The sequence below is a fragment of the Crinia signifera genome, chromosome 4 (genome assembly GCF_055691185.1).
Source record: "Crinia signifera chromosome 4, ASM5569118v1, whole genome shotgun sequence".
Classification (NCBI taxonomy): Eukaryota; Metazoa; Chordata; class Amphibia; order Anura; family Myobatrachidae; genus Crinia; species Crinia signifera.
The window spans coordinates 39,846,870-39,918,958 of record NC_139220.1 but is presented as its reverse complement, the minus strand read 5'-3'; the positions used below and the strand labels follow the sequence as shown (position 1 = coordinate 39,918,958).

General features: G+C 45.7%; 1 long non-coding RNA gene across 1 annotated transcript; it reads right to left on the bottom strand.

Annotated features, from left to right (window-relative positions):
* Positions 1–22,174: 22,174 nt before the first annotated feature.
* Positions 22,175–67,344, bottom strand: LOC146073977 (uncharacterized). The gene is made up of 4 exons (XR_014473351.1): positions 67,270–67,344; positions 56,989–57,096; positions 23,748–23,936; positions 22,175–22,509 (listed from the first exon to the last, which is right to left on the bottom strand). It is a non-coding gene; the product is annotated as an uncharacterized LOC146073977 (long non-coding RNA).
* Positions 67,345–72,089: the final 4,745 nt, after the last annotated feature.

Sequence of the window (72,089 nt, the reverse complement as noted above, 5' to 3'; positions counted from 1 at the left end):
TCCCTTATTTACCCCTTCCGTTCAGAATAGGGGATAAAGGATCTGGAAGGAGAAAGGATTAGATACATCGTTAGGGTTACCACCTAGTCCCTTTAATTCCGGACACATGTTAATTACACAGGTTCTGTGGCAGTTTAAAATCAGGTGGAGTCTTGAAGTCAGCCAGCCACAGAACCTGTGTAATTAATATGTGTCCAGAATTAAAGGGACTAGGTGGTAACCCTATACATCGTCCAAAATGTTTGACCCAGGAGGAAATCTTTATACATTCCAACAATTAGCTGCCAAGTATGATTTACCAAGTACAGGTTGAGTATCCCGTATCCGAGTATCCGTTATCCGAATTATTCCGAAAACCATACATTCCAGAAAGTGAATAAAAAATATTTTTTTTGCTAAAAACTCACTGGGGACATTTGTAACAGCATCACTGGGGACATGATATGTAACTGGCACTATATATGTGCAAGAAAATGATTGCTTGGCATTCAAATTCAATATCTGAGATAGTACACAAATTTTGTTTCATATTTTGAAACCTTGTTTTTTGAACAAATAAAATATATTTGTGTGTATTTTATGTGGTAATAAAATATATTTGTGTGTATTTTATGTGTTTATACAGCAAACATGCAAGATACTTCAAAATACATAATTGAAATATTAAAATATTCCGAAATACGGAATAATCCGTTATCCAAAATTCTCCTGGTCCCGAGCATTTTGGATATGGGATACTCAACCTGTACTCAAATGTTTATGTTCTTGCAGGCTAGACACTTTCTACTATCCTATAAAACTTCCCTAACACCAAACCCTAAGATAAATACCATTCTGCAGATAACAAATATTAATACATTATTAAGTTATACCATAGAGAAATCATATAAGGTTAAATATTTATATACTTTACTAATGAACACTGACATTCCCAAGGAACCACAATGGAATAAATTGTGGTCCAAATGGAATTTAGATATACCAACGATAACAGATATTACTATTATGTTAGATTCACATAAATTAACCATGGCTTCTTTAAAATCTGTATATCTTCAAGAAGTGTATGTTAGAACCTTGCACCGAGCATATATAACCCCCCACAGACGCAAATATATGGTACAAGAGGAGAAAGGAAACTGTATAAAGTGTGGAAAACAGGTAGCAGACTTCCCACATTGTATGTGGGACTGTTATAAGCTGAAACGATTTTGGAATAAAACTCTGCAATTTATAAATACCATTTTTCACTCCACATTCCAGCCAGATTTGGCTGCGTACATGGGACTATCATTTCAAGCGTGGAATCTTCAGGATCAAGACAACACACTCTCCCATTACTTGTTATGATTATAACCACGGCAAGGAAATGTGTCCTAATACACTGGACTAAAAAATCGGCGCCGACCATTTTGGAACTGAAACAGAAACTTCTCCAATTACTGGCCCTTATTCTGATCGGTGCATACTTTCCCGAATTCTTACGGTGCGGTCCGCACGCCACGCTGTGCGGTGGCGTACGGCCAACGTCCGTAGAAACGCCCACGTGTCCTCATCATTCGGACGGACTCACTCTTTAAGAACAGGGCGTGTGTACGGACGACATACAAACCGTGCGTGTGCGGTGGAAACGTACAGATTCTGCACGGTCTTCCCGCACAAGCACGGTCTTACCGCGTCAGAACGTACGGGAAGCTGTCCGTACGCACCGATGCGGAGTATTTACGCTCAATCCCAAACTTTTTTACTGAGTATACACAGCGATCACATGACCCACTTAGGCAATTAGGCAACCTCATTAAAAAGGGATTGTTATCTATTTCAATCAATTAAATGCTCATCTATACTGACCCACATTCCTACTACATTCATTACACACAATGGGGCAGATTTATTAAGCTTGGAGAAGAGATAAACTGGAGATAAAGCGGAGAAAAGGTAAAAGGAGATAAAGCACCAGCCAATCAACTCCCAACTGTCTTTTTCAAGCACAGCTGATTGGCTGGTGCTTTATCTCCTTTTACCTTTTCTCCGCTTTATCTCCAGTTTATCTCTTCTCCAAGCTTAATAAATCTGCCCCATTAACCCTTACAGCATGTGACCCTAACCTACATCTATATACACTATTTACATTTGGTTTATTTAAAAGATTTTAAACAAGTTACACATATACTTTTGCATGTTAGAAAAAAACACTGACAACTTTGAACTTTAAATAACTATTTATTAATAGAACGACGAAATGTCGGAAAAAATATATTTAAAAAAAAATTAATTTGGCCCATCTATGAGCCGGTCCATTTCGGCCATAATCTGCCGCATGTGGGCTCTAATTCTTCGGAGGGCCCCACGGAGACCCTCCTCTGCTTGGGCAGGCTCATCTGTGGACGAAATACAAATGGAAAAATTAATAATGATATTCATGCATACATTTAACATATTCATACCTACATTTTAAACATGCACCGTGACAGGTGTGTGTGTGTATATGTATATATACTGTATCTATCTATCTATCTATCTATCTATCTATATATATATATATATATATATATATATATATATATATATATATATATATATAGAGAGAGAGAGAGACACATATATAACTATATATATGACACATACACCTATACATACATGCATACATACTACATGGAAAGCCAGATTTTTGCCCTATACCCTTTACTCTGTAGAACACCTCACAGTCAAAGTTCAGTGTCTGTTATATGATGGAGCCTGGCTGGGGAGTTACACAACTCTCAGGAATGCACAGTACATTGGTGCAATCAAGCATGGCTTGCCTGCTGATGGTCTGCTCCAGAAATCATTGTCATAATGCCAGTTAGGGGAAGCTGCAGCACTAACCCACTCCCATGCTCAAAAGCATTACTAAGACCAAATCAACACACAATTATGGTGCAAAACATACATGCAGACCGCAGGGGGTGGTTAGCTAGAGGAGGGCCCAGGGGCACTGACCACTTGTTACTCCAGTCTAAGCCACGCCTGGCCATACTCCATTTATGCCATACTGAATCTAGTTTACACAGATCAATCACCAGTAAACTCTACTCACCTATATGAGGCTACAGATTGTATGCTTGCAGCAGAGACATGTAACCCTTACATGAGCAAGTCATCACTTTCTTCCAGGATACAGATTAACTACACAGGTTCAGTGGCACTTAAAATCGACATGAAAGCCATCCGCACAACCTGTGTCATTAATATGTGTCCAGGATGAAAGGGATGGTTTGCCCACCCTATCTAACCCCTAAGTGTGTCTGTTGCTACCCACTTTGTTTTATCACTTTTTAGTATTGAAAAAAAACAATTAAATCACCAGTGCTACAAAGCAAATAGAAGATGACAAAAGGAATAATGAATCTTTATCGATACATGGCCTCCTCTTCTCCTGTGGACTCCACATGTGGCACCTCCTCCTCTTCTGCCACCTCGTCCTCCACTGCCACCACCTCCGCTGCCCAGACCTCCTCCTCCACTTCCTCCCTTCCCTCTTCCGCCACTTCCTCCCTTTCCTCTTCCTCCGCCACCCCTTCTTCATTGCCAATCTCCTCCGCCATGACTGCCTCCGCATCCTCCTGGGCCTGGGAGGCCTCTGTGTCTTCTCGGGCCTGTCTTGCTCGTTCCCGTGCTGTGTTTGGAAAAAGACAAAAAAGTGCCAATTATTGGTAATTTGTATTAAGCCTTATCAACCTATAAATGCAAAGGTTATAAGTACTGATAATTGTACAGCCAAACAGCTCCTTAGTGGCCTTTACAAAACACAGCCTGTAACATGGCAGGTATGCTGTGACATTTGGGCCATTGTAAGCATCACAAACATTAATCCTACACAATGACATATTTTATCACCATTACAGGGTGTCAAACAGGAAGTAGCACACATATAGTGTATGCCATGTTTCACTCATGATCAGGCTGGTGACCTTATTGCATTAAATATGGTCATGTAAGCAATCATGTACAAATGGCCATTTAATGTATAAACACTCACATCTCGCTATGCTGGCCCTGATTTGCTGGAGCAAATCCGGCTGGCGTCGTCTCAAGTCGGACCACCGCCGCTCCAGCTGTGCGATGGTCCGCTGCACCTGCGTACGCGCGAATATGCGGCGGCGGGCCACCGCATAAGCATTCCGCTTCTGGTGGTTGGTTACAAATGGGCCCGCCCGCCCCAGCCTGGTCTCCATAACGGAGACCAGTGTCCTCAGCTCCACTGGCGAGAAAGGTGCTGCTCTGCCATAGGCCGCCATCTTAGCAATGGCACAAATCAAACAATCATGTGCTGTCATTGGTTGATCAGAGTGATATTTGGTATTAGCTTTATTGTTCATTTTTACACTAACAGCGTGTATGCGCCCGAACAAACGGCTAACCCATTGCATCGCACACCCATCCTAAACAGACAGTGTAAAATAAGATGGAAACACATTATATATAATCTATAACATTCACCAAACATGGGTATAAGCAACAGGTGAAATAGTCTGCATCACTAGACACTTACACCTAACTCAACAAGGTACTAAACAGTTATTTTAGAATGAAAGCTATGCAGCAGAAACATAGCAAATAGTGGCAGACCTTTTCCCAAAATTAGGCCATGCTGCCATGTGTACACTTACCTTCTACTGGCCCATACTACAGAGGTGGAATGAAAAGTAGCTAGCATCCAGCATGAATTTGGAGTGCTTTCACATGTGATTTGGATGCTAGCACTGATTACTTGTGCCTAAGTGGTGGACTGGATTTACATATGGAATGGGTAGTGTCAGTTGTACTACATACCAAACAAGTGCACAGTACAGATGTACATTCAAATATACATTTCATGTGTGACCTCAGTTTTAGTTGGTCATTGGTGTTCAAATCTGCATTTAGCTACTAAATCAGACTTACTCAGTTTGCCAGGTTTTTGAGAAATATTTATCCACACCAAGGGGCGTGCCGTATGCGCCGCACGGTTGACGCTGCCGTACGGAACGCGGCTGTACGGAACGCAGGTTGCAGCTGATTAACGCCAATTACAGAAATAGTATTTAAAGTTGTCCTAGAAAGGCAAACAGTTGTTGCAAACAGTGGCGGATTCAGGGGGGGGGGCACGTGGGCACGTGCCCCCCCTGTCATTCATTTTGTAGATGAGGACCATAGCTTTCCAACGAGCCCAGCCCCATGTCTCTAGCCGCCCGGGAACCGGAGATATCGCCTGGCAAAGCTGTAACATTTTTTCCCCATAGGATAATATGGGACCCGTCAATTCCGACCCCCACCCGGTTCCGACGGCTGCCAGTTCCCCCCCTGGCATCACAGGAGCTTGCGGTTGATGTCATTCAATTCCAAATCGCTGGGCCTTCAATATGATACCAGGATTGTCCATATCGATCAATCGGTTCCAGAGATATAGCGTGTAAACCGATTTTTTATTTTTGAAATGTAATTTCATGGCTGTTCATGTTCTTTGAGGGCAGATTACTCTGGAACCAAACGTTCCAGTTTCACTGGACCAAAATCATTCAAAGCCCACTCAAAAGTTCTTCAATATGATACTTGTCTCAGATAAATGGGTCAGTTAGTTCCGAAGATATAGCTATAGTTAAATGAGATAACTGGTTAAAGGGGGGGAGGGGTGGTTTTCTCTTCCCCTCACACCAGAAAATGCAGGGACTAGGCTGGTGTAAAAGGGGCCAACCTGGGAATGCATTTTCTGGTGTGAAATGGGTATTATTTCAAATAGCTGGGACCTGCAGTGCTCAGAATACAGCCAGGCTCTGCCACTGTCAGTGGCTATCACTTCTGCCTGGCGGCGGCTGTCCCCCATTTACCACGAGCATGTATTCCCTGTTGGCAATGAGCATGTAATCCCACATGGCAACGAGCATGGAACATCTGGCAATGAGCATGGAACCCTTGGCAATGAGCATGTAGATAAGCAGCACTTACTGTATATAGCATAATTTTTAATAGGCATTATGGTGTTTGGCATAATACATAATGGACATAATGGCGAGTAACTTAACGTGTAATGGACATTATGGTGTAAATGTTTAATGCGCTCCTTTAGTGGACAATGTCCCTGTTTATGAAGCGTATTGTGAATTTTGTCTTAATCTGTGTGGCATTATGTGAATTTTGTCTCAATCTGTGTGGCATTATGTGAATTTTGGCTCAATCCGTGTGGCATTATGTGAATTTTGACACAATCCATATGGCATTATGTGAATTTTGTCTCAATCCATTTGGCATTATGTGAATTTTGTCTCAATCCGTGTGTTATTATGTAAATTTTGGCTCAATCCGTGTGGCATTATGTGAATTTTGACACAATCCATGTGGCATTGTTTGAATTTTGGCTCATTTCATTTGGCATCATGTGTAAGGGGCAAGTATAATGGGGTCTAGTATTTTGTTGCATAATGTGTAGAAGTTGTATATGGTGTTGTACACTACACTCAAGGACATGCCCCCTGTTGAGTGGCCACACCCCCTTTTCCAGAGCGCGCCTTCGGCGCGCGCACAGCTACATCCTTCAATTTTGTCACCATGGTGGGCCTGCGTACTTTAAATGCCAGGGCCTATTTTTAATCCCATTGCCACCCTCTCTCTGCCGCTCTCTTAGCATGTACACTGGCACCACTAACACTGGCCCTCCCCCACCTAAACCCTCTTTTATCATGGTGCCCCCCCTGTCATTTTTTCCTGGATCTGCCCCTGGTTGCAAACATGGCTGGCTCAGAGTCAGAGGAAGAACAGGTGGTGCAGAACCTCTTGGCCCGCATGGAGTCCAACACCACCTATGTCCCCCTCAACCCAGAGCAGCCAGATGGGCCATCAACATCAGGCCAATCAGCAGCTGGCCCATCCTCAGCATCAGCAGAATCATTGGGAACACAGCAGGTGGCTTCCCAACAGAGTAGCCAGGCCAGCACTTCAAGTACAGCAACCGGTGGCCATGGCCGTGGCCTTGGCAGTGCCAGTGGCAGTGGCGGTGCCAGTGGTCGTGCCCGTGGCCGCAATCGGGCAACAGAGGAACCAACCACCAGAAACATGGCATATGAACCGCAGGAGCTTGACATCCTGGTGACCCGGGCACGGGATTTGATAGAGTGCCCACCGGTAAAGTTGACACACACAAGGAGATGGAAGATCTGGGAGGAGATAACGGCGGAGATTAATGCGGTGGCTCCACAAGTTCGTGAGGAGGAGCACGTTAAGAAGAGGCAAGTACATGTGTGTTACATTTGAGCAGTACAAGTCCAGTAATGTTTACATTCAATATTAGATGGAGTTGGTCAATGGGTGGTCACGTTGCTTGGAGGCACAGACATGTTTGCCATGTCATTGAATTGATAGTTATTGTAGGGTGAGTGTGATTGTATCTTCTAAGGGTTGTGTTTCAAAATGAATATAATCTAAGTTTGGTGTCAGGAGGCACATGTTGTATTATGTTTCATATTGCAATGGGTGCTACAGCAAACATGAGGAGTGACATGTATTAATATGTACACTTTGATTGCAGGTGCACGACTTCAAAGGGAACCTCAAAAAGAAATTGACCCAGCGGTGGGAACACAGCCACACCTCTGGGGCTGGCCCCATGCCATCAAAGCTGCAGCTCACCCCCCTGGAAGAGATGGCACAGTGCTGCATTGCAGTGGAGGAGGTCCGGGGGGTGAGCACCATAGACAGCGAGTCCCCAGCGGAAGTGATGGCTTCTACGCTTGAAGGTAATTATTTGCCAGGCCATAAGTAGATGTTTTGAATTTTGCATGGAATGTGTGGTAATTGGTATTTTCTCCTTCAACAGCATCCCCACCGCTTGGTCAACAATCTCTTGAGGAGGTTGTGGAGTCTGTGCCACCTGGCCCCAGTAGCAGGCCCGTGCAGCAGCAGCCGGCAATGTCCGTGGCTGAATTGGCCACGTGGGGGCATGTGCTTGAAAGTATTGTGCAGCAGGCAGGACTCGGCATCAGAGCGGGTGCGTAGGGCCGAGGAGGTGCTGCAGGGTTTGACCACCAGCCAGCAGAGTATTGCTGCGAGCCTGCAGGCTATGAGTGCCAGCCAGCAATCTATTGCTGCTAGCCTGCAGGTGCTGGCTGATCAAGCCCTGCGGCAAAATGAACTCCTCCTCCGCCATAATGAACTTATGGTGGAGCTAGTTACCACCAATAGGGTCCTAATGTCACCCGTTTCTGGTGCATTACCACCATCATCACTCCCTGCTGCCAGAGGGGGAAGAAGATCCACCCCCTCCCCAGCATGTGCTCCACGTTACCCACCATCTGACTGTGGCCGTGGGCGAGGCCGAAGAGCTGCTGCACGTGGCAAGAAGCCTGCCAGGGGCAAACGTGCCCGCAAATGAACTTGTGTCCCCATTAATCTCCACCGTTATGTCTTCCCAAATCTTCCATTGAGCTGTGTGTGTCAGCATCCTGTGTCAAATTCCGTGCCGAGGGTCACCACATTTGCCCGCGGTTCAAATGTCATGTTTGGTTCCCCTGTTGCCCTGTTTCGGCTACCATTACTGTGTGCTGTACTTGAAGTGTTGGTGCTCTACTTTTGTTGTGAAGCCACCTGATGTGTTCCTAATGATTCTGCTGTGGCTATTTATTATATATTATTTAATTTTAGTCCTGTTATGGTACCATTTATGTTGTGATGGTTTCGAAATTATTTTCTAAGTTTCTTTAATAAATGTTATTTTGGCCCCACAAATGTCTGTATTAATTGATACACGCAGAAGTGACATGTGTATTAGTATTATTAATATTAAGTTGTGTTCATTATTTGCAGTGTAAAAGTGTGTGACAAGTGCAGCATGTAATGTTCCCTTTAAGCTGCAATGCTTCCAATTGTAGCAGTGAGAAGTGTGTAATTAACAAGTAATGAGTAAAGAAGGTGATTGTATTGTGTTCAGCTGACATTGGTTGAGGTGCGTCCGTCCTGATTAGGCGTTCCGATTGCCTAGCGCATGACCGAGTGGTGTCCGCTAAGCAATACTAGCCTTTTGGAAACCGCACATTTCTTCCCTTTTTGTTCGCGTGCATTCCGAATGCACGCCTACCAACATATGTGTACTCCCCCGTGTCCGCCCATGTTTCCGCCCAGTTTAGCCCACTTTGAAACTACGCCCCTGTGTCATTCCGCATGACGCCCATAACACGCCCATATTGCCCGAGTGATTGCGGTGCACATTTCTGTACGGTATTAGTGAGAACAAGTACGGAGACCATGCGTGGCACATGCGCGTGGCGTTCCCCACGCATGCGCAGACGGCTAAAAAACGCGATCCGAAAGAATTCGGGAAAGTACGCACCGATCAGAATAAGGGCCACTGTCCTTTGAAAGAAGATATGCTCGGCTGGATTTACTAAGGGGTGCAAAACTCTTCTACCAGAAATGGTCGCCTTTCATTAATTCCTTGGATACTCGACAAAGAAATCGAATCTCAATGGTATTTGAAAATGTTTAGTCTTGTCATACATAAATAATTATATACTATGTTGAAATAACTATAGCATTATACAAAGTGTAACTTAGGAATTCCTACCCTCTATGGAATTGTGTTAAATAATTTATTCCTTTAGCAACTGTAAAACCCAGAATGACGATATGGACCCAGAGCAAGAAATTCAGAACCCGCATTACCTTCCCCACCCCCTCACCCCCCCCCCCTTCCTTTTCTTTTTACCTTGTCCCCCCAATCTAGTGTCTCTATGTTATGTGTTTAGAATGTTAGGTATAAGAAGTTGTACTATAAGTAGCAACAGATGAGATACTAATACGATATAACATAAAAATATTTCATCCTAGATAGTTAAAATATATAACACAAGACAGGTTGAGTTGAATAATTCCCAATTTATTTAAAAATTTAAAAAATAACAAATTGTGTTGATATTAATAGATACATAGGCCCTTATTCTGGTTGGTGCGGCCGGAGCCTCATATGCGGCTCCGACCGTGCAGGCGAATCCCCGCCTTCCATACGGATCGCCACCTGCCGTCCGTACGCGGATATGTGGCGATCCGCATGAAATTGGACGGGGATACGCCTCCTCCATGGTGGGAGCAGCCCCTGCATTCGATGGTCGCCGAACATCGAATGCAGGGCCGCACGCTCCACCAGGTCCCGCAACACAAGACCACACGGACACTTGTCCGTGTGAAATCTTGTATGGGGGCGGGCAGCTGACATCCGGCGATGTCAGATGCCCGCCCCGTACCCACGCGTCACGGCCTCATTACCATGCATACGCCCCGCGTTTGCATGGGAACGCCCATGAAACGCGGGGCGTATGCATAGGGTAATGAGGAGAAGTAGCCCCTCACGCCCCTCTACGCCCCCTGTGCGGCGTATAGAGAATCCTTGCGGCGAAATCGCCTGCACATGCGCAGAGTGACCTCTGCACATGCGCAGACGATAAACATCGGCGGCCCGTACGCAAGCGGGAAAAACCGCATCGATCAGAATAAGGGCCATAGTGTGAGGATGTATGATCACCTGAGATACATAATATTTGGAAATTGTTAATATAATATTGCTAAGATAATTGTTATTGGAATGCATAATTCTGACATTGTCATGTATACAAATTTTGTATAACTTCCTTTAAATGACAGAAAATTTCAATAAAAATCATAAAAAAAAAAAAAATACAGTGCAGACTGCAGAGCACCAAGCCTAGGACACAGAGGGGCTCGGCGCTCTGCAGGCTGCACTGTGCAGTGTGCGCTCGGCCTCGGACCGTGGAGACTGAAGGAGCGAGGAGGACGTGGCTGCAAAATGATGGTAAGTAATGGGGAGACATGGTGCTGGCAGGCAGTGGCGGATTCAGGGGGGGGGCACCCGGGCACGTGCCCCCCCTGTCATTTATTTTGTAGCTGAGGACCAGGGCTTTCCAACGAGCCCAGCCCCATGTCTCTAGCCCCCCGGGAACCGGAGATATCGCCTGGCAAACCTGTAACGTTTTTTCCCCATAGGATAATATGGGACCCGTCAATTCCGACCCCCACCCAGTTCCGACGACTGCCAGTTCCCACCCTGGTATCACAGAAGCTTGTGGTTGATTTCATTCAATTCCAAATCGCTGGGCCTTCAATATGATATCAGGCTGGTCCAAATCGGTCAATCGGTTCCAGAGATATTGCATATAAACCGATTTTTTTATTTTTGAAATGTAATTTCATGGCTGTTCATGTTCTTTGAGGGCAGATTACTCTGGAACCAAGCGTTGCAGTTTCACTGGACCAAAATCATTCAAAGCCCACTCAAAAGTTCTTCAATATAATACTTGTCTCATGTAAATGGGTCAGTTGGTTCCGAAGATATAGCCGGTTAAATTAGATAACTGGTTAAAGGGGGGAGGGGTGGTTTTCTCTCCCCCTCACACCAGAAAATGCAGAGACTAGGCTGGTGTAAAAGAGGACAAACTGGGAATGCATTTTCTGGTGTGAAAGGGGTATTATTTCAAATAGCCGGGACCTGCAGTGCTCTGAATACAGCCAGGCTCTGCCACTGTCAGTGGCTATCACTTCTGCTGTCCCCCATTTACCACGAGCATGTATTCCCCCTTGGCAATGAGCATGTAATCCCATATGGCAACAAGCATGGAACCTCTGGCAATGAGCATGGAACCCTTGGCAATGAGCATGTAGAGAAGCAGCACTTATGTAGCATAATTTTTAATAGGCATTATGGTGTTTGGCATAACACGTAATGGACATAATGGTGTGTAACTTAACGTGTAATGGACATTATGGTGTAAATGTTTAATGCACGCCTTTGGTGGACAATGTCCCTGTTTATGAAGTGTATTGTGAATTTTGGCTTAATCTGTGTGGCATTATGTGAATTCTGGCTCAATCCATGTGGCATTATGTGAATTTTGTCTCAATCCGTGTGGCATTATGTGAATTTTGGCTCAATCCATGTGGCATTATGGGAATTTTGGTTTAATCCGTGTGGCATTTTATGCATTTGGCTCAATCCGTGTGGCATTATGTGAATTTTGACACAATCCATTTGGCATTATGTGAATTTTGGCTCAATCCGTGTGTGTTATTATGTGAATTTTGGCTCATTCCATTTGGCATCATGTGTAAGGGGCAAGTATAATGGGGTCTAGTATTTTGTTGCATAATGTGTAGACGTTGTATATGGTGTTGACACGCCCCCTGTTGAGTGGCCACACACCTTTTCCGGAGCGCGCCTTTGGGGCGCGCACAACTACATCCTTCACTTTTGTCGTCATGGTGGGCCTGCGTACTTTAAATGCCAGGGCCTATTTTTAATTATATTCCCACCCTCTCTCTGCCGCTCTCTTAGCATGTACACTGGCACCACTAACACCGCCCCTCCCCAGCCCAAACCCTTTTTTATCATGGTGCCCCCCCTGTCATTTTATCCTGGATCCGCCCCTGCTGGCAGGCGGGGGTGGGTTAGTGGGTGCACTCGGGGGGGGGGGGGGGTTCGGAGGGATGGCGCTGTGCCACTCGGGGCCTGGAATGTAGGTCAGTCCTGGGCCCCAGCATTTCAAGTGGCGGCCCTGACAAGAACACAATGCGTTTTGAGCTAAAATGTTTCTCAGCAAACATATTTAACAGTATCAGAGGTGTAAGTTGCACACATACAGGAATTACATATATAATATAATTCTAATATAATTCATTAAGTTTACAGCTTGAGAAACTGTGGAAAGTAACAGTAGATCCTGATGAAAGACCAAATCTAAATGAAGTAGAGAGTCATGCTGCTGTATATGATCTAACATTTATGAAAACTGCTGAAACTCTACCACTCAAAATAAAAAAAAAAGTCTGAGGTCCTAATTTTGGTGCGTTTTCTTATATGTGCTGCAAACCTGAATGGTGTGTGATTAAGCATAAACATGTGTTCTAACCAGTGCTGATAAAATAGATGCTCCAATCAGCACGTTCCACTAACATCACATTGTATAAGGCAGACTGTAAGGGGAGCAGGGGCCCCAGCCGAGTGCCACTCACTGTGATGTCACAATCAGCATGTTCTACTAACATCACATTGTATAAGGCAGACTGTAAGGGGGGCAGGGGCCCCAGCCCAGCCCAGTGCCACTCAGCAGGCTATTGTGATGTCACAATGGCACACTGCCCTATATATAGGCCAGCTAGTCAGTGGCAAGTCATTTGTGGTGATATTTTGAACCACAGCGCTACTCTCTGAGTATTTTGTGACTATATTGTTGCATTACAACTGGTAAGTCTATCTTACCCTTATTTTAAACACACAAATAACTTACCCATCGGGTCACCCTCCGGGGAATTTACCCAAAAGATGGAGAATGATCTTCAGATGCTTAAGATCTTCTATTCCCCACTGCTAAGGGAAAGTTTGCCTGAGATCATTGACAAGATGGCATCTGAGAAACTGATCTCCACCATCGATCAGCTAAGTGACGCCCTGCGTTACAAGGACCTGTCCAGTTATGAGACACACATAATCTTGGACTTTTTCTGCCACATTTTGGAAACAAGGAAGGACACAGCCCAGCTGTTTACAGAACATACAGTGCCCATCGTCATAAGCACCATGCTGGAGGCTGACCAGACAGGCAGAGATGACACTTGGATTACAGCAAGTAAGGTCCTCTACCATTTAGCCAATAATTACACGCTGATTACCATCTGGGAAGTGCAGACCTGTATACAGAAGTCCTCATGCTTCCCTCCAATTTCAGCACTTACCACACTGGCCGCTATACTATCATACACAAGCGTGCCGCTCGGATTCCTGGGTTATATGTTGCCGGAGATATGTGCTTTCATGGAATCTGCAACTGATCTCCGCACCCAGAGAATTTTGGCTATAATAATTCACAATGCTGCACTGACCATGGAGTGTATTGCTGTGTTAGAACCAGGAGTAAAGGAACAATTCACCAGAGCCTGTGTCCTACTGAACACCTGGGAAACACAAAGCAGGAATATCCATTATCATGATATAATACTGGCCGCCATAGTCCAATTAGAGTCTATGCTGAAGGACCCATGCAGTACATCTATGGGTACAAAGAAAGGAGGACCACCACTTCTTCCTTATGGACCAGGCAAAATCCATCCGCCAGCTCTTACTGATGCACAATGCCAGTCTGCTGATGACTATGTTAAAAGGCTTGTGCAGACCGGGCACTGGAAGGACATGTTAGATCATCTTATGCCTTTGTGGAAATCTAACAGCATCCACAATAAAATGACCATCGCCAGTATTTGTGCAGCCCTACTGGCCTGTCCAGATTGTGTCACTGGACATGTTTATGATGTGGTCATTAAGGAGATGCTAAACAAGTTGGTTGATATCGATACCAACATTTGCATGAAAATACTTGAAGGCATCACAAATTCCACCAGAGGATCGCCAGATGAAGCCCGCAGATACAGAGATATATTCATAACAGCTATTCTGCAAAAAATCTATTTGGGGAAGAAGAAACTGCTCCCCACGCTGCTTAACACATTACTGGCAGTAGTACGGCTGAGTCATCATAAGACACAGAAGACATATGACGAAGTCCTCCCCCACATCATAAGACTTATGGACTTTCCCCACCGTGACATCAAGCTGTATTCAACTATACTGTTTGGGGAGATAGTTGACAGATACAGTGTGTTCCCATGGAGTCCCATCAAGAGGCTGATTACAGAACAGCTCCCCTCACTAATGATCCAAGTTCAGAGCCAGGACACGGATGTTGTGTCTGCTGCAGTGGTTTGCATCAATCAATGCCTTCCTCACCTGGGCTGCAAGACCATGAGGCTGGAAGAGGGCAGCAACTGGCAGGACTCCAGATACATACAGGCGATTTATCGTAAGCTGGCAAAGAAACATCTGCTTAAGACAATGCTGCTACATGCAGTAAAACATCTAGTCAGATCATTGGATGTTTGGCCCACAGTCAGGCATATTAGTGCTATGAAGGATTATATATCCTATGAGGAGCTCACCCCAACAAACTGCAGAGACTTGTGGCGCGGACTACAGAGAGCACTTCTCCCACAGAGAGCACATCTCACAATTTGCCACCAAGATAGACCGAACGCCGTCAGAAGGATTTCACAGGATCTTGGACAGAAGTGGAAGTTTCTATTAACAGTGAAAGGCATTAAGGGTCAATATGTGGGTCACTGGTGGTGACCAGATGACCCAGAAACACCACCTGATAGCCCCAACAACTAAGCCCCACCCTTCATAAATATGTATATATATATATATATATATATATATATTAGAGATGTGCAGGTTCTGATGTACTCTGATTTACTCTGATTTCAAAGCAGGATATTATTGGCTTGATAGCCAATAAGATCAGGCTTTGAAATCAGAGTACATCAGAGTACATCAGAGCCTGCCCATCTCTAATATATATATATATATATATATATATATATATATATATATATATATATATATATATATATATATATATATAACGTATGATCTCCTTGGAAGGGCACCTTGCATAATGTAATCTGAGGGCACTATTAATAAATATCCTGTGTTATTTGCAATAATCAGCTTTTCCAGACCTTTTTATTCACTGCATTCGCGACTTTGTTATTCATCTGCATTTACCTAGATACAGTACATGTATAAATGTCCGTATTAGGGAGGTTAGGGAAACACCTGAAGTGGTAGGTGGGCTCGTATATTTGCCCCAAAAAAGTATTAAAACCCTGTACACACTAGACAACAGGCTTTACCGCCAATATCAAATTATATTGTGCCTAAACAATATCATCAGTGACGTCACTCGGCCCCTGCTGCTAGCATGGCTCATTTATGATATAGTCAACGTCGACCATGCAGCACAAACGTAGGGAAAGGGGAGAAGGGGTTATTAACAATGTGCGGGCCCCTGCATCGTTAACGATATAGAGCATACACACTAATTTTTAAAAAGATTTAGCTACAAAAGGGTAAAATAATTGTGCGCCTGGAGACGGCTCGGATGTAACAGGGTCCCCGGCTGCAAGCGGCAGGAGAGGGACGCTCAGACTTTGTTCACTACCATAAAAAAGGAGGTACACTGCGCTAGGTATTGATAGGCGTCCCTTGTGGGAAAGAGTGGGAAGGAGTTTGCTGGGTATTGAGCACAAAGTTCAAAACACTGGAGGCTGGTCCGGATCCTTGTGCATGTAGCGGTAGGTAGGTAGGTATGGCTGGGTGGCAAGTTACCTCCTGTTCACCAACGCGTTTTGCCGGTATCGCGGCTTTATCAAGGTGTAAACAACATTGGAACTGAAGGGTTTATATACCCATATATCTATGTTAATTGGCATCCTAATTGGCACCTGTGTTAGTACACAATTAAGTCAAGTTGTTTAAAAATTACATATAAGTTATATTAATCACATGAGCAGGAGAAAGAGACAGAATAAATCATAATTGTCAATAAAAACGAGTATTGGAAACCGTATAAAAATCAAGTTTTGTTTAATTAAGGAACCGGAAGTGATGTTCTGGGATTCAGTGGAACGCACATCAGTTCCGAAAAGCAGGGCCAGATTTGTCACTATGCCCACGAGGCACGGGCCTAGGGGTGGCACCTATTAAGGGTGGAAGCTGACAATCCCTCCCCTGCACCCATTGAAGTTTTTTTTCAATATAGTACTGTGGGCAGTCCCGCGCTCCCCTCTTCAGCACCGCAGACACAGACAGAGGCAGTATATTGAGTCCCTCCCCCCTCCAGCACTGCCCCAGTCCCACACTCACACGCAGTGCGGTCCCAGTGTACTCACGCCAGCAGCACCTCCCCGCACTCCCCCCTGCCTCCAGCACCACAGCTGAAGTCACGATACATGTCCATACCCCCACCGCCGGCGCTGGTAAGAGGGAGCTACCAGAGCCAGTGAGCCACGGTCTTATTGTACTCCAGCGGTGTCACTTCAGTCCTGCGCTCCTCCCTCCAGCATCGCATAAGCCGTTCCATGCTCCCCCACCAGCGCTGGTGAGAGGGAGAAACTGAGTTGGTGAAGGAAGACTCGGCGACCCTGAGCGACTCCAGTGACCCTGTGCTGCCATGGCTTTCAGGTACAAAGTAGTGCGACCAATACTACTGTGTACTGTGGGGGGGGGGGGGGGGGGGGGAGGGTGGGATGGGATAATAAGAGGAATAAGGTGTTCCAAACCCCTGCGCACTCTCTTCTTCCTCCTCTGTCTCCCCCAAGCCCTCTTCTCTATTTTTCGTCGGTACTTATATGTTAGTTGGGCGCCCACTAAGTTATTTGCTTAGTGGGATATTCGCATCGCATCACATGTGTACTTTTAGTGTCACACTATGCGTGCGATGCAATGCGATATTGCTAATTAATGGTTTTTTTTGGCCGGTATATTTTTTCACGCTGTTATCGCATCGTATCGCATTGTTCAGCACACATTTTATGACAATGCGATATTACTAAATAATGTATTCCCTCCTATTGTAGGAGATGAGATGCGATGCGATATTACTAAATAATGTATTCCCTCCTAATGTAGGTAACCCCCAATTATCCATACGACCCCATAGTAACCCACCCAGTATCCACACCACCCCATAGCGTTGCAAGCGCAGCGTTGGCCCACTATCCACGCCAACCCGAAGTGTGACGAGCGGTGGCGGAACGCGTCCTCCCAACCTTTTTATACCCCCACTATACACGTCAGCGTGCAGACGGATGCCGAAGCGCTGACACACACTAACACAGACAGATGCTGACACGTCGACACACAGATATTGACACAAGGACAGAAGGATGTTTATAGTATAAGCATCTCAAGTACTCAGTACTTCCCAATCTCACCTCCCATGCACCTCATAGCTGAGCTCATTATTACAACTCCCCTTTTGCCCCGCACCTAACTGCCTTGAATTAACGTTTACTCTCCCCCAACTCCAATGCACACCTCACAGCCCTGCATCCACGTTAGCCCCCACACCGCCAGCATTTCCTCTTACCCCGCTCATCTGGGCAGATGTGCCCCTGTGAAGAGCCCCCTATACACGGCAGCCGAGAGAGTACAAGAGCAGGTGCCACACTCCCAGCCCTCTGCTTTTCACAGCCAGAGGCAGAGCAGGTTCCGGCAGTCATACACTGCTCCCGTGACATATGCTGGCATGAGGAAAAGCCGGGAGAGGGGAGCGTCTCCCTGGCTCAGCAGCGCCCACCTCACCCACCCGCAAGGCTTTCCGGGTTCTGCTAGCGCTGCTCTCAGTGCCGTCTTTCCCATTGGGCACGATGGGCAGTTGCCCGGGGGCCCTAGGACCTAGGGGCCCCCGGCCCAGCCCAATGGGAAAGATGGTGGCCGGGGTCCGGGAATCCGCTCACCCTCGCTGGGGGATCCGGGCAGGGGGATCAGGGCGGTGGCGGTAGCTAGAAGCCTGATTCGGCGAAGCTCTATTTGCCGGCGGGGCGGGAAGCGCTGTTGCATTTGAATAGACTGGCCGGACGCTGATTGGCTGAATTCAGAAAATCAGCATCCGCCCAGTCTTTGAAAAGGCAACAGCGCTTCCCACCCCGCCGGCAAATAGCGCTTCACCTCCTAGCTAGCAGTGAATTTAATTTCGGGGGGTCCGTGTGCCGGGGTTCTGATCACCCTCACTGGGTGATCCGGCAGGGGGATCAGGGCATCGGTGGCGGTAGCTAGGAGCCCGAAGCGGCGAAGCGCTATTTGCCGGCAGGGGGGGCGAGAAGCGCTGCTGCATTTAAAATGACTGGCTGAATGCTGATTGGCTGAATTCAGCCAATCAGCATCCGGCCAGTCTTTTCAAATTCAACAGCGCTTCCCGCCCCCGCCGACAAATAGTGCTTCGCCGCTTCGGGCTCCTAGCTACCGCCACCGCCGCCCTGATCCCCTTCCCCAGCGAGGATGGTCGGATCCCCGCCAACCGGCCATCATCTTTCCCATTAGCGCTATTTGCCGGTGGGGCGGGAAGCGCTGCTGCATTTGAAAAGACTGGCCGAACGCTGATTGGCTGAATTCAGCCAATCAGCGTCTGGCCAGTCTTTTCAAATGCAACAGCGCTTCCCGCCCCGCCAGTTAATAGCGCTTTGCCACTTCAGGGCAGGCTCCTAGCTACCGCCGCTGCCCTGATCCCGCTGCCCGGATCCCCCAGCGAAGATGATCGGATCCCCGGCCGCCGGAAGCTGACTGGCTGCCGCACGGAGCCAGAGAGGTGAGGGTTGGGGAGGTGACTGTGGGCTCCTGGGCAAACTAATTTTGGGGGGGGGGGTCCAGTGAACTAGGTTGCCCAGGGGCCCTTCCTAATGTTAAGACGGCCCTGGCTGCTCTCTGACCTGTCAAGATGCTAGGCTCTGGCGCTCTTCTCTGTGGTATGGTTGGGTAGCCCTACACCTTACCATGTGCCACTCCAATCAACGGCATCTCTCTCTGGAATTGCTGAGGGGGGAGGGGTGCTGCAATCGTGCAGGGGGTGCTGGTCATTAGGAGGTGCCTGTGCACCCCCAGTACACACACCTATGCTTGTTCTGTGCACAACATATTACAATGTAAACCAAATAAGAAGGCTTTAATTAACGGTAACGCATCATGGGGAATAAGATATTACATTCCATAGCTTTCATATTGTATTAAGGCTTCATATACTATATATGATCTAACATTTATGAAAACTGCTGAAACTCTACCACTCAAAATAAAAAAAGTCTGATTAGTTTATTAAACATTTTACTGATATAAAAAGCAATGTGCGGCCTTGTGGAGGTAGGAGGGCCCTGCTCGCAAGTTTACAATCTATAGGGATAAAATTAGAGATGTGCAGGCTCTGATTTACTCTGATGTACTCTGATTTCAAAGCAGGATCTTATTGGCTATCAACTATCAACAACTGTCATGTGATTTGAGATAGCCAATAAGATCCTGCTTTGAAATCAGAGTAAATCAGAACCTGCACATCTCTAGGGATAATAGGAGAGATACATAAGGATAGAATTCCATAGCATGGCAGTCCCATCAGATTACATTATTGATGCTTTAGTTTTGCCTGTCAAAGTATAGTGATGTGGTAATCCCGCCTACTGTTATGCTGGTTCCACCCATCATTGTTTTGTTGCCACCCACATGAGGCCTCTTCCAGAAATATTCCAGGGCCACTTTTAGTCCCCAATCCTCCCCTGGTCATGCGTACTATAGGCTTCAATGTGAGGCAGCATATATACTCCATAATACATGGAAAAGTGTCAGCTAGGGACATGTAGAGAGCATTACAAGAGGCTATTTTGAGGCGTACATTGTATAATACAAAGTTAAATTATGAATACAGAAGTAAGATTGATGTCAAAATAGAAGAAGATGAAAGCAATTTATATGCTTTAGAATTTAACACCAGTTTGACTTCTTGGTTAAAAGCAAACACCGCGACACAGTGAGAGCAAAGCTATTACAGTTTCAAGAAGGTGTTCCCTGTGTATCTAATGCGAAGACAAATGCATTGCAAGAAAAAGTGAGCAGTTTAAAGTATTTAGGTACAAGTTTTAGAATATTCAGAATGAAATGAATTGCAAGTATCAAGTGCAGAGTCAGAAATGTGATAACAAGGTTCAGTCATCTCTGAGTGTAACCACAGATAACCACAGATAAGATTCTTGGTATATTGATTCAGGTGCTACAGATGATTTGGTCCCCTTGGATAGATTTAAACATTTCTTATAGTCCTGAGTGAAACAGAGTTTGTGAACAAACCATACACTAGTGGAGAAAGCAAGGTGTAGTGTATACTGAAGGATGCAAACATAGAGAAACAGTGAAAGTCTTGTCTATTGCAATCTACTTTAAGAACCGTTCTCATCAGTATCCCTAGGACATAACACTATTAGGGGCCTGGCCAAAACGAAAACTAATTATAAATCATATGAGAACATTTGGAAGCACTGCTTATGTTTACATTATATAAAAGAAATAAGATGCAAGCTGGATGCAAAGTCAATACAATGAATAATGCTCTGAAATTAAGGCTACCGACTGTGGAATCCAACTTTAAGAAAGATTATTAAGTGAAGGGCTGTTGTATTTGAAAAAACAAACAAAAACAATACAGGTTGCAGAAATGGTAGATTTTGACATGCAGAGCAAATAGGTGTCTTTAGACACGCAAGCAGCTAGACATATTTCTGAACCAGAAACTATAACAATGGACGTTAAATCAAAACAAAGATCATCTTCTTGTTCAAACACTAGCAAAACACCCAGAAGATATCATGCGGAGGTTGCAAACATTGCATTTTGTGCATCTCAGTGTTATAAGCTGGTGCTGGTCCCAACTGCTACTAACCTGGTGGGTAGCAGGGAGCAGTGCGGGCACATGTGCACCACTGGTCCTGGCCGGTGCTATGTGACTGGGACAGTGGGTGTCCCTGTTTGCTGGGCAACGAGGAAGCCAGATGGCCCCCTGAAGGGACACTTCAGAGAGGCAGATGTGCTGCACCCCAGCTGAAGCTACTTAGTTGTTTAAAGAGACTTGGCTGGGGGGCCTTTTCATTGGCTACATGCCTCATTATCTAGCAGTCAGCCCATCCATTGGCTGTAAGGCAGTGGTTCCCAAACTGTGTGCCTAGGCACCCTGGGGTGCCTCAGGACACTTGCAGGGGTGCCTTGGGTTGGTGGACCAAGATCAATTCATATTATTAATGGTCAATGTACCAGGCAAAACCAGTGCTTGTGGCTGCCAATCATAACATATGTGGACAAACAGAAGCAAATCCTGACCCTCACCAGATAGCTGTGACATATAAACACAATGCACTTACTTTAATATATTTTTTTCTGATTTCTGATTTTTCTTGATAAGAAGCATTTGGGTGCCTTGAAAATATTTTGATGTTCTAGGGTGCCGTGATTCAAAAAAGTTTGGGAACCACTGCTGTAAGGAAACAGTGAGTGGAGAGGAGACAAGATGTAAAGACCTTCCCCATCCTGGTCATAGACGTAGTCTTATACTTAACATCAGTGCTATTTTTCAGCAGGCTCCAGCAGGAACTGAGGCCCTTATTCTAGTTCATTCTTTCTGTCAAAATCCTACAGGCAGGTGTTAATTGTGCAAAGATAATTAGATTTGGGTGGGGTTTTACTTCAAAGTTAGATCTATATTGCAGTGTAAAAATAAAGCAGCCAGTATTTACCCTGCACAGAAACAAAATGACTCACCCAAATCTAACTCTCTCTGCACATTTGAAATCTTCCCCCCTGCAGTGCACATGGTTTTGTCCATCTAAGAAGGATTTTGTCAGAAAGAGTGAACTAGAATAAGGGCCTCAGTTCCTGCTGGAGCCTGCTGAAAAATAGCACTGCTTAACATGCTGGACATGTAAATATCGAAAAGCCTTCAGCCTGTAGACAGATCCTAGTCAAATACAACTTAACTGATAAATAAAACTTCTAAAGCCAGGTGCAGATTTTGCTTGCTGTCAGCAAGGAGACTTAGTCTGAAATTCAGCGCACACAGCAGAATACTAAAGAGGGGGAGAGAGAGAAAGCATCCAATATTCTGAATTCTAAATAAATAAAACCACAGTTGCAAATTATATTTAATTGTATGCAGCACTTAAATAATATTTTAATGACATAAATTAAATGGAATCTGTTCTTAAAAATGTCCCCTGTAGTTTATTTTGCAATATAAGTGAGGATAGATTATCTAGTTAGGGGAATACACACGTGATACACTTATGGCATTGCAATCAGTTAAGTTTCATGCTCTGTAATATGCATTAACCCATTCCCACCCAATCCATTGTAGGTCCGCATTTACTGCACCTGCGCTGAGACTCAATGCAAGCAGATGTAGATCTATGTAGCGGTGGAAGAGAAGGTAACCCCTTTTCTGCCAGCCATCAGACTGGAATCTGTTCCATTGGAGTAACCAGATGCCTACTAATTTGGCATTTGGGTGCACGATCAGTAAAACACATTAGTGTGACATCACTGGGGATTTCCTCCACTGTCCATCATTCTTGTACCCCGTGGGTGTTTAATCAAAAATAATAGAATAATATATATATTATTGGTTAGCATTACTGAAATGGTTAGCATTACTGCCTCACAGCGCTGAGGTCATGGGTTCGATTCCCACCATGGCCCTAACTGTGCTAAGTTTGTATTTTCTCCCTTTGCTTGCGTGGGTTTACTCCGGGATTCCTCCCACAATCCAAAAATATACTGGTAGGTTAATTGACTTCTAACAAAATTTACCCAACAGTGAATGTGTGTGTGTGTAGTAGCATACCCTCCAACATGACCCATTCCATTAGGTACAAAATGCTCTGTTCCTGGACTTACCTGCCAGTGGCAGTTACAGAGCTTGGACTCTAGCATAGTCCAGTATTCAAAGAGGGGAGGTCACATCAATTGCCAGTAAGTCCAGGACAGTGATGTTTGGAGTGGCATTAGGTGTGGCTCCCCTTTTTGAATATTGGACTGTGCTGCAGCCTGACAGCTGCAACTGCCACTGGCAGGGAAGTCCAGGAACAGAGCATTTTGTACCTAATGGTCATGTTGGAGGGTATGTAGTAGGGAATATAGACTGTAAGCTCCACTGGGGCAGGGACTGATGTGAATGTTCAAATATTCGGTGTAAAGCGCTGCAGAATATGTATGCGCTATATAAATATATATATATTTTTTTCATGAAGTCATAGCACAAATATAGATAACTGTGTTCCAATGAAATAATGGACACGAGGGCACTCACCGGATACATCAATGTCCTTTAGGATGACATCAGTATCCATGCGACATCAAATGAAAATGTTTACGTTTCAGTTCCGAAGAACCATTTTCAAGACAGACAAGCAGAGACAACAATCCACCTGGCAGGCAGCAGACACATGTCATCAAACTTCTCTCTCCATCTTTCTTAGCGCCTTGAATGCTCCATACTCTGTATACAGATCACGGACAAGGAGAGAAGAAGAGAGAATGTTTCTTACGATGAAGATCAAAAGATGATTTGTGCTCACATGCCGAAGAGTGTAAAGGCTCTATGAACACCCAGAGTCACCAAAAATTGTGTGCGCATCAGCATTACAATCAATGTATCAAATCACCACAAGTACCAATATAGAATGCATATAAATATAATGCATATACAGTATATCCCTCTAGGTTAAATATTTGGTATAAAGTGGGATTGCTTTTAACCTACTGTATTAATTCATCTTGGAACTTCTGGTCTCCAATAAAGCTCCCAAAAGAGAAAAATCTAATAGCGCAGTAGGCTTCTGAAAATGTTATTTTACATCAAACAAATAGGTGAGAGCTGTACAATGTAAAGACTCCCAGAGTCTCAGTGGCCTAGTTTTGGGAAAAACGCCCACATTTTAAAGGTATGAGTGTGTTTAGCACTAAAAACTCGGACTTTAGTACATTTGGCCCTTGGGGTTTGTGAGAACTCTCCAATATTGTCTCTCGGGTAAGCAAGTATGCAGGGCGGGCAACAGAAATCTTGGGGCCCGGTACACGGATATCTCAGGCCCCCCCCCCCCCCCCAATGATGACACACCCAGATTTAGAAAAAAATTATAATTAATATTCACTATGCAATATAATAGGACAGGGCAGATGGGAGGGTGCAGCATTGGTTCGTCCTATGATTAGCTGTGTTGTGTGATGTCACTGGTAGCCAGACAGGTGACCGGACTGAGGGGGGTTACTGGATTGGGGTCCATGTCAATTTCCTTCCAGGAAGCCAGGTGAGCAGACAGCACCTTTATAAACTATTGCTAAGGCAGCACTGCCGCAGCCATGCTTACATCCCCATAGCCCCTCAGAGCCTTGGGGCCCCTCACAAGCTTGGGGCCTGGTACGAGTGTCCCCTTTGACCCCCCCTGTCGCCTGCCCTGCAAGTATGTTGGCATGTACTGCAGCTGAATGCTTTAAATAAATAACAACAACCTTCTGCTATATTGTTCTAAAGAAGTTTTTGTAAAACTGTTATTTGGAATGTAATTGCAGGTGAAAGTATCCCCCGAATATTCCAGGAAGACTACAAGTACCACAGTATGGGAAACCCTGATGTAAGCCTCTTGCAAGCAGACCATGGGCTAGATTCTCTAAGCTTTAAAAGTGATAAAATGGAGAGTAATAAACAGCCAGCCAATCAGCTTCTACCTGCCATGTCACAGACTGTGTTTGAAAAATGTCAGACAGGAGCTGATTGGCTGGTTGTTTATCACTCTCCATTTTATCACTTTTAAAGCTTAGAGAATCTGGCCCCATGTTTCAATGGTTATCCATGTATTGGTATTTAATGGACTGGCTGGATCATGCTTGTTAATATTATGGCTGTATGTGGTTCTGAGGATGGAAGTAAGCTTCCCAAAGCGCTTAACCTTAATACAGAGTGTATTTTTGCTACATGATTACCTAGTCTCCGAGTGCTTTCTTTCTATTGGATATGTAAGTATCCTTTGAAATACATTTTTATTGTATTGTTTTGCCACACATTGCAATCATATATGTGTATAGAACTTTAATTAGGTGCAATCATTATAATGAGCCTATTTATGTAGACTCCTCAGACATTTTTCCTGGATGGGATAACGCACCTGCTACAGTAGGTTATAGAGCGTGACTAAAAGCCTGTAGGGATATATATGATATCCCTACAGGCGGCAGTCAAAAGACCGACCCGGCATACCGATACAGAGGGGTCTATTCAATGCTGTGGGCGAGCGGTGACAGCAAACAGGGTTTCCTGTTCGCTGTCACCGCTCGCCCTGTCAGTATTCCCATCTCCCCCTCATACGCCAATTCCCCCTCGCTCCGTTTTTTGAGCGAGGGGGAATCGGCGTATGCGGCTGCAGAAGCAGCGAGACTCGGGGCTAAATACAGTGGGTTCGCTGCATTAGCCGCGGGTCTCGCTGTTTAGGGGAATCCTCGCCGTCCTATGATGGCGAGGATTCCCCCAGAACGTTGAATAGGGTGAGCGGCGGCGAGGGGGTATGGTTTCTGCGATCCTCGCTGTTTAACCACCTCGCCGGCCGTGGCGAGTGGCATTGAATACTACCCAGAGAATCCCGACGGGCTCAGAAAGTAAGCTAACCTGCTCTTCCTACCACCGGAAATCTAACCCTACCTTACAGCCACCTGACCCTAACCTTTAACCCCTAGCAGCCTGACCCTAACCCTCCCTGATCATGACTAACCCCAACCCTCACTGCCTAAATCTACCCCCCACCAGCCAATCAGCTCCTACCTGTCATTTTTTCAAACCCAGCCTGTAACATGACAGGTAGGAGCTGATTGGCTGGTTGTTTTTCACTCTCCGCTTTATCACTTTTTGAAGCTTGATACATCTGGCCCTGAGATTCTAATATATGGCATAAGAAGAGGGGACACATGGAGGTAATTGTATTAAAGGATACAGAAAAGTACAATTATATGGTTTACCTCAGGCAACCTCTGAGCCTGGAACATCCCTGATTGTATCATATGCATGGAACAAAAATAATAAAATATAAAAGAAAAGTTCTTGCCATTGCCTAAATCAATTTGCTAAGTGGGACTTTAGTGCCACGTTCCCTGCAGAAGAATCCAGCTGGTAAATATCTGTATTGTGCTGTGGCTGTGGATAGTACAATGTGCCCGGAATGTAAGTATGTGTGTACAGTATATTCCGTGCCTGTGTGATTACCAATATTTTCCTTTCTCTATCAGCCACCAAGCCTGATATTCAGCACACATAATTGCCTTGCAACTCCCAAAGGAAACAGCAGGCTTTAAGTGTGTGCCAAACAGAAAGAAAATAAAGCAAAATAGAATAGTACAAAAATAAATATAATTAGCAGCAAACACAACAATAACAAATCAGAGTGAAAGCTGTGATAATCTCATTAAAAATGTATTATCCCAATATGACTATTGCCATAATAGATAACTTATTGAAGTAACTAATTATAGCAATTATTTCAATATTCTAATCGTTATTGTATTAAAAAATAAAAATATTATTTATTCTTCACTATTTGTAAAGACCCACATACACTATGCGATTTGGGCCCGATTCCACTCGATTTCGGCAGATCGGGCCGAGAAATTGGCCAAAATCATCCCAAATAGCATGTGTCTGACTTCTATGACTTCTAATCAGATCTGATGCGCGGTCCCGTGCGCACCGGATCAGAGACGGAGATCATATGTGCTGCACGTAAGATCTCCGGGTCGGACCCCCTCCCGGCGGCAGACATCGTATGCAAAAGTACCGCATGCGATGTATGCGATCCTCCCTCCCAGGCGGCTCAAGGGTATTGGATAGGACTTCTCCCACTTATGGCTGTTACGTACATTGGCGATGCTCATGAACTATGGAAGCTTAGCAACCAATGACGGTTTGCCTCCGGTGAACGATGGGTTTGCCAGCTTTGGCGGTGGTCTGATGTTTATCTGCCATCAATGGCAAAAACAAATTTATTTTGCCTTGCACATTGGGCGCGGTGCATAGCAACACCCCTGTTACACCACTAGGCCCAACCTCCTTCCCTGATTAGTACACTGTGGTCACTTGTTTTACAGTAGAGATGCCCATGGATGGTTCGAACCATAAATAGAAATCCATTAATCACCAGAGGATCCGTTAATGGCGACCATCGATAGTGAACCGTTTCATAGCTGTACCAGTGATACGCATACATACCTAGTGGTGGCTCCAGAGGTGGCACTGCAGCGCAGTCATAAATTCTAATAAGGGAACCAAATCTATCACCCCAAATGCAGCCACACATCACCAGCCTGGATACACTGGTATGTGGTTTGGCTCCTCCATTAAAACTTTTGACTGTGCTGCAGCCATACCTCTGGAGCCACCACTACATACAGTACCTCCTAACATTGTGTAAGGCCGAATTGGGACTCCTTTATGCACCAAGGGCGAGATGTATCAAATGGAAAATGCGGTAAAACCCAGTTTTTACCGCATTTTCCAATGTATCAAAAATGATACCGCACTGAAGGGTATCGCCACCTTTGGGTGGCTATACCCTATAGAAGCCTATGGGCTTCTTTTCGCCGCCCGCCGACGCAAACCCGCCGATTCGCCGACCCCCCCTCTGGCTTACCTCCCTGAAGGGTCCTCCTGGGCCCCGGAAGGTAAGCCCTGCCTCCCCCTAGTGAAGCAGCCGGACATCCTTCCGGCTGCAGGGGGGAGGAGGAAGCGCCGGGGACAGCATGCATAGCTGTCCCCGGCGTGAGGGGAGAGCGTGGCGGCAGGGAGGTGACGGAGACCCCCCCGCACACCACAGTACAGGTATCGCGGGGGGCCTCCGTCACCGCACCGCGATGCCAGCCGCATATGTTAGTAAATATGCGGCAGCATCGCGGGGGGGGGGGGGGCGGCGAAGGGCGGCGATGTATTTTAATACATCCCGCCCCAAAGCTGGTTGCATGGCATCAGGAAAAGGGGGCATAGCTTTCCAGGAATGCCGCAATGGAGAGCCACGCCTCCTGTTGTCATCCCTGTGGGGGGATGGTCAGCATTCTGTGAGCTGCTGGCCATGCCTCCGGGCCCTGTCTCCTGTGAACAGACACTGTGTGAGCATCAGGGAGCCTCCTAACTGTGGACCGCTGGTGGGACAGCAGGACAGTTTGCAGGAGAACTGGACTGTCAATCAAGACAGTTGGGAGGTATGTAACCAACAACATAAATGTTAATATTGATGATCAGAAATAAAAAAGATTATACCCAAAACTGCACAAAAACACTCAAATGTGACCTGCGACTGAAAATTGGGACTGTGGTAGGTATTAAATGAATATTAATGCAATGTTATGAATACTGTTACAGAACTGACTGCACTTCAGGTCTGGGCAGGTGCTCCCTGTGGGCTGCCAAGAAACATGCCATGGCCTTGTACTGGGGGCCATGACCCAGCATATGGTTGGCATGGAAACGCCCCGGGTCCTCTGCAGAATAGCATTGCCACTGCATGTGGAGGGTGTGCTTATACTACTCCCAGATAGGCCATGTTTTTATATACTCACTTGGCTATTGGTCGACAGGCAATAGGTCAACACATGCAAAAGGTCAACATGGCCTAGAATGACATAGACAAGAGGTCAACACAAGCAAAATGTTAATATAGAAATGATTGACAGAGGAAAAGGTCGATGTATTTTTTTTTTACATTTTATTGTTGTCTGTTGACGTCTGTCATCATGGTCATTGTTTGAGTGTACCGCATTCCCTGGCATGGCTCGCTGCACTCGGCGCACTATTATAATCTACCTTGGCCACTTGGACTGTGAAATAAGAACAAGTCGGTTAAAAAAACATGAAAACAATACAGTGTCCATGTCGACATACTGCATTGGTACGCTATTATATTCTCTCTCTATGCCCACTTTATACTTGCCTACTGACCCTCTCCTTCAGGGAGAAAATGCTCTGTTCCTGGGCTTCCCTGGTAATGTATGAATGCCATCACCTGTGGTGAAACTCCTTTCTTATCAATTCCCTAGCTCCCCACAGGTGATGGCAATCATACATTACCAGGGAAGTCCAGGAACACAGCATTTTCTCCCTGAAGGAGAGGGTCAGGTAGGCAAGTATGGCCCACTTGGATCCAAGTCGGTCTAGACTAAAAAAACGTAAAATCCGCATGTTGACCTTGTGTCTACCATGCCCATGTCGACCTTAAGCTTATCTCGACCTTCTGTCAATGCCAGCCCATGGTACAGTATGTCAACCATTTCAAGGTGTCAACCTAGTCATTGTTGACCATTAGTGCTTAATCTACAAATTGTCGACCCAGGGACCGCATTCCAATTAAACTATGTTAGTCATCTCTAGAGTTCATTTTTTTAGATCAGTGGTTCCCAACCTCTGTTCTCAAGTGCTAACAGTTCACATTTTCCAGGACTCCACAGGAATCGCAAGTGAAATAATTCCATCAAAAAGGAAAAAAGAAATGTCCTTTTAGGTTGGGTGCACCTATATTTATCTAAAATCTAACTTTTAATGAGAATATATATTAAAATGCTGCGAAATGTTTAAAAGATACACACAGAGAATAGACATACAACGATTAAAGTAAGAAATAACAGTTAATAAAATAAAGGTGGCAGACAGAATGCTCTCTTCAATTCACTTATATATCGAGGATGGATTGATGTGTGGATGTGTAGGGCACTTTATTCTTGATTCACATGTGTTGGGCACTTTATTGGTTAATAAACATATGTTGCAGACCGTTTATTTAAACTGCTCGCTGCTAATGCCCGCACAGCGGGTACACATAGTATCTCTGCTGATGATGATTACGCACCTGGCCGTTCGCCCATTTACCCAGAATGTAACAGGGACAATATGTGGGCTTGCACCAAGTGCAGTGTAATATTATTAATAAATTAGGCTGACATTCATCCACTGCGAGCCCGCATGTGGAGATTTACGCTTCTAGTGAATTCTGAGCCGATTGCTCACAAACTGCTCGTGCTATTAGTTGCACTGGCAGTGTGGCAGTGAGTCTCAAAAAGATTGTACAAAGTTTATTTACTATCAGGATCTGTCAGGCTGCTGCGGTGTAACATTCATCGCAGTGCTCTGAGATCTCTGATATCAGATTGAAGTGTATGTGCATCGGCTCACTAAGCATCTCCTTACGGAGCGGCTAACTGTCCCTTTTCTGTGCCAAAAATATAAGCTCAATGGCTGGGCACGTGAGGGTAGAAAGCACCGGTATTGGTACCGATTGTGCCCCGCTACTCTTGTAGGGGCTGCTCAGTACTTAATATTAATTCACATACGTTGCAGAGCGTTAATATAAACTCCTCGCTGATATGCCCACACATCAGGTACACACAATATCGCTGCCTACAGTAATCAAGCACTTGGTCATTTACCCATTTACCCCAAATGTAGCAGGGACAATTCGTGTGGGCTTGCACCAGGTGTAGTATAGTTATCTTAGATAGCTTGGGCTGACATTAATCCACTGCGAGCCCGCATGTGGAGATTCACGCCTCAAATAGATTTGGAGCCGATTACTCATTCACCGCTTGTGCTATTGGTATGCACCGGCGGTGTGGTAGTCAATCTCAGCAAGTGTGCAAAGCGTATTTCCTATCAGGGTTTCTCAGGCTACTGCGGTGTGGTATTCACGGCAGTGCTCTGAGATCTCAAATGTCAGATCGGAACAGCCAGCCGTCCCTCCTCTATGCCAGAGACATGCGCTCAGTGGCTGGGCATGTGAGGGTTTGAAATGCCGGCACTGGTACCAATCGTGCCCCGCTACCCTTATAAGGGCTGTGGAGTAACGCTTAGTTCTATACACAATCAAAATACATCCTAATAATAAAAATAATAAAGAGTGAGAGCTCGTTCTGTCTGCGCAACGCTAGCCGGCACGCGCTTCGCAGAACAGCTTTTTCAAGGCCAGGTTAATCTAGAAATTGTCGACCCAGGGACCGCATTCCAATTAAACTATGTTAGTCATCTCTAGAGTTCATTTTTTTAGATCAGTGGTTCCCAACCTCTGTTCTCAAGTGCTAACAGTTCACATTTTCCAGGACTCCACAGGAATCGCAAGTGAAATAATTAGCTCCACCTGTGGATCTTTTAAAATGTGTCAGTGAATAATGAATGCACCCGTGTACTTTTGGGAGTACTTGAGGTCTGAGGTTGGGGACCACTGTTTTAGATGTTAGTAGAAAACACCTGATGGGATTGAGCTGTGATTGATATAAGCTGCACATACCTGTAGGCAGGGGTTAAAGTGAGGGGGACCTGGGTGGGACTGAGTTCCACCACCTCTAATGGTAGGGGGAACTACACCACAGCCCTGCACAGTAATTCCAACAGAAAACCCTGTTCCAGCAGCTTCTTTGTCCATGGGCTTTTACTGTGGGAATTATGTATAAGTGACACTACTGTGTGGCATACATGTAAAAGGAGTACTACTGTGTAGCCTAACATGAATAAAGGGCACTAATAAGTGATATAATGTGAATAAGGTGACTACTGTGTGTCATAAAGTGAATAAGGGGCACTACTATGTAGTGTAATATAAATCAGGGGCACTACATGCTGTCTAATGTAAATATGATTGTGCTATTTTGGGTTGAGGACATGAGTTCCACCACCTCCACGAGACCACTTTAAGCCCTACCTGTAGGTTACTTGTTTATTTCCATTCATTTTATTTTTTTTAAATCACACAAATCCGGTAAACTTGACAGACACCCACATTGGGAATGACTATTTCTGTCACTCAGCTGGTAGTGAAAATATTGTCAGAGACACAGCTGCTAAAACACAAATGAGCAGAGAAGATTTTATAATCAGTGGAAAAGACAACAGATTGTCAATTTGTTGTGGATACCACTTTACAAATGGATTACGCTGGTGGCAGAGAGAATGGAAGACTTTAAGCCAGCAGCACTGTGTCTTATTACTGACGGATACACCACTAGAGTGTCAATCAGGGCTCTGACAAACACTGGCAGCCCGACAGAGATAACAGGGCAGGATGAACTGTCCTTGGCACTTTTGCCCAGTGACGCATCCCGCGACATGTGTAAATAACATGACCTATGTTTCTCTGTGTTTGCTGGAGTGATACCATTTGTAACCGTAGCTTAGATATACAGTATTATTCCATGAGCAGAACTGGCCAAGTTCATTTTTTAATGTGTTTGCTTCCACCCTTGTTATTCTGTGTAGTTCAACGAGAGTTATGGTAGCCCAAGAAAGGGGATATGGCCACTAGATCAAATCAGTTAAGGTCGACATACATGAGTTGACCCCTGAGGGTCGACAGGTTGGGATCATTTGGTCTACAGCATGATGGTCGACAGTCATTAAGTAGACACCATTAAGTCGACATGGGAAAAGGTCAACATGGGTCTAGGTCGACATGGTTCTAGGTCGCAAGGTCATTAGTTAGACAGGTTATTAGTTTGACAATGTCTAGGTCGACAGTCAAAAGGTTCCCCGGGTCGACAGGGCTAATGTTGACAGGGTTGGAAGATCCACACAAGCATTAAGTTGACAATGGGAAGGTCGATAGTTAAAAGGTCGACATCGTTTTTTCCCTTTTTTTTGATACGACATGTACCGGCAGGTGGTATTTCATGCCCTACCATCCACTGGTGAAAGAATATAATAGTGACCGAAACATGGTGAGCACATCGAGCCATGCGAGGGGTGGGGCACACTTGGACGGTGTCCATGTTAACTATGTCGACATTCGTGAGAAAAAAAAACGTGAAAAACTCATGTAGCCCTTTAGACTGTTCACCTAAAGGGCTACAATCGTACAGGGCCCATTTAGCACTGTATATATGCGTCTAATAATAAGTATAGTATATATAAACGAGTCAGTGATGAGCATCAATTCTATCAAGGGGGCAGATGTATTAAGCCTTAACAAGAGATAAATGCAAGGGTGATAAGGAGAGATAAACGTCCAGCCAATCAATATAGATCTCACTTTGAAGTAAAACCCCACCAAAATCTAACTCTCTCTGCACATTTTGCATATGCTCCACCTGCAGTGCACATGGTTTTGTCCATCTAAGAAGGATTTTGTCAGAAAGAGTGAACCAAAATAAGGCCCATATTGACAATGTGTACATAGCTTATATAGATTAAAGTCTATCAAAGACACAGGTCCAAATGTAGTAGGGTGTGAACTCTCCAAAAAATCTATCACTTTCTGATTGTTGTTCCCATTTTTCAGAGAATCTCGCCTGTTGTGTAATAGAAGATGTGGAATACTTATCAATTATGAGGTATATATTATATTTTAAAAAAGACTACTCCTATTGGTTGTTTGTCCCCCGCATTTTTCTGGACCTTCTCCCTTCTTGAACCTCTACACAATATTGTTTTTATATGTACTATATTGTTTCCATATGTACTTAATTGCCCCCTGATGATTTTATTACTTGTTTGTGAATCCATAATGATCATTGTAACACAATGTACTATGTATACTGAAAGATGTGTCTTATGATTTTAGATATACCCCTGGTGAAGTCTTGTTGAGACGAAACGAGTCAGATTTTGCATCTCCAAAGTCATATACAGTTTCAATATCAATTCTTGACCAAAAAACATCTAATCAAATTTATGAACTTTTGGGGGTTTTAATAAATATATTATCATTGTGGAATATTACATATTGTATTGTATATTTGAATCCTTTGGCAACCGGTTCACTGTTGTCGCTATTTCTGTTTGTTGGTCCCTTCTATGGCACCCTCTTAAGGATTTGTTAGGAATAGTGCAATTAAGGGGGTTTGTTGAGCGTACTAACCCCTTCAGTGTTTTTTTTTAGATCGCTCCATAAATAAAAACCACCGCTGATTGTCCGGGCACACCTGGCAACCCGGCTGTGTGCGGTGTGACGTTACCAAGGTCATGCTGCACATAGCAAGGAGGAAGGAGCCAGGGCCGGGCAGCTGCAGCCGGGCAGCGGCTGCAGCTGAGCTCATTGCTCAGTTCAATGTAAGGAGGGGGAGACAGTGGCAATCTCAAAAACTTTCAGGGATTACAAGTGAAGGGGTTAATATATACATTCCCTTTTTTCCCTTTTAAAATCACCATATTATATTCATATAACAAACACCCACCACACTTCTAAATATTATATTGTATACAAAGCAAATATAATATATATATATATATATATATATATATATATATATATATATATATCTTTGCCAAAGCAGCCCATAGAAGCTGGGGGCCAGCATATGCACAGTACCATGGATGATACTGCACATGTGCTGGTCCTGTGACCACAGCGGGGACCCAGCGTTGGACCAGCGACAGTAGGATTAGCAGCGGCGGGGACCAGTAGAGGTGGCGGTGGAGGAGGAGGCTGCATCGCGCCCAGTGGCAGCCCCCTCCGACACGTTGGGAGGAGCCGCCACTGCTCCCTCTACAATGCTTTATTTTGTTCTTACAATATTTCAGATCTTAACAAATAAAATAAATGATGGATTTATTTAATTTAATGACATTTATTTTAATTATTTTGTCTATTCCTACCGCTAAAGCTGGGTACATACCTGTGCAATCTGTCTGGTGGGAACAAAAATCTGCTTCCAAACACTGGAAAATAGACAATGAACAATCGGACAAATTGGTTAAATGTGATCTAACAGATTTATCCCAATAATCCTTTCTGTCCATTTTACAGCGCTCGAGAGCACATGATTGGCTGTATTACGCTTTCATTCATTACCAGATTTCACACAGGATACATTGGACAGATACATTTATAGGTACTTGGAACAGCATTAAAGATCCAAATGTTATGAAGTTGGTTCCATATCTCAAGTTCATGAAGCCAATTTATTTGGAAAATACATATGGTTCTCTTGGACTGTGACTGTTCCTGAGAAGCAGTAGCTGGCCCAGCAGGGAAGGAGAGAACTAAGGGGAAAGCAAGTGTTAGTCACTCCCATCACAGTAGTGGAAGTACGCTGAGTGTGTGAAGACATCTGGTTTAGTATTCCCAGAAAATCATTTCCCGAAAGCTGGATATAAACCAGTCACTTATTTTGTGAGGCTGCTTAATATCAGCTCATTCTAATGACTTCACCCAGTTAAAAATAAAGAATACAGGTTTGTACCTCATCGAAACTCCGGTGCACAGATGGTGAAGGCAGATGTGACGGAGTGTGATCTTCCAGCTGTTCTTGTCATTTAATATTTATTTTCCACCCTTTTAAAATGTCAGCTTTTAAATGCGTATTATTTGTCAGGAAAGAGAAAGAGGAGGCTTAAATGTAACACCATGCCAGATCTAATTGCATGGGAGGTTTGAAATGACACACGCACACACGCACAGGCACACACACAAACTATTGGGGGGTTATTCAAACCCGAAAGCTGTTGTGCGAATTCGCAAGCCAGCCGATTATTGATTGATGTGCATTTGTACAGAACATGGGACCTGCTTAATTTCTGATTGGTGGCCGATGGTGCAGCTTGTGCAGCGCCGCTGTACGAACACCTTCGGCAAAGATCACAGTCGTTGAGGCGTTCATACGGGTAAGGTGGGGGAGGCAGGCAGGCAAAGGCCAGAGGAGGGGAACGCTGGGCATCCCCCTGGGAACGCAGGTGGGCTGCTTGAGGCAGGGGACTGACGTGAAAGTTTGTCAGTGGATTTACGGAGGAATCATGGAGAAAATTGCGAGTCCGCCAGATGCTGCCTGCATGGTTGTGTGTTTGTGTTTTATGTCACTGTTTGTAATATTGTGGAACTACAAGTCCCAGCAGGCCCTTTAAAGGCCCTCATGCTGGGACTTTGTGTTGATCCAAATCCCTGCATATGGTGCAGGCTTGCTGGGACTTGTAGTTCCACAACAATACATAATAGTATATTCTACTTTTACACATTTAATCAGCCTGGTGGCCACCACCCAGGGCCACCGGGGACAGCCCCGGGCTTCAATATGGGCAGCTAAATTATGGAGGGGGGGACCCCTTCATTGGGGGGTCCCCACTTCCCCAGGATCCCTGCTCATGCTGACCGTTCAGGGGGTGAATGCTTAGGCCGGTCGGACTTGTATAAAAAGACTCCCCCGAACTGTGGCATTACCCTGCTGGCTGGGTGGGCCCAGTACTGGTTCTTGAAATATGGGGGACCCCTACTCATTTTGTCCCCCCGTATTTTGGGAACCAGGACTGGCCCTTGAGCCAGGTGTTGGTTTTATAAAATCCGGGGGACCCCTAGTCGGTTTGCCCTGTGATTTTAAGAAACCAGGATCAGCTCTTTGAGCCCGGGGCTGGTTATGCTCAGGAGGGGGGACCCCACGCCGTTTTTTTTGGGCAATTTTGGGAAAACAGGCAAATTTGGCAGTTTTTTATCTAAAAATTGCAACAAAAAACCCCCAAATCGCATCCTATTAAATGTCACCCCTTGGGTTTGCCACTGATACAGGTCACAGGATATATGAGCAGCATTCCCGTTCTTAAACAGAGTAGTGAACAATACATTTGCTAATATGTAAATCACACTCATAGCAGTTTAAATGTGCCTTATACCCCTTTCACACCGCGCAAATAACCCAGGTCTGACTCGTGTTGTTACCGGGTTGACTCGGGTCACTGTGCGTTGTAAAAGGGCCTTTTCAAAAATCCCGGGTCCAGCAACCCGGCAATGTGACACGGGTTAAAAGAAGGGCTTTACCCGTTTCAGAAGCGGGTTTCTGGCCAGTGTGAACGGGATCCGGGTCCTGTTCACACTATAAGGAGGAAGCAGCATCAGCTCCAAACGCTGCCTCCTCCCACGCCTCCTGATGATGCACCGCCACTCATTCCCGCCCCCAGATCATGTCAGCAACTCGACTTTTTGCTGGGTCACTGCGGGGATCTTCACCTAGCAAATGCCGGGTCACTCTCAGGACAGACCCGTGTCTAAATCCAGGTACGACATGGCATGTGCGATGTGAAAGAGGTATTAAATGCATTGGACAAATCAGACCCGACAGTGCTAAAGAGAGAGAGCACGTGTCTTTCTATGTCGTTCTGCGCTGCACTGCTTGAGGAAACCCTACTGATGTGGCTGTAGCACATGTTACAGTCAGGCAGATCCAAAATGTGCCATAGGGTCTGTCACGCGTAGCCGCGACGGAGCGCGGCGGGTACAGTACTCACCCGTCCGCGCCCGCCGCCGGCTAGCGTGTGCAGGTCCCAGGCTGCGGCGTGCGGGTAGGGGCAGCTCCAGGTAGGGATGGCAGCAGGGAAGCGTCGGGTAGCGGCGTCCTTGCAGATAGCGGCGCCGGGAGGCCGGCGTCGCCATCTTGGTTGAGGGCAGGAGACAGATTGGCCCAGAGTGGAGGTTCCCTCCTCTTCCTGCGCTGACAGCCAATGGCAGCCGCCCCCTGGGGATATAGGGGATCTGCCTAGGCTGTTCAGTGTCAGTGCAATGAGTCTTTGGAGTCATTCACAACTCCTAGCTGATTCCTGGATCCTGGCTCTTTCTCTCCTGACTCTGGTGCCTTGCTCCCTGCATCTTTCTACAAGGAAGTTTTCTCCTGACACCAATGCTGCAAGTCCTACCTAGTGCTTGTTCCTGCTTGTGTCCCAGTATTACCCTGCTCAGCTTTCCGCTGTCCTCCTTCATTCAACTCATTCATTCCATCATCTTTCAGTCATCCGGATCCATTTCTTCTATCATCAAATCAACCTCTTTCCGGATCTTCCTCTATGTACTCTGGCTCTTCAAGTATACGTTTCCAGATTTACCTGCCCGTTATTAGTATTGTGCTGGACTCTATTTAAGTTATCCAACTGTCACTTAAAGAAGTATTTGAGTGAAGTTTATCATTTATGAAATCCGTTATTAAACCGGAACGTTTCAATCCTACTCCTCCTGGTCCGTCTCCAGTTCCTGTGCACCACACGACTCCATCCAGCCCTTTAGCCGTGACAGTTTGCACTGACCCGATGGAATCGGGTGAAGCACAGGCCTCCATGACGGATGTTCTTCAAGGCATCATGGCTCGCTTGGAACAAGTAGAGGCTACCCAGCGTCAAGTGGCTCAATTTCTCCAGGCCTTGTCACCACCTCAGGCGGCTCCCTCAGTTTCGGCAGCACCTACCTCCGGAGCTTCGGCCTCTGCTGCTCCTCCGGGGCCAGCTGCTCCTCACCATCTGCAGCTGTCAACCCCCAGTAAATATGACGGGTCCCCAAGGGGGTGTCGAGGATTCGTGAATCAATGTGACGTCCATTTTACCCTCCAGCCTTCCAATTTCCCCTCTCCCAAAACTCGAGTGGCTTACATCGTGTCCCTACTGGCGGGTCCAGCCCTGGAGTGGGTGTCCCCCCTCTGGGAGCGTGCGGATCCCATCCTCAACAACTATGAAGAATTTGTGGCTTCCTTCCGTCGCATCTTCGACGAGCCTGGCAGAGTGTCCTCCGCAGCCACGGAGATCCTAAGAATTCGTCAGGGCAGTCGCCCAGTGGGACAATATGTTGTGCAATTTCAAACCCTGGCTTCCGAACTCAGATGGAACGAAGAGGCTCTCGTCTCTGCCTTCTGGAACGGCCTAGCCGGCCGCATCAAGGACGAGTTAGCAACTCGCGATTCTCCTTCCACCCTGGCTGAACTCATTTCATTATGTAACAAGGTCGATCTGCGACTCCAAGATTGCCAACTTGAGAGGAATCGCTCTGATCGCCTTCGCCCTCGATTCCCTTCCAATGTCGCACCCGCTTCCAGATCAACCCCGCCTCCTGCGGTGTCAACAGATGAGCCCATGCAAATCAACCACTCCCGTCTTTCTCTCGAAGAGAAGTCCCGAAGACGGCGAGAGAATCTGTGCATGTACTGTGGCTCCTCATCTCACCTGTTGGCTTCCTGCCCGCTGCGGCCGGGAAACGACCGCTCCTAATCTCCACGAGGGAGGTCCGATTAGGAGTCTTGCTTCCATCTCCCTCTTCTTCTGATTCCACCATTCCGGTTACCCTTGTGTGTCCCCAAGGGAGAAAAAGAGTTCAGGCCCTATTGGACTCTGGGGCAGCGGGAAATTTCCTTTCGTCTTCTTTTTTCACCCAACATGCCCTGCCGGTGCAACCCCTGGATCATTCGCTGGTCCTCACTGCAGTGGATGGGAGTCGAATTCGTAGTGGACAAATCACCCATCAGACCACCCCGGTGACACTGCTCATAGGAGCTCTACATCAAGAGACCCTCGAATTCTTCATTCTTCCACAGTCCTCACATCCAATGGTCCTGGGCCTTCCCTGGCTCTCTAAACATAACCCACACATCGATTGGACCAATATGGAGGTCAAGGCCTGGGGAACAGATTGCCAGTCTACCTGCATTCCTCAGATCCTTCCGGTCTACCAGACCCATCCACAACGTGAGGATAACTGTCCTTCATCCTCTTCAGCTCCACACTTGTCTATACCCGCACCATACCGTTCATTTACAGATGTCTTCAGTAAAGGAGGTGCCGACACCCTGCCTCCTCACCGTCCTTGGGACTGCCCGATAGAACTGGTGGCCGGGAAATTCCCTCCTCGTGGCCGCATCTATCCTCTGCCGCTACCCGAGACTGAGGCCATGTCCTTGTACATTCAAGAGAACTTAAACAAAGGTTTCATTCGACCATCTACTTCTCCGGCCGGGGCCGGGTTTTTCTTTGTGAAAAAGAAGGATGGCGGTCTTCGGCCATGTATCGACTATAGGGGCCTGAACGACATCACCATTAAAAACCGCTATCCCTTACCCCGTATCGCAGAACTATTCAACAAGATCAGAGGGGCGGCAATCTTTACTAAATTGGACCTGCGAGGGGCCTACAATTTGATCCGGATCCGTCCAGGTGACGAGTGGAAGACGGCTTTTAATACGCGCGACGGTCACTATGAATACCTGGTGATGCCCTTCGGCCTTTGTAACGCCCCCGCCGTCTTCCAACAGTTTGTAAATTATATCTTTCGGGACTTGCTGTACCACTCCATCGTAGTCTATCTAGACGATATACTCATCTTCTCTCCAAATCTTCAACTTCACAGACAGACAGTGTCCGAAGTCCTACGACGTCTTCGCCAAAATCAACTGTTCTGCAAGTTGGAGAAGTGCGTTTTTGAGGTCACGTCCATTCCATTATTGGGTCACATTCTCTCCGCCACTGGGATAGAGATGGACCCAGAGAAGGTGAGAGCCATCCAAGACTGGGCAGCCCCCACAACGCTCAAAGGAATTCAGAGATTCCTAGGGCTCTCAAACTATTACCGGCGATTTATCCGGAACTTCTCTACTATCGCTGCTCCCCTCACTGCTCTCACTTGCAAAGGAGCTGATCCAAGCCGATGGTCGCCAGAAGCATCCTCTGCCTTCCAGCAGTTAAAAAGAGCATTCGTGACGGCACCAATCCTCCTCCAACCAGACCTCGACAGGCCCTTCATTCTCGAGGTGGACGCATCCTCAGAAGGGATCGGGGCCATCTTGTCACAAAAATGTGAGGATCAAGAATTACACCCTTGTGCCTTCCTCTCCAAAAAATTCCTTCCGGCAGAGAAGAATTACCCCATTGGGGAACAGGAGTTGCTTGCAGTCAAAACTGCGTTAGAGGAGTGGCGATACATTCTGGAGGGGGCACGGCATAAGATCACTGTGTATTCAGACCACAAAAATCTGTCCTTTCTTAAACAGGCTCAGTGCCTTACTGCCCGCCAAGCCCGTTGGGCCATGTTTTTTGAACGCTTTGATTTCCAAATTAAATTCCGACCTGGAACCACGAATACTAAGGCGGACGCTCTATCCCGCTCTTTTGAGACGACTTCTGACCTAGAGACACCTCCTCGTCCAATCCTCGATCCGGTGGTCTTCGCCCAAGTAACCATACAGCCATCTCCTCCTCCAGGTAAAACATTTGTTCCCCCCCGAACTCCGCAAGAAAATATTGACATGGGCACATTCTTCCCGCTTCGCAGGGCACGCAGGAGCACAAAAGACCTTGATGTTCCTGTCACGTTCTTATTGGTGGCCAACCATCCGCCACGACGTAACCAACTTCGTCGCCTCTTGTGTGAGATGTGCTCAGCATAAGGTACCCAGAACAACTCCCGCTGGTCCTCTCCGCCCTCTAACCATTCCCACAGAACCATGGACCCATCTGTCAATGGACTTCATTTGTGAACTACCTCCCTCAAAAGGTCATACTGCAATCTGGGTAGTGGTTGACCGATTCTCTAAAATGGTCCATTTTTTCCCACTAAAAGGTCTCCCCTCTGCTCCAGTACTGGCCCAGCTATTTATCTCAACCATTTTTAAACTCCACAGACTGCCCAAAGAGATTGTATCCGACCGCGGAGTACAGTTCGTTGCAAAGTTCTGGAGAGCTCTCTGTGCCGCGGTACAGGTCAAACTCAAGTTTTCCACTGCCTTTCACCCCCAGACCAACGGCCAGACAGAACGGATGAATCAAGACTTGGAGGCCTTTATCCGACTGTTTGTCTCGTCTTCCCAAGATGACTGGGTGGATCTTCTCCCGTGGGCAGAATATATGCATAACAACTCCTATCACTCTTCCTCCGGAACCACTCCCTTCTTTACAGTATTCGGCAAACATCCACGGTCTCCGGATTTCTCAGAATTATCCTCTTCCGAAGTTCCTGCAGCAACCATTTCATTACAACGCTTTGCTAAAATCTGGTCGGATGTCCACACCGCTCTTCTTAAATCTTCCGCCCGATACAAGAGGATGGCAGACAGAAAAAGAAGGGCCGCGCCCCGATTGAAAGTCGGAGACCGGGTATGGCTGTCTACCCGCCATATACGCCTCCGTCTGCCCTCTATGAAGCTGGCTCCTCGGTTCATTGGGCCATACCCTATCATCCAAGTCATTAATCCGGTCGCTTATAGACTTCAACTTCCTCCTTCCCTAAGGATTTCGAATTCCTTCCATGTGTCCCTCCTCAAGCCTTTAAGGTTGAACTCTTATCAAAATAGGATTCCCAAACCGCCCAAGATTAACTCCGAGAGTGGGGCTGAATTCGAGGTAAGACGCATTATAGACTCTCGCTGCCGCAAATCTCGTACCCAGTATCTGGTGGAATGGGTTGGGTTTGGTCCCGAAGAGAACTCTTGGGTGGATTCCATTGATCTTCACGCTCCGAAGCTGATAAAGCAATTTCTTCAGAGAAATCCTCACAAGGCCCATAGGCGCCCTGGGGTCACCCTGAAAAGGGGGGGTACTGTCACACGTAGCCGCGACGGAGCGCGGCGGGTACAGTACTCACCCGTCCGCGCCCGCCGCCGGCTAGCGTGTGCAGGTCCCAGGCTGCGGCGTGCGGGTAGGGGCAGCTCCAGGTAGGGATGGCAGCAGGGAAGCGTCGGGTAGCGGCGTCCTTGCAGATAGCGGCGCCGGGAGGCCGGCGTCGCCATCTTGGTTGAGGGCAGGAGACAGATTGGCCCAGAGTGGAGGTTCCCTCCTCTTCCTGCGCTGACAGCCAATGGCAGCCGCCCCCTGGGGATATAGGGGATCTGCCTAGGCTGTTCAGTGTCAGTGCAATGAGTCTTTGGAGTCATTCACAACTCCTAGCTGATTCCTGGATCCTGGCTCTTTCTCTCCTGACTCTGGTGCCTTGCTCCCTGCATCTTTCTACAAGGAAGTTTTCTCCTGACACCAATGCTGCAAGTCCTACCTAGTGCTTGTTCCTGCTTGTGTCCCAGAATTACCCTGCTCAGCTTTCCGCTGTCCTCCTTCATTCAACTCATTCATTCCATCATCTTTCAGTCATCCGGATCCATTTCTTCTATCATCAAATCAACCTCTTTCCGGATCTTCCTCTATATACTCTGGCTCTTCAAGTATACGTTTCCAGATTTACCTGCCCGTCATTAGTATTGTGCTGGACTCTATTTAAGTTATCCAACTGTCACTTAAAGAAGTATTTGAGTGAAGTTTATCATTTATGAAATCCGTTAATAAACCGGCACGTTTCAATCCTACGCCTCCTGGTCCGTCTCCAGTTCCTGTGCACCACACGACTCCATCCAGCCCTTTAGCCGTGACAGGGTCTCACCTTGGACAGAGCACATTTAACATGAGCATAGTGTTAGAATGCTCCCATAGGAATGGCAGATTAGAAAGCAGGAGGCGCTCTTATTATGAAGCCAAGTACTAACAATTGCATCATATCTTCTTCAGCAGGTTTGAGTTATAATCTGGAATACCGCTAATGCATTTTTCCAGTGCTCCAACAACTTCTGAAATTTGGTTTAGGGATTGGTTAGGTTCCTGCAGTTTGCAGAAACTGACAGTCACAATAACTTTTGTATAATAAAGAGTGATAGAGGGAAAAGGGCCATTTAAATGATGCCACTGTTAAAGATGTCAACTAAACAGTGTATAAATTACTGAATAAAACAATCACTGATAACTAGATACATGACTATATACATTTGCATATTTGCATATGTATTTGCAGATTTTGCCCATTCTCACTGGTTATTGCATATTTTACTTAAAATCTTGTGATGGTGCATATTTTTACAAAGGGGGGCACTTCACATATTAGGCCCCGCCCCCTTCCCACCCACGAATTACGGCACTGCTTTGCCCTACTGCTGCTGGCCAGGTAGTGTTAGAGTGTGCAGGCCAGGCCAATATGTGCGCAGTGTGGGGGACCTTGGATGTACGCTACATCTGACACTGCTCTAGGCTGCCAATCCATTTTAATAAGTCAGTTGGGCGGATGCCGTCATGAAGCTCCTGAACCTTTGCCTGCCCCTGGCCTGGGACTATGCGCCAAGAGAGAGACTTCTGTAGCAGAGGAGGCGAGCGGAAGGGTTGTGACATCACGCGGCGCTGTGGAAACGCCGGGTCACAGCAAGTATGTGGCGCAGGGAGGAAGCCTTCCACTGTACCACCCTCACATGCTGTGCTGACATTTAATCCATCAGCGCTGGAGATGAGGGTCCGTGTAGTTGATGCCAGAAGAGCCTAGGACGCTGCAGTCTGCTGTAGCAGCCAGGAAGAAAAAAACAGTAAGTGCTAACATAGCACCCAATTTCAAATACTGTCCAGTTACCTCAGTGGATGTGGAACGGTCCTTTTCCACTTATAAAAATATTTTGAGTGATCGAAGAAGACACAATCTTACTTCCGAACATTTGGAACAGTACCTGATTGTTTATGTTTTCAAGAGTAACAAAATGTAAAAATAATTGTATGTATGCTGATTTTTAAATAAATAAGTTAAAAATTACTTTTTTATTATTTAGTGTAGCATATTTTAACACTTTTCATGCATATTTTAATTATTTTCTATGCATATTTGCATGCGTATTTCAAACTTTTTATATTGCATATAATCCTGTCTCTACTGATAACAGTGTATAATTGATTTAATTTGCAGAAAATGAAAATCTGTTTGTTTCTCACTAAAAAAATCTGCCAAACAAATACAGTTATTCAGAACATTCAGAAATATGTAACCATACTTCCTCTATGTCAGGGAGACTCCCTGAAAAAGTGATGATCTCCCTGACTCCCTGAATAGTATAACAATACTGGGTGTGTGCAACAAACTGATGACATCACCAATCTCGAGAAGAAATTTAAGAGAGAAGGGGACAGTCTAAGTCTCCTCTCTGCGGCACAGTAGACTCTGTGCAAGCGTAGGTCTCCAGAAACATGGCACCCTCATGTTCCCAGCAACTAATATCTGATGCGCATGCACAGGTCTCTACTGCATCCAAATCTCTACTGCACATGTGCAAATCACTGAGAAAAAGGCCGCCGTGCCATTGTGAATTCTGTTGTAGCAGCAGTGCCAGCGCACAACTCTGGAGATGTGAAAAGTTGTACACTGTATCCATTATGCCACTCTCTGTCCCCCATGGTGTAAACACACTTTTGAGAAGAATAAAAAGGATGTACGCTACAAGAAAATGGACACCGCTCTCCAGTACTCTGCTACATGAGTGGCTGTGTGTCCAAGGATGTGTAAAAAAAGTTACAGGTCATTTGTGCCTGATATACTGAAGCTGTGTACTGTGTTACTGTGGGTTTAATTATAGGGGGTGTGTGTAGCATTTCAGGGGATGTGTAAAGTTGCATGAACCTAATGGAAGGGAAAGAGTTTAGCCCCATAAACACATAACGGGTCTCCGCCGCCAATAATGGTGAAGGCGGGGACCCAGCGGGGTGCTGGCCTCAGCATTGTCAGTGAGCGATGTCGGGTGGTGGGGGGGAGGGGCGACGGTCATGCTGCAGCTGGGCATGTTCGGACGAGGGACGGGGTCAATAAATTTGTGCAGGAGTGCGCATCATTAACGACATGGAATGTACACACTAGAAGGCCCTTTCTGAGCGATATTGTGAACAATATTGCCTAGTGTGTGTGGGGCTTTAGATGTAAGGTAAGATGCTAGAAAACCATAGAGAGCAGCATATTTTTAATACACATTGTTAAAACATCTAAATTTAGTGTGATTCAGAGGAAAGGAGAAGCTGAAAAACTCTCATGGGATTAATCAACTGAGCCCAGTGTTAGGCTGGGGCATGAAGGTCCCATCCAGGATTACAGTGGTAAGGGCTCAAGCTTAAACAGTATCCACCAGATAAAGGCCATCCACCAGAGGGAATGTGCTCACCAACCACAGGGAGATACTTGGCCAAACAACAGAAAGGAAGTAGTCACCCTACATAGAACAGGGACCCTTAATATAGAAGGAGATAAGGGAGTGTCATATCTGCTCATTTGAATGACAGAGGGCTTATATTGGTGTAGTTTCCAAAGAAACAAACCAAGCAACAAAGTTCATCCATAGTTTTGTTCCACCAAGATACTACTGACCCCCTTACAGAAGAACAATGCATTATTTTTTTGCACAATCTGGAAGCTGACAAGTAGAGCAAGGGCCATCAGGCAATGAAAGCCACTGGGTATTTCCCATGTATACCTGTTGGCCAGTCCAACCCTTATTGAGCCCCCTTGGGGAGAGAGTGAGATAAAGTTGGCTATCTTGAGACTTCTCAGGCCCTGGGCTGCACTGTGGCCTTTGCCAGACCATAGGTTTTGCGGCTTCCAGGTTTTGCCCGGTGAATCGTTGCTTTGTATGAATTGTTGGCAGATACATTGTTTTGAATGGTGCTTGAGCTTGGGCTGATGTGCTTTGTAATGGTTCTGCTTGTTTTGGTTTGATCTGTGGAAAGATTGACATTTTGTTATACATCATGTTGCCATACCTGTATGAAACTGCCAACTGAGCGGGATGCTGCTGGTCTTGTTGGAAAAGGTGTCCGGTAGTGTGGCCTGAGTAAGATTGGCTGTGTTTACACTAGGGCCTACGCTGCAAAGTAACAATGCTCAGTACTTTACACATGTGCTGCATCCGTACGGGTCAACAACTTTGAACACTGAATGCCGTGCCATGCCCACCCCTGTTTTTTGGAGCCAGCACTGCTGCTCCTGATTGGCTGCTGGATCGCAAGCTCCAATTGGCTTGCAGACCTGGCAGGGGGCAGCGCGAGATTTCAAATAGTCGAAACCTGCAGTGCTCTGTATACAGCCAGGCAACCTGCCACTCTCTGCCCGGCTGTCAATGGCTGTCACTTCTGCCCGGCGGCTGGAGGACCAGAACAAACAGCTGCTGATTAATCTAGGGATTGATACTACACCTGGGCTCTGGAAGAGTGCAGCATATGCTGGGGTTGAGTCAAGGAGGCAATGGACCACTCCTCTATAGTTGTCACTTGACAGAAATGAAAGGACAGAACCCCCCTTTCTTTCTCTCTGCCATGCCTCCTTCCAGGCCTTAGGACAGACCAGCCCCCTTCAGCCCATTCCCTTCTTTCCCTTTACCCCACTGTCTCCCATCCGGACTGTCCATATGACAAGGCCAGCTCCCTTCATCCCCAGGCAGGGTCTGCTTTCTCCCAGCCAGTGGACCAAGCCCGCATACATTTTCCTTTGGCCGTACCTGCTGCCTTCAAGTTCCCTCGGAGCTCTGTCCTGGCCGGAGCAACAGGCCCCACCCCCTTCTTCCCCTCAATCAGGGGATTACCAGTCTACTCTGTCCCAGTCGATAGAACCAGGCCGTGCCCCCTTCTAGCCCCAAGCCATTCCTCCCTTCCCTTCTTCCTGTTGCCTGCAAGTTCACCTATACCCTGCTCTGTCCCAGTCCTGAGGATCAGGGCATGCTCCCTTCTAGCCCTTTAGCCAGTATTCCATTCTGCTGATCTCTGTTCCAGGTTTAGGACCAGGCCCCGCCCCATCCAGCCATTAGCCAGTCTTCCCTTCCCATCTACCCATCTCTGTTCCAGGCAGGAGGAACAGTCCCTGCCCCCTCAGCCAGTCCAAACTGGCTCAGCCAGTCCAAATGCCATGCTGCTTGCTGTGCTGTCCTGACCCGGAGGACCAATGTAGTGATGTAGTGCAGCGTATAGGGAGTATATAGTGTAGGGATGCAGTGCGGAGTATAGGGGATATATAGGGTAGTGATAATATGTGGAGTATGGTGGGTATATAGGGGGTTATTCTAGTTCATTCTTTCTGACAAAATCCTTCTTAGATGGACAAAACCATGTGCACTGCGGGTGGGGCAGATGTAATTTGTGCAGAGAGAATTAGATTTGGGTGGGGTTTTTCTTCAAAGTGAGATCTATATTGCAGTGTAAAATAAAGCAGTCAGTATTTTCCCTGCACAGAAACAAAATAACTCACCCAAATCTAATTCTATCTGCACATGTTACATCTGCCCCCCTGCAGTGCACATGGTTTTGTCCATCTAAGAAGGATTTTGTCAGAAAGAATGAACTAGAATAAACCCCATAGTGTAGTAATGTACTGCGGATTGTAGGGGGGTATATAGTGTAGGGATGTAGTGCATAAGGGGCAAGTATAACGGGGTGTACTATTTTGTTGCATAATGTGTAGAAATGATATATGGTGTGGTACACTACACTCAAGAACATGCCCCCTTTTGAGTGTCCACACCTCCTTTTCCAGAGCACGCGCACACACAACTACATCCTTCACTTTTGATGCCAAGGTGGGCCTGTGTGCTTTAAACGCCAGGGCCTATTTTTAATCCCATTCCTGCCCTATCTCTGCTCTCCTCCTCTCCCTCTCTGCTCTCTGAGCGTACACACTGGCACCACGAATGCCCCCCCCCCCTCCCATCCCCTCCCCTTTCATGGTGCCCCCACTGTCATTTTCTGCTGGATACGCCCCTGGAACAGACAATGATGTATCCATGCTTTAACATGATCTAAATAAACTAGATGATTTGCCCAAAAAATGGAAAATGCGGTTCAATGTTGATACATGCACGGTTATACATCTACAGAGACCTAATGAATGGGCTAGTTATAACCTAAGCGGGTGGAATTGGGTTAATCAGAAATGGAAAAGGATCTAGGAGTCAAAATTGACAACAAACTGGGGTGTAGTACTCAGTGGGGCAGATGTATGAAGGGTCGATATGGGGGAGAAGGGGTATCAGCGCACGTTATGTGCACTGATACCGCTTCTCCCCCATGTATGAAGCGGCCGGGATGCGGTAATGGACAGGGGCGCTATGCGCCCCTGTCCATATCGGCGCTGCTATCAAAATGATAGCAGGCCGAATGTATGAACGGTCAGCATCGCTGACTGTTCCGCACGAAGCAAGGTTTAGCTTCGCCAGCATCAGGCTGGTGAAGCCCTATCTAAACAGCAGGGACAGCGCTGTCCCTGCTGTCAGCTGTGGGCTGCGCTGGGGATCTTGCGTGAACAGCGAGATCCCGCGCATGCCCAGTGCGGCCGGCCGGGGGACAGGAGATAGCGCATCAGTATTAACTGATGCGCTATCTCCAGAAAGGGACATCGCCGGAGGGGGGAGTTAACGCTCCCCCGCTTCGGCAGACAAGATGTTAATACATCTTGTCGATGTCCCTTCCTGCTTCGCCTCGCTATTGAGGCGAAGCAGGAAGTATCATAGCGGCGCGATAAGCGCTGCTATGATACATCTGCCCCAGTGTCAGGTAACAGCAAATAAGGACAACCGGATACTAGCCTGTATAAAAAGGGGTAAATTTAATAGGATTCAGAAAGTGAGAGATTTGGTAAGAAATCTCCAGGGTTTTTTTAAAGCGGCAATCATTTACACTGCAAAATCAAACTGGTATTGCAGTGTGAATGATTGCCGCTTTAAAAAAACCTGGAGATTTCTTACCAAAACTCTCACTTTCTGAATCTCTCATCCTATTAAATTTACCCTATGACTCAAATGTAATTATGCCACTTTACAGGGCATTGGTTAGACCACATCTAGAAAATGGAGTACAATTCTGGGCTCTACAGTACATAAAGGAAATCATAGAACTGGAAAACGTCCGGAGAAGAGCAACAAATCTAATAAAAGTGTTGGAGAAACTAAGCTATGAAGACAGACTGGACAAATTGGGATTGTTTACAAGGGATAAGAGACATTTAAGGGGAGACATACCGGTAATTAAAATGTACAAAACTATCAGGGGCCAATATAAGGAACTGTCAGGCAACCTTTGAGGAAGGCCTCTAGTAGATGTGGGAGAACTAGAGAGAAGATTTCGTACCTTTAGAAGGAAAAACTTTTTTACGTTCAGGGCAGTTAAATTGCCCTTCATGGTGAAGTGGTGTCGACAGACACAATAACTACATTTAAAATAAGGTTGGACAAACATTTATTGGTTAAAAACATCCAGGGGTACAACCAACAATCATACTTTGTGTCAGAATACACAATATATATAAAGGGATGTAGCAAATCGATCATACACTATAACCAAAGGTTGGCTTGATGGACGAACGTCTTTATTCAGCTACTATGTAACTATAATGTAACTATAATGTAACCATGATCTGCCATGGGCCACATAACCAGTGGATGGTGTCGCAGGTGATCCAATGCTACACCCTAGCACTCATGTCAGTAATGTAGCAGGAGGTGTGGCGCCCCCTGCTGCCTTACTGTATTAGTGCTATCACTGCTGCTTCTATGTAAGGCAGCAGGGATAGCAACTGTAACCACATCTGAATCTTGCTCAGTGTATCTGTTGTCAGTAACAAAGACCCTCATGATGTGTGGCCTGGAATATGCCAGAATATGTATCCAGGAGCTAGAAGGACCATCCACAAGACCATCCACAAGTAAATCCACCATCTTGACAGTGATTTGTGAACACTCCCTCATGTCAGTGTTTTGACAAATGAACATTTATTGCCTGGAAAAAATGATTGTGTCTCTACTAAAACGAGTTTAAATACCTCTTCTGCTACATCTAATGTTACAGTTGCTGTTTAAGTCTCTAGTCAGTAATTTGGTAACACAGGCCAGCTATTTCTGGAATACAGTCAATGTTGTACAATAATTCAGCCTTTTGATACGTAGCCACACAGAAACCTGGAAAGTAGCTCCATTAAGTTTTTCAAAACAGAATCTTTTTTTCTTTAACTTTGTGCAATAATTGGGTAACTATAACTGCAATTATGTAAGTCCCTAGATCAGGCGTTCCCAATCACGGTCCTCAAGGCACACTAAGGGCCAGATGTATCAAACTTTAAAAAGTGATAAAATGGAGAGTGATAAACAGCCAGCCAATCAGCTGCTACCTGCCATGTCACAGGCTGGGTTTGAATAAACTGGTAGGAGCTGATTGGCTGGCTGTTTATCACTCTCAATTTTATCACGTCTTCATACATATGGCCCTAAAAGTGCAGCTTTTAGTGATATGCAGGCTTGAGTACAGGTGACTTAAACAGTACCTGAGTTATTTTGATCTTTACATCTGTGCTGAAGCAGGTGCCAGATGACGCTCCGACAGTTGGGATAATGACGGTGATTAGCCGGACATCGGAATACCAATTGTTAAAATTACTTAGAAGCGAATCATGTCAGCAGTCAAAGAGCAGGGGTCAGACTACTAGCCCTGTACTCTGTGTGTGTATGTATATATAGCATGGCACTCCGGACAATGATAAGTAATATGTTAACATATTGAGATTCTGAACATGTTGACATTTTATTTATTTACAGTTATTTATATAGCACACACATATTCCACAGCGCTGTACAGAGAATATTAGAACAGTCGCATCAGTCCCTGCCCCAGTGGAGCTTACAATCTATATTTCCTACCACATGTACACGCACACACAGACATTCTAGGGTTAATTTTTTTGGAGCCAATTAACCTACAGGTATATTTTTGGATTGTGGGAGGAAACCGGAGTACCCGAAGGAAACCCACGCAAGCATGGGGAGAATATACAAACTCCACACAGTTAGGACCATGCTGGGAATTGAACTCTTGACCTCAGTGCTGTGAGGCAGTAATGCTAACCATTATACCATCCGTGCTGCCCCAGCATCATGTTGACATTATGGAGTGAATCGCTGCCTAGTTCTGCCCACTCCCAGCCACTCCTTCCTGCAAAAGTCAGCAGAATCAGCTTTGGGAAGAGGACCAATTCTTTACATGTACAGAACAGGCTTTGCGCATGTATGTAAACCATTGGATTTATGTCCAACTCTGAATAAGGCCCCTGGTCCGGGGGTGGGCAGGGGAATGCCCAGAATTTTATAAGCGACTCCATGAAAACAATGCCGTTCCCCTGGGAATGCGGGTGGGCCGATGCCGGCGCGGGGTATGCGGCTGACGTCACGTGACATCAGCGGTCGCTCCCTTTAAGGCAGATAGCGGCTGTAATAAAAGTCAGTTTACACTGACTTTTATTTCCAAAGGCAGGAAAAACATTTGATGGTCAGTTACCATGTTCTTCCACATAGTGGCCCTTATTCTGGTTCACTCACAAAGGCAAATTCCTTCTCAAATGAACAAAGCCATGTGCATCTGCCTCCCCTGTAGTGCACATGGTTTTGTCCATTTGAGAAGGAATTTGCCTTTGCGAGTGAACCAGAATAAGGGCAGGGAAGGTATGAAGGCGGGAGGAAACTTGCCTACCCGGGAGGGTCCCGAAAATCGGGTCCCCCTTCTGGCCCCCCGGTAAGGTGGGCAAGTCTCCCGCATTTTCCCTACAGCCCCGGCTCCGCCCTTCCCAGTGGTTTAAAGCTCCAAATTTTGCGGGTCCGCGGGGAGGGGGCGGGGCTAGAATGCCGCGATTCGCGCCATTTCGCGTCATTTTAGCCCCGTCCACCATCCACGGACTTGCGAAAAGATGCTGCTGCCGGTCATGGGGGCGGGGCTTAGTGACATCGGCTTCACCCCGCCCCCACAACGCAGCCTCTTCCCGCCCCCCTTTCACTCCTCTCCAGGCTTCTCCCCCGGAGAGGAGTTTTAAAAAGTCGGCAAGTATGTGATGATATTCCTTGTTATGAGCCAGTAGCACCTTATTATAAAGCAATGATTGCTTCTGCATCATGTGTTTGTTAGGATTTTTCATACTATTATTTTAATAACTGAAATGATTAACCCTTTGAGTGCCAGGGGAATTTGTCAAAATAGGTGTGAAAATTGCAAAGCAAACTTTTTTTTTTAATAACATTTTCAGTGCCAACGTCGCTGTGAGAGATCCTTAAAATATACATTAAAAATGCCAGCGCCGCTCACAGCAACTGTTCTTTTTTTGGGGTGCAATACTTTAACTAAACTTCAATTATTTGACTTGGCACTCAAAAGGTTAATAGAAGTGATGTCATTGCTAGGCAAAACATTTACTATTTTTGCAAATGTTCAAAAAAAGATTTTTTTCTATCCAGAATATACCTGCGTTATATACATTGAAGCCACTAGAGGGAGCTCACAAAACGAGTAAATTGTTTATGTACTGTAGATGTAAAACAGTATTGCAAATCAGTGATTTCTATCTCTTATTATTTATTATTTAGTAACAGTTTCTTATATAGCGCATACATATTCCGCAGCGCTTTACAGAGTATTGAACATTCACATCAATCCCTACCACATGTACACATACACACACACACATTCTAGGGTTAATTTTATTGGAAGCCACTTGACCTACCAGTATATTTTTGGATTGTGGGAGGGAACCGGAGTACCCGGAGTAAACCCACGCAAGCACGAGGAGAATATACAAACTCCTCACAGTTAGGGCCATGGTGGGAATCGAACCCATGACCTCAGCGCTGTCTTGAGGTCTTATATTGATTAAATAAAATGAAGAAAAAAGTTGTTTGTGAGGGTTAAAGGTACAGAAAATGTACATTAGTGGAATAATGAAACAATAGAATAAAAAACGTAGAGTAAATATTTATCTTTTATACTTTTTGTTTTAAAGTTTCTGATTTGCATAATAATTGCATGTTTCCATTAACCCAGTAATCACAGAGAACACGGCACAGTATAGGCCGCAGTATCTCTCCTGGGTACTGACTTTGTGACTGTCCTGACAACTGAGCATCTAGCGCTGTAATCCATCCCGCTACATATACCCAAGGGCTCATTCACCGCTATACGCTGGGAAATGGGAAAAGCTTTAGCTGCGCTTTAGAGATGATTTTTCAACACATTTTGTGATGAACTGTTGCAGCAGCAGCAGACCTTTGCCCATTTAAGCCACAATAAAGGGTAGCATACATCAACGGGAAAAACAGTTTGTGCTGTGTTACCAACTTTGCAGGGGTGTGGATAATTTGGTTGACAAAAAAAAGGCTGACAATCCATAGGTAGACCACTATTGGCAAGCAGAAGGGTGACACATGATAAAGGTTGACATCAGTGGTGTAACTATAAAATTTGCTCCCCCAAGCCAAAAAAGTTTCCTGTGCCCCCCCCCCCCCCCAATGTTATGTCCCATAGTAGTGCCCTAGTTAATATGATTGACAACAGCAGTGCCATAGTTAAGGTTATGCCTTATAGTAGTGCCCTAATTAATGTTATGCTCCATAGTAGTGTCCTAGTTAATATTATGCCCCATAGTAGTTCCCTAGTTAATGTTATTGACCACAGCAGTGCCATAGCTAATGTTATGCCCCATAGTATCATGGACGGTGTAATGGTTAGCATTACTGCCTCACAGCGCTGAGGTCATGAGTTCGATACCCACCATGTCCATAACTGTGCGGAGTTTGTATATTCTCCCTGTGGTTGTGTGGGTTTACTCCAGGTACTCCGGTTCCCTCCCACAATTCAAAAATATAATGGTAGGCTAATTGGCTTCCAACAAAACTTAACCCTAGAATGTCTGTTTGTGTGTGGGCAGGGACTGATGTGAATGTTCAACTATATTCTGTAAAGCGCAGCGGAATATGTATGCACTATGTAAGAAACTGTTAATAAATAAATAGTAGTGTCCTAGTTAATATTATGCCCCACCGTAGTGCTTTAGTTAATTGTATGCCCCATAGAAGTGGCCTAGTTAATGTTAGCCCCCTTATTAGTGTCCTAGTTAATATTTTGCCCCTAGTATTGTCCTAGTTAATGTTATGTCCTATAGTAGTGCCCCAGTTAATGGTATGCCCCATAGTAGTGTTATGCCCCATACTAGTATCCTAGTTAATGTTATGCTCTATAGAATTGCCTTAGTTAATGATATGCCCCATAGTAATGTCCTAGTTAATTTTATGCACTATAGTAGTGCGAGTTAATGTTATGCCCCATAGTAGTGCCCTAGTTAATGATATACCTGATAGTAGTGTCCAAGTTAATGTTATGCCCCATAGTATTGCCCTAGTTCAGTGGTCTCCAACCTTATTTGAGCGAGAGCTACTTGCGACAGAAAAAGACAAAAAAAACCTCCCGGAGAGCTACTAAAATTTTACCAATTCCCCTGATACTATGTCGCACACCGTACTGCCCCTGTGCAATATGCTGCCCACTGTAAAGCCCGACACATTATGCCAAACATTGCAATGCCCCTCACACCTAATGCATACCTTCCAACTTTGGCAGTGGATATAGGAAGATATATGCGTGAGCCGCAGGCCGAAATTTTTTGGGCACCGTTTTGTCGCTGTGAGGGCAAGGCCAGTGCTGTGTGAACTGCCCCCAGCTCCACTGCCAGCCTGATTAGACCATTGCACAGTGTCTAATCCCCGCAGGACAGTCCCCCAAAAAATGGGATGTCACACAAAAATTGTGTGTGTTGAGAGGAGGGCATTATGCCACACCGCAATGCCCGACACACTGGTGTTATTGCTCGTTGCCAAGGGGGGGTTAATGTCCATTGGCAGGGGTTCTTGCTCATTGCCAAGGGGTCACTGCCTGCATCTTCCCCCACACACCTCTGTAGGGCCGGATTAAGGTCTGTGGGCACCAGGGACCCCACCCCCCCTCAGACAGGGGCATCATTTCCCCTGCCCCTGGGAAGCTGGCACCACTCTCACATTACATATTAAATAGAACAATGGACGCTGCAGGGTTCTGTGCGATGCCGACACAGAATGAGATCTGTGATTAGACTTCACAGAGGACATCACTTACCACCAGCCAAACCCGCGCCCTGCTCTCAATCAATGCGTATTTCTCCTCGGAGGGAGCTTTCAGGGCATTGCTTCTGCAGCTTCTAGAAATAGCCCTGCAGAGATCCAGCAGCCCATGCCATCCCTCCGCTGCCGCCAATTCTGCTCCACCGTTCAATACGTCATACCGCATCATGATCTGTCCTATGTCGGGTAGCGCTGGCGCCGGGCCGGGGGTCCCTGCGTCGTATGTTAAGTCAGCAGTGGGGTCCCTGCAGCGGATGGGAAGTAACTACTTCCCATCCGCTGCAGGGACCCCGCCACTGACTTAACATACGCCGCAGGGACTCCCTACCCGCCAGCGCTACCCGACATAGGACAGATCATGATGCGGTATGACGGACTGAATGATGGATCAGCATTGGCGGCAGCGGAGGGATGGCATGGGCTGCTGGATCTCTGCAGGGCTATTTCTGGAAGCTGCAGGCGGGCAATAGTGGTCGAGCCACCCGTTTTGCTCAGGCGAGCTACTGGTAGCTCGCGAGCGACGGGTTGGCGACCACTGCCCTAGTTAATGATATACCTGATAGTAGTGTCCAAGTTAATGTTATGGGCTATAGTAGTGCGAGTTAATGATATGCCCCATAGTAGCGTCCTAGCTAATGTTATGCCCCATAGTAGTTCCCTAGTTAATGATATACCTGATAGTAGTGCCCTAGTTAATGATATACCTGATAGTAGTGCCCTAGTTAATGATATACCTGATAGTAGTGCCAAAGTTAATGTTATGCCCCATAGTAGTGTCCTAGTTATTTTTTTTATCTTTTTATTTTTTAATTATTTGCAATGGCGACACTTCAAGATCTATTGGCAGCTATTGGACCTTTCATGACAGCCCCATGTCTGCAGGTCCTTCGGGTCTGAGGAAATCACAGTTTACAGTGAGTGCTCACACAATTGATTGCCACTTAAAAAAAAAATGGGAAAACTCTCTAAAAAGTTGCAGCTCATTGGACTCTTTATGCAATTCCCAAACCATAGCATGTGCTATGTGCAATTCTAATATTTTGCAGAGGCCCAGCACACGTGCACTAGATAAAAATACACCTTACCTGTATGGTGGTTTCACCGTGACGGGGGGAACTCTGAAGAAATTGAAAGAATGTGAATTCAATTGGTATTCACTATTGATTTAGGAAATCCCAGGATTTGGAATATGCCTGTTTGTGAAGGAATACAACCACAATGTCATCATCATACAACATAGGTTCAACCAGACTTGTACCCACAGTGTCCCCTCTAGCCTCCTGCCCCTGTGTCATTCCAGCCTCCTGCTGCCTGTCACTCCAGCCCTCTGCTCCATCTCTCATCCATTATCGTGTCTTCCCAACCATGTCCCCCTGTGTCACTCCAGTCCTCTGTTTCATCTCTCATCCATTATCGTGTCTTCCCAACCATGTCCACCTGTGTCACTCCAGTCCTCTGCTCCATCTCTCATCCATTATCGTGTCTTCCCAACCATGTCCCCCTGTGTCACTCCAGTCCTCTGCTCCATCTCTCATCCATTATCATGTTTTCCCAACCATGTGCCTCTTGTGTAACTCAAACCTTGTGCTCCCTGTGCCACCTCAACCTCCTCAAGTTATTTCAGCTTTCTGCTCCATTTCATATTGAGCTTTCTGCTCTCTGTGTCACCTCCTGCCCTATGACCACTCCAGCCTCCTGACCTGTGTCGTATCCAACTCCATGTGTCAGCACCAGCCTCCTCCAAGTGTCCCCTCCTGCCCCATGTCTCCTCCAGCCTCCTGCCCCATGTCCCCTCCAGCCTCCTGTTCCTTGTGTCACCTCCTGCTCTGTGTTCCCTCCAGCCTTCTGCTCCATGTGTCACCTCCAGCTCCCTGTGCCATCTCTAGCCTCCTGCTCCATGTTTCATCTCCTGCCCCATGTTCCCTTCAGCATCCCTGCCCTAGACTGCTCCAGCTCCCTGTGTCTTTACAACCTCTTGCTCACCCTGTCTTTAAAGCATCCAACCTCCTTGTCTTTCCAGGCTCCTGCCCCCCTTGTATATCCAGCATCCTGCCCCCATTGTCTATCCAGCATCCTGATCCCCTTGTTTATCCAGCCTTCTGTCCCTTTGTCTTTCCAGCCTCCTACCCTCCTGTTCTGTCAGCATCTTCTCATTGATCAGTGTCACAATTTTGGCAGTCCTGAAAGTCACTCTGCTTGAAACCATGGTCTTGGTTCGATTCTGGGAAATTAGGGGGAAATTTACTAAAGGAAATTTGTAAAAAAATAGGTGTATTTGTATCCAGAAATACACTTATTTTTTACATTTACTATCCCGAAATATCCCGAAAATACGGCAATTCGTATTGATGTGGTATCAATACGAATACGAATTGCCGTATTTTCGGGATAGTAAATGTCAAAATAAGTGTATTTCTGGATACAAATACACCTATTTTTTACAAATTTCCTTTAGTAAATTTCCCCCTTAGTGTCTAATTTTGTACAGTGTACCAGCAGTAAAAGGGTAGGGGGCGTGTATGTATTTGATATTACTATCCCCCAGATCCCAAATTACTTCTTGCTTCCCTTAACTCTTCCCACTCTTACTCATCACCAGAATAAATGATTTCACCATATAATATCTGCTATGACATGTCAAATTGCTGCTGATTGGAAAAACCCTCCCCAGCCCCTTTACAAGCGATTATTTCCGTACTTGCTATGTATATAAAATAGAGTATATAACGGCCATTATATGTCATACCCTTAAAACTTTTCATAAAATCTGGTCTCCTTGGTTGTCTTCTCAAATTCCCCCCCTCCCCAATTTGATTTTAAAATCGGAGGTCACCCCTTCCCACATTCTATCTGTCTTCCTCTCTCCCTTTCCTTCTCTTTCTCCTTCCCTCTCTTTCCTATCTGGTTTCTTTTCTTCTTACTATTCTCTCTATTTTTCCTGTTGTTCCCTCTGTTTTCCCAACTACCTCGCTAGAATGCTCTCACGGGCGGTCTGCCACACCGCCGTCGCGAGGTTCCTTTCTTTTATCTCTTCATTTAAAATTTGGGATCACTTCAGTGCTATAAACTAATTATTCGCTGACTTGTTACTGTACTTGGTTATGCTTGTCTTTTTATGTGATTCACCAATAAACTGTTTAAAAAAAAAGGGGTAAGGGGCAGGTATGTGCTACGGTGCCTCCCGCTCACCACTTAATCCTCCACTGCTGGCACTAAATCAGAAACGGTTATTATTAATGATAAGCACTTAAAGTAAAAATGGGACAGGTGATTTAAGAATTTAATAATAATCGTAATCATCAAATCATCATCATCACAATAAATTAAATAATCTGCAACACAAAAATGTACATATCTTCTGAAACAAGAGTTGGACCTGGGCAGCAGATACAGCAGAGCATTGAGCAGGAAGAAGAATAAACTACAGGAACATTTGCTTACACAAAATCAATATTCCCATTATTAATTTACGAAGCACTAGACGCTTCTTGACGACGCAGCAAAAATCATCATAATATAAGCTTACATATCTAGCAATGAATAATGAATTGTTTGCATCTAAAATCTGTAGGATCCGCTTACCAGGATTTGGTGCAAAATATGTACAAAGCCGCAGCGACCAGTTTGGAATCATCTGTGTTCAACTCCAGATATCATTAAAACTCAGACTATTAGGGTTCTGAGACTGAATTTGGTAACCAACATATACACTATAACTGTGCTATATGGCATTTTACAAGCTCAACCATATGCTACTACTGTAGCTCTGTAATGCACATATTCCCAGTAATGATGGGTATAATTCAATGGTGTATTGTAGGGTTGCCCCACCTCCCAGAATGGCCAGAAGGCTCGCAAAAATGGAAACCTCCTCCCGCCCCCTGGAAAGGTGGGTAAGCCTCCCACATTCTGCCGGACCTTCCCAGACCCCCCCGCATCTCCCCGGTGCTTAAAATTACACTGTAGTGTGTTCTGGGGTGCAAGTGTGCAGTAAGCAATCTCAGAGGAGGCGGTGACCAGCAGTTGCATCAACCGCATTCAGGTCAGCAAAAGCAGCAGCTTGACCCATGGGGGAGCAGGAGCGCCAAGTGGGCCACTGGTGAGCTGTCCTTTGTTGTTTATTCTCGTGCTGGGAGTACTGGCTGTGGAGGGTGATGTCTGTTCTGCAGCACAGATAAAGTGACAGTGCAGTGCCAGTGCAGATTGCCCCATCCCATGAAGGGCAGGGCCGGCGCCACCACTAGGCAGCTCTAGGCATTTGCCTAGGGCGCCGGCACCTGGAGGGTGGCAGTTCGCCCCTCACCCCCAGCATGGAGGGTTAGCGAACTGTGGTACCTGTGTAAAAAACTTGCGTCCCCGGCGTCCCTGCTGAGTGCTGGTGCGTGCAGGGGTGTCTGTGCCGCCGGGGGAACCTGCGGCGCTGTTATTGTGTATAAGCTGGCCGCGGCGCCGCGGGAAGCGCTAGTTATTTTCTATTCACTGTAGGGACCCCGCCGGGCGCGGCCAGCTTATACACAATAACAGCGCCACAGGTTCCCCCGGCGGCACGGACACACCTGCACGCACCAGCACTCAGCAGGGACGCCAGGGACGCAAGTTTTTTACACAGGTACCACCCACCCCCCGGCACCGGGGCGCCCCCACCCCGACTCGCCTGGGGCGCTCCGGTGCCTTGCATTTGTCAGACCCTGTGTTTGCATCTCTCTACACCCTTCCTACATCTATGTATCACCTCCCTACCACCCTGAATCTCTCTACCCCCTCCATGCCATTCTGCCTTTCTCTACCCCCTCTGTGCCGCCCTGCGTCTGTCTACCCCCTCCTTACATCTATGTGTCCCCTCCCTACCACCCTCTACCCCCTCCGTGCCATTCTACATCTCTCTGCCCCCTCTGTGCTGCCCTGTGTCTCTCTACCCCCTCCTACATCTATGTGTCCCCTTCCTACCACCATGCGTCTCTCTACCCCCTCCATGCCACCCTGCATCTCACAATCGACTACCCACTGCCCTGCATCTCACCACAAAATTCCTACCGCCCTGTGTCTCTTTTCACCCTCTCTACCACCCCAGAATCTCTCCACCCCCTTCTTGTGTCTCACTATCATCCCCCTACTGTCCTGCATCTGTGTCTTTGCTCCCTACTGCCCTTCATCTCTCTCTCTGCTCCCTACTGCCACGCTTTTCTCTATCCATTCCCTACCACCCTGTGTCTCTCTATCCATTCCCTACTGGATAGGAATGGAATGAATAGGTGTGTGTCATATAATATAAGTGGCAAGCAACAATCAACAATTTGGACAATGTTAAGCCGATGTCTGGGGTACCATGCTCAATGATTTAAATGTTGAAGGTTAACAAGGTTGATACATTACAAGAGACATCATCGACGTTTCATGGCCCACCGGCCATTTCATCAGGATGCAGTCTCTAAGAATTCTTACAGACTGCATCCTAATGAAATGGTCAGTGGGCCATGAAACGTCGATGATGTCTCTTGTAATGTATCAACCTTGTTAACCTTCAACAAAGCGTATCACTTTAAAAAATACCTGAGGAGTGCCGACTATTATTTCTGCTTGCTGCAAAAATACATGTTGTCTATCTATCTATCTATCTTCTATCTATCTATATCGATGTGTAGATCGGCACTCCAAGGGTGGATACAGTCTGGAAGGTGCCTGGGTGCCTTTCCAGTGTCAAGTGACAGAGTAATAGCAGAGGGGGTAGCGGAGGCACTCACAGGAAGCAGGAGACAGCAGTGTCTGGCGACGTTTCGGTCTGTGTTAATTTGCGGGGAGTGCCGCACCAACAAACTTTGTTTATCTGAATCCTTTAGTGGAGGCACCCAGCGAAGTAAGAACCAGCGTCTGTGCAGTGTGTTGTGCCGGTCTCTTGGACCTATATATATATATATATATATATATATATATATATATATATATATATATACACACACACACACACACAAAGTACTGTGCAAATATTTTGGGCAGGTGTGAACAAATGCTGCATAGTGATGATGCTTTACATAATAGAAGTGTTGATAGTATATTTGTATCAATTAACAAATTGCGGAGTGAATAAACAAACAGAGAAATCTAAATCAAATCAATATTTGCTGTGACCACACTTTGCCTTCAATACGGCAATTCTTCTAGCGGGAACACTTCTATTTTGAAAGCTTTCTAAAGCTGTGGCCACACGGTTCAATTTGCACTAATGACTTTGACTAGTCAAAATCGCATAGCACATAGGAGATTATTCTGGTAGCTATGCAATGTTTTCTATATGTGTATACGCTGGGTGTGAGCGGCACGGAGAACTGCTAGTGGGATATTCACACCCATCAGGGCGGGCAGGTGGCGGTGATCCCATGAAAACGCTGGGCATTCCCATGGAGATTAGGCAGTGACATTGGGGGCGGGCAGCTGACATCACCGGATGTGAGCTGCCCGCCCTTTTACCGTACAGAGAACACGCAAAGCTAAGACACCAGAGAGTGTATTAGTTTTGTGGGTACCTTCCAAATACTTCGCTCGTTGGTGACCATCGAATGATTTGGCCCAAGAACATACATTCGCAGCCATGCAGAGAACTCATTGAGGGGGGGGGGGGGGGGGGAGCGGTCGACTGAGCGGCTCAAGCGGATCTGGTGTGACTTCTCCCATCAGAGAAGTTGCACAAGTGTATGGCCACCTTAAGTTGGGGGGAGAGGGGGGGGGGGGGTAGGGAGAAGGTATGCATACTTACCAGACCCCTGTCAGGATTCTCTCCATCAGGATTCCGCTGTCAGTGGTCTGACTGCCAGCATCCCGTCCGCTAATCATCCCTATGAATTCCTTTTATTTCCTATTTTTACAGTTACACCTTTGCTGTTTCGGGTGTGGTAAATGGTCCCAACAGTTGGGATCCCGACAGTCATTAGCCCGATGTCGGGATCCCGACAAGCGCAACAAAGCCCCTTGCGGGCTCGCTGTGCTCGCCACGCTGCGGGCACGGTGGCTCGCTACACTCGCTACCTATTCTATTCTCCCTCTATGGGGGTCGTGGACCCCCACGAGGGAGAATAGCCGGTGGCTGTCGGGACCCCAAGTGTCTGTGTTTTGACTGTCGGGATCCCGATGCCAGGGTAAAGACTGTCGGGATCCCGACTGTCGGGAAACTGTCCGGCACCCTGCTGTTTCTATTTGCTAAGAACAAATTGACTCTAATCACTATAAGGATGACAATGAAACACAATAAAATTAAGGATATAAATAGAGCAGCGCTGTTTCTTTACAATGGTTTGTACCAAAACTCACAATTCATGATGAAATTCAAAAACACATCAGGGTATCTTTGTGCTTCAATTCCTACAAGGCCGATAACCAATAGATAAAAAAACTTTTTGATGAAAAAACTTTATTGGATACTTCAACTAATAAAAGTAACACCATAAAAGTTCAACAGAACACAAGCAAGGTAAAATGCAGTTGGTAAAAAGGACCAGAATGGAAATGGACCTTTCGGATAAGTCCACTCACAATTTAGTTTGTGTGAAAGTCTAGCAATAAATACCTTGATTAATGTCCATAAAGCAGCCAGGTAGTCCAAATAAAATACTAGCCCAAATACCAACGCGTTTCGATTATAGAAATCTTTTTGAAGGCCTGATGTGTTTTTAAATTTCATCTTGAATTGTGAGTTTTGGTACGAACCATTATAAAGAAACCTTTATATGCCTATACTAATTCTGTACATGTGTGAAAAACTACGTTCCATCTTTTCCTACCACGGGGTGGATCTGGTGAAGATACACTATAAAGATACCTTTACGTGTACACTACCACACCTATCTTTGTGAGCGTGGTATGTTATCCCAGTGATCTAGAAAAATAACGTATTTGTCCAAATAATCCTACAAATTTGTTTTTTTTCTTCTCTTTTCTCCAAAATGAATAAATACACGAGGATCTGAGAAGAGGAAGGACAAAACTATTCCCAGAGTCAAGGACATTGCTCTATTAATATACTTAATTTTATTGTGTATCATTGCCTTTATTATGACTTGTTTCGGTCTTTTGTGATATTTGAGCTGCTCCTCCGTTTATTGTGCCCTGATTACCCCCTATTGTATATACTTGTCACTATAAGAATGATGTTTATATATTTTTACCACTTGTTTTTAAATATATGTATTATGGTTTAACTTCTGGTCATTAGGTATTTTACTTTTTTCAGTGTTTGCACAAACAATAGCGTGACCATTTTCTAGACCTTCACTCACCTCTTCTAAACCAGTTTTAGTATTTTGCAGAATTGGTACCACATTACATATACCATACCACAGTACACATACTGCACCACAGAACATATACTGTACCCCAGTACACATACAGTAGCGCACGCAGGGGGGGTTTCTGAGTACCCAGAAACCCCCCCAGGAGTCTATGGACCCTAGTCTGAAAGCTGAGAGTCCCCTCTTTCGATGGGTACAAGAATTTTGAAAATCGGCCCTTGGGAACCGGAGATATCTGACATCAAATCAGTGGTCCCCATCCAAGCCTGTTAATTGCTCTTCCCAGTCAGATATTTCAGGTTCTGTCTGACTTAGAGTTTTTCTGAGGGTATATTCCAAAAGCTGGGACTCGCTCCCTTTGATGGACACTAGTAGCTTGTCTCTACTTTTCCCAGAACCAGAGATATCAGCCTTCCAGCAGCTCCACACACCTGGTATGTAGTTTTATATTCTCGTTGGCAGATTACTCTGCCTCCTGAACCCTGATCCCCTAGTCCTCAATACCATTTGGTAGGTGGGATTCTCTAGTTTTCAATTCCATTAAAATCTAAGAAATCTATTTTTGGGATCTGGAGACATCTTCATTCAAGCAAGCTGTCCTCCCACCAGATAATTATGAATAATAAGCCCACTCCACTATACACACCTCCTCTGCGTATTAAACATCCTCTACCACCCTGGAAGTTATGTATCAGGTCACCTTCATTCAGCCCAATGCCCCCTTCTCCCACCTCATCTCCCACCATCTGTGCAGTAAAGGGGTAATTAGTGGAAATTACTGATCCAGGCCCTACATGCTGAGCGGTTTATATAATACCCCCTACCACCCGCGGGACATCAAAGCTTTCCCCACCCCTACCGCTGGAGGATAGGTATGGGCCCCAATACATTGCTATGCCCAGGGGTCTACACTGCTGTTAAAGCCCCTGTATGTATGTGTATGTGTGTGTGTGTATATATATATATATATATATATATTTATTATTATTATTGATATAAAATTGGTCTATCTATAATACTTTAACTGACCCGGCATATACTGGGTCATTTAAGTGTCCATCTCCGTGCTTTGCTCCGCCCCTCTGGAAACCCCCTTCTGAAAATCCTGCGTTTGCCCCTGCACATACCATACCGCACCACAGTACGCATACTGCACCACAGAACATATACTGTACCCCAGTGCACATGTTACCACATCACATATACTGTACCACAGTACACATACCATACTGCAGTACACATACTGCACCACAGAACATATACTGTACCACAGTACACATACAATACCACAGTACACATACGGTGCCACAAAAGACATACCGCACCACAGTACACATACCACCTCACAGTACACATACCATACCATACCACAGTACACATACCATACCACAGTGCACATACAGCACCACAGTACACATACCGTACCACAGTACACATACCACACCACATCACATATACCATACCACAGTACACATATGTTACCACAGTACATATACTGTACCACAGTACACATACCATTCCGCAGTACACTTACCACACCACAGTACAAATACTGCACCACAGAACATATACTGTACCACAGTACACATATGTTACCACAGTACACATACCATACCACAGTACACATACCGTGCAACAAAAGACATACCGCACCACAGTACACATACCACCTCACAGTACACATACCATACCACAGTACACATACAACACCACATCACATATACCATACCACTGTACACATACAGTATGTTACCACAGTACATATACTGTACCACAGTACACATACCATATCACAGTACACATACCATATCACAGTACACATACCGCACTACAGTACATATACCATATACCACAGTACACATACCACACCACAGTACACATTCCGTACCAAAGTACACATATCACACCACAGTACATATACCATACCACAGTACACATACCGCACCACAGTACACATACCGCACCACAGTACATATACCATACCACAGTACACATACCGCACCACAGTACACATACCGCACCACAGTGCATACAGTATACCATACCACAGTACACATACCGTACCACAGTACACATACCATACTACAGTAAATAAACAATAACTAATGGCAAACAACTTTTAGTAATATTGCACAGACAGCAATCTGTCTAGAACCCCAGCACAGACATTTCTTTATTTTTTATATTATAGCAATTTAAGATATCCATTAATACCCCCTTTCAGATACACCACTCAGGATTTTAAATCCGGTACAATCCCAGGCTTTTAAAAAACCCGGTCAATTGCAGGTGGGCAGGACCTGGGATTTTAGTCGACTAAAATTCCAGAAATAGCCTTTCAGACATCCGCTAGTCCCAGGATATTTGCTTATGTCTGAAAGGGTATATAACTGGTATTCTCTATATACAGAATTAAAATGATTATTTTTTTAGTTACCCTTTTAATTATATTGACTTATTTTGTACAAAAGGCTTAAAATGTCATGACGATTAAACAACTTATTTAAAGGTTTTCCGTATCGCACATAATAAATATAAATGTACGTCAGTCTTTTTTTTTTTTATAACATACAGTATATTGTTCATAACTGTTGGATACAAACAGCCATGGCAGATCCTTTCACACCATACCTTCTAATAGGATTACATATGTAACATAATACAGACAGGAGGTCTGCACGATGATTACTGCTTCATCTTGCACAATCATTTTATTTTTATCAGTTTAAGGGAATCCAGTTAGCTGCAGCTATGAAGAGGATACAGGTTCCAGATATTCTACATGTTCATAAATTAGCAAATTCCGCACGCAAGCTGCTCATTCATAAGTTAAATATAGAAAAATGCCATCTGTCCATTAAAAAAAATACAGCAATACGCCTGGCTATTTTTAGTCCGCAGAATAGTTTTGATTTTATTTTCTGTAGATAAAGGATTGCTAATTATATTACACACAGCTTATCAACATAAAGACATAAGAACTGTACAACTGTCCCATGCAAGTGCGTACAAATGCTGCAAAATCCTGACGACATGCAATCTAACTGACAACTATCACACGGACTGTATCAATATAATGAAACCTACCAGGCTAGAAGCATAGAGGCTTCATGTGCTGGAATCTGGTATGCTCTATGTGGGTGCTGCTGTGTCAGGTTCCTCCATGAGATTTTGTTTCAGGCAATGAATATTTTGTGGGTGGGGTTATACACTATGCAGTTAAATGCAGCATTTGCATTCAGTAACCCTATAGAAAAACTAAGCCATAGTATATATTATTTATCCACTTGTATTTCTGTTTTATCCTTAGGGGGACAGGAATTAGTAGCTATTTCTGTGGTGGCCTGAAAGTTGGCGCAGAAAAAGTTCTGTGAAGGAATGAATCACGTAGCTGCTGTGGGTCGGTGTGGGTAGTGGGTAGGCGGTAACATTTACATAAACATACTGATACATTACAGCTGGGGTAGCCAACGCCAGTCCCCGAGATCTACCAACAGTTAATGTTTTCCAGATCTCCTCACAGAATCACAATTTTAGCAATTAGCTCCACCTGTGGATCTTTTAAAATGTGTCAGTGAGTAATGAGCGCACCTGTGCTTCAGCTAGTCTGGAAAATGTGAACTGTTGGTAGGTCTCGAGGACTGGAGTTGGCTACCACTGCATTACAGTATAATGCTACAGGTAGGACTATTTTTCAGCAGGCTCCAGCAGGAACTGAGGGCCTTATTCTAGTTCACTCTTTCTGACAAAATCCTTCTTAGATGGACACAACCATGTGCACTGCAGGGGGGCAGATTTAAAATGTGTAGAGAGAATTAGATTTGGGTGAGTCATTTTGTTTCTGTGCAGGGTAAATACTGGCTGCTTTATTTTTACACTGCAATATAGATATCACTTTGAAGTAAAACCCCACCCAAATCTAACTCTCTCTGCACAAGTAACACCTGCCTCACCTGCAGTGCACATGGTTTTGTCCATCTAAAAAAGATTTTGTCAGAAAGAGTGAACTAGAATAAGGGCCTCAGTTCCTGCTGGAGCCTGCTGAAAAATAGCACTTGTTACAGGTTAGCCTCCAACCAGGGCCGGCAATAGAAATCTTGGGGCCCCATACACTTATACCTCTGGGGCCCCCATACCTCCCCAGATATCCTCACTGTGCCGCGACACTGCACCCCTGTAAACCATCGTCTTCCAGTCGGTTTAGGCACTAATTGGTGTGGGGTAACAGGATGAGTGGGGACAAGAATCGTGTAGTGACCGGTTGTGAGCAAGAATGTGGGGGTAGCATGTGTGGTTTGACAGGATGAGTAGAGACAAGGAGTGTGGGGTGACGGACTGTAAGCAGGAAGGTGGGGTAGCATTTGTGGGGTGTCAGGATGAGTGGGGATAAGGAGCATGGGGTGACAGGCTGTGAGCAGGAAGGTAGGCGTAGCGTGTGTGGGGTGATGGGATGAGTGGGGACAAGGAGTGTGGGGTGACGGACTGTAAGCAGAAAGATGGGGTAGCATTTGTGGGGTGTCAGGATGAGTGGGGATAAGGAGCATGGGGTGACAGGCTGTGAGCAGGAAGGTAGGCGTAGCATGTGTGGGGTGATGGGATGAGTGGGGACAAGGAGTGTGGGGTGACGGACTGTGAGCAAGAAAGTGGGGGTAGCATGTGTGGGGTGTCAGCTACTACTGTAATGACATTTTTTTTTGTTTTTACATCACCGTTTCACACATACATACACACAGTACCTATGCATATATATATATATATATATATATATATATATATATATACATACACACACACACACAGTATATATATATATATATATACACACTGTATATATATATGTATACGTGTGTATTTTTTTTTCTGAGAAATGAGCTATGCCCAGCAGCTTACTTTTAATTTTGATTTGCTGTCTGCGTGGTGGACTGTCACTGGAGTCTGGAGCCAGGACACCGTGGACAGGAGGAGGATGATGGCAGCGGTGGCCGCCGGAGTCCTCAGACAGTCACTGGACAGCCTGCCGCAACTCACTGCTTGTGCCTCCCAGCGGTAGAGCGGAACTGCAGGCTGAGATCTCACCTCCCGTAATTGGTGCAGCCGCCGCGTTACCGCGCCATCTCAGTCCCAGTAATGCTGTGCGAGCATCGAGCAGCGACGGCAGCGGCACCCCCATCAACTGCATTAGGGGGTATGTTGTGCCACGGTGCACTGACTTGGCATCCTCCTGCATGACACGCTGGGGTAAATTCGGGGTATACAGGCTGCCAGGCTGCGATAAGGGGGTCGCTGAGGAAGATAGCTGTGTGATCTTCCGGCGCGGCTGTACTTCTCTCCTCTTGCGCTCCCGGACAGTCACGGCATGGAGGGGTCTGAGAGGCGTCTGGCTCTGGGGCCCCTCAGATCACTGGGGCCCGTCACAACTGTCCCCCTTGACCCCCCCTGTCGCCGGGCCTGCCTCCAACCCAGGGACAACTGTCAGTTCTGAACATAAATGGATACATACAGGTATATACTGTGTGTGTATAGTTATCTATCTATCTATCTATCTATCTATCTATATATATATATATATATATATATATATATCTATAGAGGGGTAACCATATCACTCATCCCACAATAAACAATGAACAATATACGGCGATTGCTGAAATAATAATACATGTCTTTGGAATAACTATGTATAGACTTTAAAATGGCCGTGCGTGTCACAACCCGGACGCGAGAGCGTCATGCGGGTCAAATGAAATAATAGAGACAATGGCGCACCTCCGATTGTATACTTCCTAGTCATTTAAAAATGGCCGTGCGGGTCATATACCCGGAAATAACAGACACGCGAGCAGCTTGCGGTCCATTTATCAGGAAGTAGTTTAATAGTAACAAGTCCTAGTAGCCGCAACCGGAAGTGACGCTTCCGGAAGGTAGCAGACGGCACGGGGCGGCGCTCTTAGAGCTGTAATTAACAGCAGTATAAATATAGGTAAGGGGTGAATGTTGTTTTATGCTCCTGAAGAAGTCCAGGATATTTTAAAGGACGAAACGCGTTGGGCAGAGGGATAAACCGTGGAGGTTACCCTGTAATCCAGTACTTGCTTTTGGCCAAAAAAAGCATTTTCAGATAAGCTCTATTTGTTTTTATATCATGTACGGGCAACTTTTGTCTTTTGTTGAAATAATAAAAAATTCTTTTCATTACAATATTGCATTAGGATCTCTCGACTCTCCCTCTTTGTTTTTTCTCCTGTGCTTTTTGAGGGTACATTGCTGTTGCTTTTTGGACTGAGGAGGCTCTCTTTACTTGCTGCTTGTGGCTTGGGAGTGACGACAGAATGCGATATACGAGGTGGTTGGATACCACCATTAATGGTACACCTTCACGATTTGGGGTGGTGCATGACTGGTGGAAGTGTCATTTTGAATATATTAACTACTACACTAGGAGGCGCTCTTTTCACCCTTTTTTCCAGATTCTTTATGAACTGGGCTAAATTAAACTAGCCCATTGGAAAAGTGCAGCCGCCCTGAAAAAAAGGGAAAGTGGTGTAGAAGAAGAGACTGTGTTCCTTCTAGAAGTCACTATTGACATTGTGAAAAGACTTTCTTTGAAAACAGTTGGACTAGCACGGGTACCACTACTTGTCTTCCATATATATATATATATATATATATATATATATATATATATATATATATATATATATATGGTTTTTGGAAGTCCAACCGTGCACAGTCACTCAAAGTAAACAATTAGTATGTCTGCAGCTTTTTCTTCATAGAGCCGTACCAAGGCTCACGGAAGTCCCAACTCAGGCATGGAAGAAAAGAAGAAAATAGTGCAACAAATGAGCATTTCACATAAAAATATTTTTACTTGTAAAATCAGCCTCACATACATATAAAATAGCATGGAGTCCTCACCGCATCGGACAGACGGAAGAAGCTGGGACTAGTTCACCGCCGTCAGTGTGTCTCAAGCGGACCAGAAGACCGGAGTGGTCTTGCACAGCGTTGTCGGAAGGTAACCACGCCTCAACGCGTTTCGTCACTCAGAGGACTTCGTCAGGAGGTGTGGTCATCTGGAATCTCAGTGTGCCTTATATCCCCATCAGCCCAGCTGATCCAGCGCCAGATGAATTTGTTTTTCCCAGATCAACGCATTGTGGTGACTAGAGATGTGCACCGGCCACTTTTCGGGTTTTGGGTTCTGATTACCTTGAGGTTTTGGGTTCTAATGGGTTTTGCCAAAACACCTCCTAAGTGTTTTGTGTTTGGATTTCTTGGGTTTTGGGTTCTGATTTTTTTGTTAAAAAAGCATAAAAACTTGTAAATCGCAGAATTTTGTATTCTTTTTTGCTCCTATGCTATATTAACCTCAATAACATTCATTTCCACTCATTTACAGTCTATTCTGAACAGCTCACACCTTACAATATTGTTTTTAGGGCAAAAGGTTGCACCGAGGTAGCTGGATAACTATGATAAGCCACACAAGTGTGCGGCACAAACACTAGACTGATATGGCACACTTAGCATACCCTCTAGGCTGATACTGCACACCTAGAATTACCCCTGGACTGATATGGCACAGGTAGCATCACCCCTGGACTGATACGGCACATTTAGCATCACCCCTGGACTGATATGGCACACTTAGCATCCCCCTAGTCTGATATGGCACACCTAGCATCACCCCTGGACTGATATGGCACGCTTAGCATCACCCCTGGACTAATACAGCACACTTGGCAGCACCCCATGAATTATACGGCAGACTTGGCTTACCCCAGGAATTATAAGGCACAGATGGTGGCACCCCTGACCTGATACAGCACACATGGAATTATACGGCACAGATGGCGGCACCCCTGGACTGTTACGGCACACATGGCGGCAGGCATGGAATTATA